General features: G+C 38.6%; 2 protein-coding genes across 4 annotated transcripts in view; both read right to left on the reverse strand.

Annotated features, from left to right (window-relative positions):
- LOC136709361 (voltage-dependent calcium channel subunit alpha-2/delta-1) overlaps positions 1-9521 on the reverse strand; it is a 65794-nt gene extending 56273 nt beyond the window's left edge. For all 3 annotated transcript variants that reach the window (XM_066684513.1, XM_066684512.1, XM_066684514.1), the window contains exons 1-4: positions 9466-9521; positions 7521-7556; positions 6339-6471; positions 109-240 (exon numbers count right to left, since the gene is read on the reverse strand). In XM_066684513.1, the coding sequence (XP_066540610.1) occupies positions 109-240; positions 6339-6471; positions 7521-7556; positions 9466-9495 (331 nt within the window). In that variant the 5' untranslated portion in view covers positions 9496-9521. The remainder of the gene's footprint in view (positions 1-108; positions 241-6338; positions 6472-7520; positions 7557-9465) is intronic.
- A 25023-nt stretch (positions 9522-34544) lies between these two features.
- LOC136709307 (voltage-dependent calcium channel subunit alpha-2/delta-1-like) lies at positions 34545-60648 on the reverse strand. The gene is made up of 4 exons (XM_066684453.1): positions 60294-60648; positions 46951-47032; positions 45208-45324; positions 34545-34571 (listed from the first exon to the last, which is right to left on the reverse strand). Exons 1-4 carry the CDS (start codon positions 60380-60382, stop codon positions 34545-34547), a joined length of 315 nt encoding a protein of 104 aa, XP_066540550.1. The 5' UTR covers positions 60383-60648.
- Positions 60649-60948: the final 300 nt, after the last annotated feature.

Below are 60948 nucleotides of genomic sequence, written 5' to 3' on the forward strand. Positions count from 1 at the left end.
ATATGTTGCTTTCTTCTTTTCTTTCCTCTTGCTTCTTTTTCTGTTTCCCTCAAACACCCACAGGCCCACAAACGAACGCAGAGAAAGAAATAGAAAGAGCTAGCGTACCTGGATAATAGCGGGCAAGTCCTGTAGCACTACCAAACACTTGCCAGAGCAAAGTGGGGTCCTCCTCCCTGTTCCTCTTGAACACATCGTCCAATGCTTCTGTCCAGTTCAACTCATTCAGCACGATGGTAGCTGTACACAAACCCACAAGGCGTTTGTATTAGTACCACATGCAGTGTAGATGAGTAAATACAGATTCTGTAGGAAATATCAGACCTCACACAGTGGGAAACAAACATTATTCTTTCACACTTATTCTTCACAAATACAGGTCACCGGTCTGTGCACAATTATCTGTGTTTTAATTATACACTGACTGGAATGTCATCCTCATTCATACGCACTTATGTTGCTTCTTGATTGATTGATTGATTGAGACCAGTCCCATTTTTGTTTTAACAATGGCTGATTTCCATGGCTTTACTTGCCTTCAAACAAAGTTTTGCCATCAAACTTTATGAGCTAAATTAACAAATATTTACCGTATTACCGTATTACCATATTTATTTACCACATTTGCTTTAAATGACATATATGAGTACTGCATACTACTATTTTAAATTATATATATATTGTTTAAATTCTTCATTCATTCATTGTTTTGTCCAATTCAGGGTCTGGAGCCTAACCGGAATCATTGGGGTGCAAGGTAAGAACACAACCTGGAGTGGGCACTAGTCCTTCACAGTGCAACACACACACACTCACACCTACGGATACTTTTTGAGTCGCCAATCGACCTTCCAATGTGTGTTTTTGGACTTTGGGATGAAACCGGAGCACCCAGAGGAAACCCACGTGGATTATTTGAACATAATTGTCCCAAATGTTTTGGAAATAGGGTTTGTGTGTTGGTAAGGGTTGAAGAAGGGACACTCAGCATGCATGCTTTCACCAACTTCACTTTATTTATGCCATCAAAATGAAACAAATCTGCTAAATCTGTCATTGTCCGATTCAGATTATGAACCTCTAGCCTTTAAAAACAGTTTATTTTTAGGCAATAAAACTGCAAAATGATGCTGCGTTTTATTTCTCATACTTATTTTATTTTTAGATTCTGAAACACTGTTGTTTTGGGAGTGCCCTCCTGTTGCTGCATTTTGGACTAAAATTGCTTTTGGACTGTTGTCTACTCTGGTTTCTCTGAATGTGCCAGCTATTCTTTCCACTCTTGTTAAAACAACTTTTCTGGTCTTGCTGCAGTTAAGTGTACAAAAATTCACTGCAGCCAAACGAATGGTTGCACTTCAGTGGAAACCGCCACACACTCTCTCAAGCAGAGCATGGACATTATCCTATATAGATGTAATGTATATGGAAATTTCTATGGCCTGGATTAATGGTGCAAAAGAGGCAAATGTTAATTTTTGGTACAATCCAATTGAACATTTCAAAAATGTGTTGTAGCCCCCCTTCTCTCCCCTTTTCTTTTCTTTCTTTTTTTCTTTTTTTTTGTGTGACTGGGCTAGTGTGTGATGCACTGTGATGGACTGTCACCCTGACCCTGCTCAGTGTGTGTTCCTGCATGGCACCCAGTGCCATGGTTACAAAAAATTTGCAAGTGGTTACAGAAAATGAATGAATGAATAAATGAATACATCACTTTGAATTGAAGTGAGAGTGTGTGTGTGTGTGTGTGTGTGAGAGAGAGAGAGAGAGAACAAGTGAGAGAGAGAGAGGGAGAGAGAGAGAACAAGTGAGAGAGAGAGAGGGAGAGAGAGAGAACAAGCGAGAGAGAGAGAGAGAACAAGCAAGAGTGAAAGAGAGAGAGAGAGAGAAAGAGAGAGAGAGAGAGAGAGAGAGAGAACAAGTGAGAGAGAGAGAGGGAGAGAGAGAGAACAAGCGAGAGAGAGAGAGAGAACAAGCAAGAGTGAAAGAGAGAGAGAGAGAGAGAAAGAGAGAGAGAGAGAGAGAGAGAGATAAAAAGAGAGAGTGTGGGGGTGGGGGGTAATATCCACTTGTCTCTCTGACTGTGAACAGGATAATTCTGTGTTATCCGAGACAGGGCTCTCCAATTCCTGGCTCACAAACACGCTGATTGACTTTATTGCATCATCAGTAAGTAAAACCATGGAAACCTGTAATCATCTTATGAAATCTCTCATCTCTGGAAGGGCCATGAGGCGACAGACTGCTGGAACTGCTGGTGAAAAATATGCTCATCAGACCAGGGGAAATGGCCTCAATAAATCTAATGAACCATGAAAAATTCAACATTATAGTTGCCATAACAATTTATTTTTTATTGGTCGGCCGAGGGTGTGAAGGGGACAGATGGGGGTCTGGGTGTAAAAGATATGAGGGACTTTTGGTGTGATCTATGCATCTCTTTTCCTTTTGTGGGACTTTCTATTATTATATTACATTTTACTTTGAATAAATCTTTTTAAAAATTAAGTAACTTTTCATAGCACACTGCATTTGAAATAATTGCTGAAATGAAGTCTTATCTGCATTTCAACAAATAGGTCTGTCACCATCATATCACATTGTGTGTTGAGTTTATTATATTTCATTATTTTTTTACACTACATGACCATACTCCTTTCACATTACATCACAAAGATCACATCACATTACATATAACACATTTTTAATTAAGCTCTTAATAATCAATGGTCCAATTAAAAAGTTCCTATATTACTATGAAAAAATGTCCTATTATTTTGATTGAAGTTTAGTTTCATGTCTCGTCAATGCTTTTCATATTGAACCCATTTGTAGGGATTTAACCCACTCAAACTCAAAATGTCCAGTCCAATTTGTCTGATGACATGAATAAGGATGAAAAGGAAAAAGAAATTTGTAACAAAAATATATTTAGTGTAAACCACAACAAAGTACAGCAAACTAAGCTTAAGCAATAGCATAAAACTCTGAGTTGACCATAAACTAAACTTGAGTCTCTGGCTTTGCAGAGAAGCAATACACACCAATTTAACTTTACATTTCTGGCATATGCTTTATTTGTTGAGGTGGTGGCTGATAACTAATTTTTTTTCAGATATTAATTTGATAGTGAGATTGGTTACCTTCATACTTAAAACAAGTCTTGCACATATGTGCAGTATCACTGCTAAAGCTGTATATAATAAATCATGCTTTCATTCCAGAGTGCTCAGCAGTGCCTAATTTCTAATAAATAATATAATTTCTGTAAATAGTAGCTAGAAATTTGAAAGAGTTGGAGACTGAAGGAAGCATGCCCCAGTAAATATTTCAGTGCCATGCTTTTATTGATTAATACTGAACAAGATTTCTCATTTGGTTGTTATTTTGATTTATCAATTTTCTGAATTGTATATCATCCCAGCCCTTATTCATTTCTGTTACCATTGGAGACAGATTCCACCATATATATATATATATATATATATATATATATATATATATAAGGAGGAATTCAAATAATGCACTGCCGTTCCTGCAAACACATTTGGTACACATACACATACGCTGAATTGTATTTCCGCTCCTGCTTTCTCCCCCTTATGGAAAAAAGCTATTTTCCCAAGCTTGTTTCAGTCAGTGTTGTCTCTCTTAATGACAGTTAGCTTTGGTTGCATCTTGAGACCATGGTGGGGCTACACACACAAACACACACACCCACAGTACGTACTTCTTTCTCCCCTAAACGACATGCCACTTTATCCTGGAAAATCCAATTTTCTCCCCTACGGGAGCCATGGGCCTAAGCTATTTTCTATGTGGGTGTGGGTGTGTGTTTATTATGGGTCATTGTGAGTGTGCTTGGCTCTGAGTGTTGTTAGATTAAAATCACTATCCTCTCATGGCCAGACTGACAGCCAGCAACGTTCATTAAACTTGTTGTTGAACAACAAATACACACACACATACATGCACGCACAAAAAGCCTAAATATAATCTTTCCTCTTTCTCCTTTTTCTCACCAACACACACTGACTGTTGTCCACAATCAATGCACACATTTCTGCAGCTACTAAACAACCATGTCTGAGTGTTAGTCGCACAATCAAGCCTTTCTCATTTTATCCCGCTAAGAAGCAGAATGCACATTTCTGCTTCATTCTGCACACGTCTCTTTCTGACACAAGGTCAAGCAGCAGCCAACACTGGCACAATTATACCTGCGTACACACTCCCACTCCAATCTCCTTCTCTGGCTTTCTCAACTAACCTGTACAGCAGAATGCTTCTTTATTCTGCAAGCAGGCTTGAGTGTTCTAGAGCTTGCAAATATATACATGTAGCAGAATTGGAAAAGTGAACTTAGGTTTGGGAGATACTGGGCTGTTTCGTACACATTGTGTTTGCTTGTCTGAACCACAGAGATTTTAACCTATGAACTTGTTTTGCCCAGAACTGCATTCATTTGTATCAAATGTTGTGAGGCATAAGAAGCTTGACAGAGCTTAACAAGTCAGAGTTCTTAAAAGCAGTCTTTTTTGTTTAATTCAGAGTGACTCAAAAAAGCAGACACTGGATAATAGCCTCTTTTGTTAATAGCCAACCAACAAGAGACATAAACAAACTACAAACCAACTAATAAAACATAACTAACTTCCATTTGGCAGACTTTTCTGCCACTCCCTTTAAGAGCAATTACAAAAAGCACTACCTTTACCATCCTCTAACTTATTTAAACAGTTGCAATATGTCATAAAATGCAAACGTACAAGACAGTAGATCATGTACCAAGGTACAACGCAGTAGATCTTTCATAAGCATACAGAATACATATCACTTGATATTATAAAGGACTCTGAAATTAAGGATTATAACAAAAACTGTGTTTTGTGCTGATCTTTACTAACATGATGTTATAATTTTGCTGTGTTGCCCACCCTTAGGCTGAGTACACATAGCCACTTGGGCAGAGAGACCAGCAGAGAGCCCTTCACTGCACTGATTAATCTGGCCAGTCAGATTGTCAATAGCTCCACTCTGTGTGAAAGGAGCTCAGGTGGAGCTTGTGTACTGAGCACTCATCTGTCTGTAGAAATAGAACCCACAGCATCAGCACTGAGTGAAAAAAGGAAAAAAAAAAAAAGAGCAATGTGTGCAAGAAGACTGGAGGCAAGAAAAGAACTGGAGCTTACCTCCCAGCTTTATATGGGTTTTGATGTTTTATTACTCGTTTGCTTTAGTTAATAGTGTTTGCCTGCACTGTAATTGTCATTTACATGCATTGCTATTGCTGGCTTCTTCAAGGCCGTTGTTCCTCCTCTCTCTACACAGCAGAATGTTCTTTATGTGAGCTTCTGCTCGGTGCACAAGGCCCATTTCCATTCCTTTAAAAGCACAGGACCCGACTGCCTCTCAAAGGATGGAGGCTGTGGAATAAAAATGAATAAAGGGCACCGAATCTGTGCTTTCAAACTGAAGTCACTCTATAGACTTGTTGCCTTGCACTCTGAAAAGATCAACCCCTCACATGTACAGCATAACAGTGGTGTCTTTTAAAGGTGCACACTCAAGAGTGAAGATGCTCATATCCTCCATCCCATTAGGCCACATTATCAACATATCAAGGTCAAATCAGCCTTTACCAAGGGCGTCAGGTAATTACCAGAATTTACCTTTCCTCTGTGTGTGTGTGTGAGTGTGGGTGCAATTGTAGGGCAAGGTCAATAGGGAAGGGACATCTTACACTGTAGGGCCAGACGCTATCCCAGCAGGGAATGCCACCTGAAACAGTGCCTCTATAGTTTCACCAACCTTCTATCACAGCACAGACATAATCACAAATCCCCATGAACACGTGTATGCAAATGCACACTTACTCTGAACCCAAACTCAGCAATACACTAAACATATACATATTGTATTCTCATGCACAAATGCACAAACAGTTCTTATGCAAATGTGCAATACACATGAGTGTCCTACAAACTTGCAGAGGTTGAAACAATGAATTCTCATCATCTTTCTGAAGATGATGTATAGTCATACATTCATTGTCTGTAAACGCTTGTCCAGTTCAGTGTTGCGGTGGGTCCGGAGCCTACCTGGACACAACGCAGGAACATACACTGGAGAGGGTGCCAGTCCTTCATAGGGTGACACACACTCACACATTCACACCTATAGACACTTTTGAGTTGCAAAAAAAAAAAATATCTTGGCTGTTATGTGTTTAGATTATATACATACATTTGCACAGTACTTATTTGTTATAGAGCAACTCTGTGGCAATACGGATACCTTGCAATTTGAGTGAATTTATGCATGTGTGTGGTACTCACAGCCATCATATATGTCCGTAGGGATGTGCACAGCTGTATGATTGTAGGAGATGAGCCGGTTTTTAAATGATGGGTCCTCTTTAAAATCTGGTCTGATCCGGTTTTTCCTCACATCAGTTTCATTAACTTCAAGCTGTGGGTGAAACAAAGCAGATTCATTTCAGCTACTGGGTATCAAAATTCCAGCCACTTGTTTAAAAAAAAAAAAAATATATATATATATATATATAAAGACATGAATCATTTAATCTCTAAAGCTCTGAAATAGCACCACCACAAAGCAGTCATTTCTTGGTATGACACTAACATGCCAATGTGAGAACTGAATGCACTATATGTGAATCTGCCGGATACTCATTAACCACTCAGAATAGCACTCACACGTCCTAACAAGACACTCTGGGTGCACATCCTCCCCACTATTCAGTCTGTCTCTGATTGGACGTCAGCTCTCCCCATGTACCTCTCCTTCTCGTTATGCTAATTGGCAGGTGTGATGTATGCAGTCTGGTGAGAGTGTGTTCTTTAGACTGTGGGGTTAGAGCGGAGAATATGCTCCGTCTTTTTAGCGATTCTCCTCTGAGCAGATGAACTGAGATCCATACATCATCAGACTGGTTAAAAAAGACAGCTTGACTAATGAGCTTGGAGGGTCTATTACATATCTGATTTAGCTTTAAAGGACCCCTAAAAAGACAATCCATTTTCATGGAAACATTTAATTTTACCCATACATAGATTTTAGGCTGTAAAAACAGTTAATTTACCTATACTGTGCTACAGAAGTTTAGCCTGATTATTGAAACTTATTTTTATTTTAGCCTTTTGAACATGATCACAACAAATAGAGCATGGGTCATTAAACTGCTGGTTTCACTTTAAGCCAAAACCTGGAAAAGGCTCACGTAGAAATGAAATAACTACAACTAAGTAAGTGGATCTCAGGAGGTAAATACTACGAAAATCTAGGCTATGGGCCCTATAAAGTTCAAAGCGTCCTTTTTTATTAGAGTGGGACCCTGTCATTTTAAAAAAGACCCAGACAATTACCGGTGTTAATTAGATTTGTGCCAGTGTTCCACAGGAAATTCTGAAGACGTTTTTAGGTGCAGTGAGTGGGAAATTATGAGCATTTAGCATTAGCATTTAGCATATATCACCCTAACAGAGAGATTTACTTACATTGTCCTTGGCATTGTAATAGACTATCTCATCGTCCTGTACAGAAAAAAGAACAAAAGCCTTTTACTCCACTGGGGTCCACTGAGGACATTTTCCCTACTGAGTGTATAACGTCACTAATGTGCTCTCCTTGCCAGCTCAAGCCTGTGCATGGCTAAAGACCGCATGTTCAGGTGACTACAGTCTGAGCACTTCTCTCTTGTATAATTATAGCATTGCAAATCACATCAAATCAATTACACATCATATGACCGCATAATATTACAAGGCTAGACATGGAGGTAATAATTATTATGATACATTACATCATGATGTACTTTTCATGAGCACTGCCACTACGTGAGGAACTGTTTCCTATGCTGGAAATGTTGAAGAGAAACTCACCATCTGCACAAGTCTCAGTACAACTGTACTATTGAGTACAGTAGAATCTAGAGTGAGATTTTCCAGTAAAGTCCACTTCTAATGAGGTATCTCAAATGTGTGAGGAACATTTGAAATATTACAGTTGCTCTGGGTTTTTTTTTTATTAGAAGGTGAATGCAGAAGGAAAGCAGATAGCTTACTGGTAGGAAGCTGAAAATCTTATTACAGACACATAACTGTAATATTACATCACATCTTCATATTGTCATTACAGTGGAGAGAACAGATTACTCAGAAGACAGATACAATTATTCGGAAAAGGAGGACAACAAGCTAAAAGCTTCTTTACTCTAGCTGAAACGCAAGGATAATTTTCATTGGCGTCCATTTTCTGCTGACAGATGCCATCAAAGTTTACTTCACAATTTTTCCTCAAAATTCATGGTATGATTCCTTGTATGAAATGATTTTATTGTAGTGTTTATAAGCATATAAAATGTCATGTAAATGTAAATGTCATACATAAAATGCTTACCATTTTTCAAAAATAAATATATATACAGGTAAAATTGCAAAGGTATATCTCATTATATCATAACTTTAGCTATAGCTTTGTACTGGCTTAGAAAATATATTGGCACACCACATGTGATACATACCATAACTAGTCTTTATGTATTGAGTAATTACTTAATGTAGTGTACATTGTTGGCACATGTCAGCCTCATCAAACTATTTAGAAGAAACTGTATGGACTTGCACCAAGAGCAGTATTGAGTTTCTCTGTGTGCGTAAAGCATTCTTTAAGTTTTTAAAGTAAAAATAAATCAACAGCCAATAAGGAGAATGTGTATTCAGTGAAATTGTACTCCCAGACCAATGCAAGGAATTTGTGCAGTGAAATCAGATCCATGAAGCAGAAGTAAACTGCACACATGCATGTATGTGAATGGTCATCTGAGGTCATTACTGCTATATTTATTTGTTACAGTGGTAAATATTGTGGGGGTGCAGAGTTATGAGAGCTGTGGGTCTCCCAAGGGAGCTCCCAGAATGCTCTGCGGCCATCCTGTCTGTTGTTTAAGGGAGTATATATGGGGCTTTGAAGTTGTCGTTGTGGGGGTTTTGGTGTTGGGTGTGTTGTATGTGTGAGTATGTGTGGCCTTGGTAACGAGATGTAGTGTTGAGTGCACTTTTCTGAAGAAGGGGAAATTTGGACATGTGATGCCCCCGCATCTAACTACACAGCAAGCCCCAATTGCTGGTTGTTCACTTGCTCCTTTTCACTTAGTGCCCTTAGGGCACTTTAATAAAGGTAGTGAACACAGTAATGGCTCAGTGTCATTTTCCTGCCTCCGATGAGGTCACAATGTTGATATTCATGTATTTGGTCAAAACTCACAATCGATTGGACTGTATTTATATATATTAAAAATCAAAATGTATAGTAGAAATGATGGAAAAAGAAAAGATGGGCTATGACTGACAAGGCAAATTTATAAAGGCAGGATTGAAATGTTCTGTTAAATGACAGACTTGTTATTAATAATGCAGTATAATATCCTGATCAATTACTTACTGCAAACTCATCCTTCCATTGATGCTCCATCTGGGAGGTTTCTGCAGCAGCTGCCAGAGCCTAAAAAATGGAATAAAATAAATTATACACTCCTTCACAGGGTTTAATTAAGAGCTTGATTTGAACAGTGAAAGTGCTGAACACATGTCACCTCATGCTGCATTTTGTGAACCAAGCTGAATGGTATTAAATTTAATCGTTGCTATGTTAGCTCTCACTTTCCATTACACCCTATAAAATCATGGCTCTTGCAATCCTGTAAGTTGTTCTGTGAATGAACATAAACTTGTAATATTGTGCCTTTATTATGACTGGGACGAGGCGTGTTTGGTGTTCCACTCTGCAGTGCAGCGCAGTAGATGAGCCCCCCGTGACATATTCGCTTAACTTTCATCCCCTACTAATGAGCCATCAGAAAAGTGGATGTGTGCTGCTTCTAGACAGCTTTAAAAGTAAAAGACGGGTGGTTTGACAAGGCAATGTGATCTCTCTCTCTCTCTCTCTCTCTCTCTCTCTCTCTCTCTCTCTCCCTCACACACTCACACACACACACACACACACACACACACACACACACACACACAAAATAAAGGCAAGGTGCTGAAGCATGGAAGCTCAGTTGGGAAGATTTTAAGCAGACAGGGAGAGCAGGGCAGTATTATATTACAACCTTTAGCTCATGGTCCTGTCATGCACACGTCCAATCTGTACAACACATGCTACACCACTTTTCCCTGGAGCAGAACACGAATAATGCTGTCAGTGACCAAATTATAACAGTCCAGTTTAAAAAGAATGTCTCAGCAACAAAAAAAAAAATACACATAACAGAGTCAAGGAGCTTCTGTGGTATTGTGTTAGAGTTATGAGATGTCGAATAATGAAATCGATAGTCCTCCCTCCTCATCCATCACTTAGAGCAATGCTAGTCATTCTGATAGTCTGTTAGTTAACTTTAAAAATGTGAGCAGATAGTTCTCTTCCAAGCAAGTCCAGCTTTCCAGTGACATAACGTTAGCAGCAGTTTGAAGTGGGGTGGTAGCTGGTGTCACATGTCTGACCTTTCATCAGGACATTTTGGAACAGGTCTAGGTGTCTGGGAATTATTCAATTTATGGGACAAACAGGTCAAACTCTGTTGCTGTTAGCATTATTCCTAACCTACACTTATCACAAGGTATGTGCCTTTTCATTCTCATGATCCCCAATCTAAAATAAAGGCATTGTCTTAACAAAAACATATCTGTTATTATCTGTTAAAAACTGTCACATCACATACAGCAAATGTGTGCATTCCGTGTTTTTTCCCATCATGTATTTACTGATTGTCAAATCTTTAGTGTTATAAACAAGCGTTGCTAGGTATAAATGTGCTGCCACTTGTAAAGTTTGTAGTTAACATTTACAGCTATTACTTGTTTAGAAGAGGAAATACAAACTGCCAGGACTTTTACTAGACAAGATTGGCTGTAGGCTATTTTTAAACACTTACATTTAAGAGGCAACCTGATCATGACATGAACAACGATCCAGCGGGATCCCACGGCAGACACGGAACAGGGTAACACCACAGCAGTTTGTTTATTTCAAATTGATATGAATTTTAAAGTGCCAGTTTTTACCAGACATTGTGTACAATATGAGTCTAATTTACTGGCCTTGCAAAGCTCTTAATCAGCTAAAAGAAACTCTGATAGTGATGCAGAATATACTCATATTGTCTGCGATCTGCTTTTCACATCGTCAGAATAAATATTATTTTACAGGTGTTTAAAATGTACTTATTACTGCGCTTATAATGCAACTATCCTTAAAATGGCACAGGTTTTTAAAAGAATTACCCTCATATCCATATTGTGGGGCAAGATAAGATCATTGTAGTTACATTTGAAACAGCATGATAGCATGGCATACCCCCAATATTCCCTTTGATTCCTGCCAGCACAACCCAGCCTTAACCCTATAAAGCTGAACGTATCAAATATGATACATGATCTTTAGAGGTGGCTCTTTTATCATCTAATGAAAAGAAATACCAAAGCAAACTTCCATCATTTTGGGCCAAGTTTTCTGAGTTCTCTACTGAACTGTGAATGAAGTGGAAGCATTTCCATGCATTTAACCAACCATTACAAAATTGTTGCTATCATCATGTAAAACACAGGAGAAAAATGTGGCTACTTTTTACTAAACTGAAACAATTCCAGGTGTGATTTGTATGATGTTACTTGTAGTAAAATTAAGCATTTTTCTTTCATTTCATAGCTGCAGTGTATTCTACCTGTCAAATGCTCATTAATTATAATAAATATTCAGAAAATCTGCTCTTTACAGCAGCAAAACAATGTCACAAAGTATTTTTATGAAAAAAATGTATTTTTATTTTCCCAAAAGCCTTTTTGCGCAAAATGTGTTGGCTCAGATGTCGACATAGATTTTGTGAGACAGATTCAGAGGAGGAAGATGATGATACAGAGGAGTATGGGAGTTCTGTTGAATGACCTCATACCTCAAGGCAAGGTTCAGACAGTAACAACTGTAGTTCCTATAAATATGGAAGCACTATTGTGCAGATCAACAAAAGAGAGAATTTGTGGTTGCGGTGTTTTTATTACCACCAGTATAGGAAATGTAAAAAGGTCAGAGAGAAGAACACAGTACTCATGGGTCAAGGACCTCTGGAGCAGTGTCTCGTCAGCTCATGTTATGTTTTCCTGACAAGTTCTGAAGAACAGAGATTGTTTAATTGAAATCAATCTATATTAAGAAAAAATTGTAAAGAAGTCTGAAGAACTTTTTTTAACTGATGCACACAGCAAATTCTCAAGTGTTAAATTATGTGTTGCTATTAGTGTTAAATTAACACTGCTAGTGTAATAATTTAACTCTCTCAGTGTTAAGTTAACAATAATAGTGCTGATTTAACACTGGAGAATTTGTTGTCCAGTGAACTAAGTGAAAGACCAATTAAAAAAAATATATTGGTAAAACCCTAAATATGATGCATTTAGAAATTATATGATTCAAAATTAATAAATTATAAACATTTTTAAAAAAGGCCACATAATGTGTGATTTTCAAAAAAATCCGTTTTATTGTATTATTATTTCATGTGTCAGGCTTTATAGGGTTAAATAAACACACCTCTGTCAGACAGTATCTGCCCACTCTGGCACATTAGTTCTAGGAGTACATGCCAGTCTGCAGGAGGACACTGATTTTGGCACCTACTAAATGCAAACAAATCACTTAAAAATGAAAACGTACAGTTTTTGGCAATCATGTGGCCACCATATTTCTTTCCTACTTTCTTTCACAGCGTGAGCTGTGAGGAGGAGGTGTTTTTTCAAGGTCTTCGTCATCTGATACTGTAACAGAATCCTTATCATGGCATCTTGTGAAGCAAATGGCAAGTTTACACAACATAAGATGACTTTTGGCCTGCGAGTGTGAACTGTGAACTGCTAAGTTTTTAGAGTAGCGTTTTTATTCTTAGATGTTTTTTTTTCCACATTGCAACTGAAAAGACAGAACAGATGAACCTAGTAATTTGATCAGGGCAGGGAAATTACAACTTTCATTTTTAATATTTACCCAATATTTAAAACCCATCCAGTCATCTCTAGTACGTACTCACTGGTGAACGTGGTTGAAAGCCTGTGCGTGCTTCCTCCAAGTCATGTAAAGCCTGACCATGCAAATTTCTGAAGCTGTCACTAACAGAATATGCTTTTATAAGTTGTTCAGTGCTCTTGGAGGAGGACTCTGTTAGCTAACAGACAACCACAATGGATTGCATTGTGGTTAATGATGAGTGCATGGCTTTTTTCTTGAATAATTTACCTGCTGTGGGTTACAAGTGGATAGCAAATTAGGAATTGGGTTTGATGTGTCTCAAATTTGCACAGTAATATGATCACAGTGCATGTGTTCACACTGTCATGTAACAGCTTTCAGATATCACCAACAATGCATATGACTACATAATATTTCTAACTTTCATACTCTCCCACACTTTTTATTTGGAGTCCAAAATGAAGTGCAGTGAGAGGCAGAGTGTAAATGCACAGTGCCCTTCAGTCATGAAATCAATCACCTCTCGTCACTGGAGACGCATTATAGACCCACAGAAATACCAGGGGTAAAGGGCTACATGTTTCACTGTCCACTAAAGATCAAATCGCTCAAGCTTGCTCTTAATAACACATATGACCAGAGAAATTCTAATGTCAAACAGCTTCATGCAACCAAAATATGAAATCCAGCCTGACTGGTCAAACCTTTTCCCATGCACAAAGATTAGAATTTAATCAGATTCAAGACATATAAATATATCATGGTGTCAGATTTCATGTGAGTTTTTGCTGCTGAAACTACAGAAAATCTTTCCTTTCCAGTTATTCATTTATTCATTCATCATCTGTAACCGCTTATCCAGTTCAGGGTCGCAGTGGGTCCAGAGCCTACCAGGAATCATTGGGCGCAAGACAGGAGGGGGCGCCAGTCCTTCACAGGGCAACATACACATTCACACCTACGTATACTTTTGAGTATACTATTTTCGCCAATCCACCTACCAGCGTGTGTTTTTGGACTGTGGGAAGAAAACCGGAACACCCGGAGGAAACCCATGCGGACACGGGGAGAACACACCAAACTCCTCACAGACAGTCACCCGGACCGTGAATCGAACCCACAACCTTTAGGTCCCTGGAGCTGTGTGACTGCGACACTACCTGCTGCGTAAGAATTTACTTATTCTCCAGAGCCTACCTGGAATCATTGGGCACAAGGCGGGAATACACCCTGGAGGGGGCGCCAGTCCTTCACAGGGCTGAATGAATAAGTAGAACACTAAACATGGACACCTGAGATGTAGAGGAATGCCCAATACTGTTTCCTATTTTACCCCTACCCCTTGTTTGAGTGTCCTCTTGCCCCTTGAATGGCGGTACAAGTTGTAGGGGTTAAAATTTTCCCTTGTAAATTTGGAAGATCCTTCAAGAGCCTGATACATCATCAGTCTCTGCCATTAAAATGACAAAAATGGAATATTACACTCATCATTGCCCCAAAAAAACATATCTTCAAAATATTAGGGGTTAAATATATTAAGAATATTAACAATATTAAGAATTTATTGTTAGTGAATTTAGAGCATTTCTATTGGTCCATTCATCATGAAACTTTCACACAGCTGCTGTGTTCCAATGATGTAGTAAACAAACAAAAAAAAAAAAGACAAAAATGGAGATACATATTTTTCTAGACAGCAATGATTTGCAGCCTGTTTAAAGAATTGATTTTTGAAATTTTGACAGCTTCAGTTTCACACCTTAATTGAACAAATATAAAATAATTCAAATAAAAAATTAAATTTTTTTGTTAAATTTAGGGCATCATACGCCTTCAGAACTGTTTGAAAATACTACATTACCCAAACCTAACTATAGCCTCAGATGCCACAATGCCATTTAAGGTGAAACTGGAAATTTACTAGCTAACTACGGAGATATCAGCATACTGCTAGCAATGTTTATGCTTGTTATGAAATAAAGAGTCATAATATATTGACACTACACTATACTAAGACAATAACATTTTTATAGCATTTTAATAACAAAATAAATTTGTAGGTTTATTTGTTTGCTTGCATGGCCATATTGCCGCTGATTCACAAGACATGCTCAGAACTGTTTCATATTAAAGGTCTCTCTCTGAAGGGTCATGTAGCCCTAAGACTTTGGTCTACTCATCTACCCCAACAAGATCTGGGATCCCTAACCCTAGGAAAAATGGAGGGGTAGGGCTAAGCTATAAGGTCATGAGTGAAGTGTAATTGGGCCTAAGGATAGGGGCAGTCTAAAATTGCAATTAGGATAACTGGAATTCTGAGAAGGAGAAAATGCCAGAGCCCGTCCAGAATCACATAACATACCTCAGGCAGGGAATCACAAATTCAAGCAGTCGCTCACACACAGACCTTTGGACAATTTTACATAGCAAACATGTTTTGCACTGTGGAGAAAATCCACACAGACACAAAGAGAATACACTAAACACATTACAGAACTTCATATGGTTTTCTCAGCTGTTCCTAATTACTTTTTAATTGATAAACCTTGTAAACACCAAGCTCAATGTCAGTGTGCTCTTTGTAGTATTACTGATTGTTTTCCGCTAATGTTACTTCTGCTTCACCTAAACAGATATTTTGCAATGTCTTTAACAAACACACAGGCATACGCACATACACACAGTAATACACAAGAACACACACACTCAGACACTCTGGAGCTGGGATTCTGGGCTGATATCCAACAGTCTCCTCACCTCCTCTGCACAGTCTGGAAAAGACTAAAAATACACAGAATGATTCTCTCACTCTCACATGCATGCAATTGCATGCGTGCATGCACACACACGTACCTAAAAAAATCTGTGTATGCATAAAAACAGCAGCAGGGAAGATAGCATTTTAAATAATGCCATGTATAAAAACGCTACCAATAAAACAACTGATATACCTCCCACTGACAGGGCTGGGAACCAGAATGTGTTTGCCAAATATGCTGGCCAAATCATATACTACTGAGTACTGAATAGTTGTTTCAGTGCCAATATTTGGTACTTTGAACAAAGTTTAGATAATTAATTCTATTTTTTCCTAACCGCTATGACTGCTTAATTACACAGATGTTTTTTTTAATACAATCGTATATTACACATATTATACCCTTTTACCTCCAGTCATACACATTTTCAAAATGGCATTTGATTTTTCCATTGTATGAACACATTTTATGAGGAATGCATCAATAGAAATTGTCCAAAATTCTTTCTTCACCTAAAATCTACCACTTTGAAGATAACCTGTATTTACAGATACCCTCGTGTATTACATAAATAAGAAAACATACATGTACCTTCATATTTACACATGTAGATATGGATGAAGAATCTGTATATTAGGTAAATACTTTAGGATTTGACCACTTTTTAAAGTTTTAAGTAAAGTGAGACAAAGAGTTACTGCACTTTAGCCAATATTAGCAATAATTGTAATATTACAAAACAGGTTAGTTGCAAATACATTATTTAAAACAACTAAAATCTGATTTTAATTGATGGACAAATACAAATTCATAAAATAACAGCCCTAATTGGTATCATTTATTACCAATCTGTAAAATATTGTGCAACCACACTTTAACATTATCCTCATTAAGAAGTATGGAGAGAACTGGTGTATAGATCAAGATATACATCAGTGTCAAACAGCGTGTTGCTTCCATAAAACCTGTTTCCATGACAACCTCATTAGACAGTGGTCATTAAGATCCTGGTCTGTTGGTCAGAAGGAACAACAATGGAAACACAGGTTAAACTATGTGCACTGTCCATTGCACAGATAATAAGAAATGAAGCTGACAATTGACAGTACATTTATTCAGAAGTGCATTTACACATGAAAAATGCATCTAAAAAATATGGTGTCAAATTAGTCATTCCCATAAAAAAAAACTATATGTTTATTTCACACACTGAATATTTTGTTAGATCTTCTTGAAATAATACCTCTCAGCACATTTGACAGCATCCCAAGAGCAAAATTCAAATGAGACTGAACCATGTGCAATCTTTTTTTTTCCCCACAGTGATAAATCAGTGATCTAATAAAATAGGCTTCAGAAATCACTTTTTTAATAAAACGGCAAGGCAAAAACCTTTTTATTTAATAAGCTAATTTATAAACCTCTTAAAAATATTTTCACTCAGTGTTAATAAATGAAACATTGCATGAAAAAAGTGAAATAAATGTCAAAGTAGTATTATTTAAATTACATCATATGAATGGGTGACACTATTTTCTCATTCACAGCAGACCTTAAATTACTTAGAAAGTTTGTACTATACTTTGAAAATGAGTCTCACCAGATTTTGTGATGTAAACCACAAATGGTGCTTTTCCACCAATGAGGAACTGGAACGGTTCTTGTTCATGAACCTAATTTAGAATCGTTTGGCTCTTTTCCATGAACAAAATTTGGTTTGCCAGTAAATAACTGTAAACTTGAAAAAGGTTGAAAACAGTTTCTGTAACATGAAATACCGTAAATACTTTTATCAGCCAAAATACAAATTTCTTATATCTCTTTACTGTAAAAAATATATTATTTCACTGTTAAATGCACAAACCACAAAACTGTTAAACGCACCAAATCGAAAAGTCTCAAAGACAGAAGTGTCCAAGAACTGGGAGGAGCTGAGACTCATTAGGGAGCTCCCAGCATGCCTTGCTTCTCCATAGTTCCTGTGATTTTCAGAGTTTCTTTGTTTTTTTTCTGTCTTTGAGACTTTTTGATTTTGGATTGCATTGGGGCGATTATTTTGTGCATTTGTGTTTCTGTGCAAGTTATGACGAGATGCATGTTGGTCAGGAAAGTTCACCATCAGCCTGTGTTCCGAGTGCTGGAGTGTGGCAACCAGATCCCGCACATTTCTTTAGTCCTTTCGGCAATATCTCCTATTAAGGGCTGAAAATAGGATGCGGTTTGGCTATATCTAAATAATGGCTATATCTCAGTCTCCATTCTCTCATTTTTCACACAAATTATGTTTTACGTTTTAATTTACGGTTTTTGTTTATGTCAAAGTAATGTTTCTTTGTTATTTTTATGTAAAAACTATGGCTTTTTTATGGTGTATATCGTTTTTTTAACAGAAATTTACTCTAAACAAAACAGTTCTTAAGCGTAAAATTTATGATTGGCAAAAACGTGACCGTATATTTTACAGTGAAATCTTTGCCACCACAGCTGCCAGTTTTTTACCGAAAATGTTACGGATTTTTTTTTTACAGTGTACATCCATAACTGTAAGTTCAGCACTTCTTTTTAAAGCAGAAAGAACAGTTTCTGAACCCATCAATTTTATCACCCCATATCGCCACCTACTTTTGAGGGGAGATATATTATACAAATCTACAAGTCAGCTCTCATTTGTTTGCATGGTATTTGAATGGTAAAACTCTGTCAAATGTTACATTAATCACAAACTGACAGTTTGGTATGTACATGTTCGTACATCAGGACACAAGAAAAACAATGCTTTTTTCTTTACAACAACTGATGTTATGTATTGACATAATTTTGGGAGTAGGACCATGCTCGAACTCCTTCCCTTGGCCCTATATATAACCTGCAAACTCACGTCATTTCCGTGTCAGACGAACTCTCTCCCACCTCCACCCCGTCTCCATCTTTTTTCTTGTATTCTTTTATATGCATTCCGAAACCACCTTCAGTTCCTCCCCAAAACATCTGAGTTCACCACTGTTTCAGCCTTTATGGGTGTGGTCCGTACTAGAAAATTGTGCTTTGTAATTGTAACAGTGTGTTATAAATTTGTGTTTTGTATTAGTAATCCGTGTTGTATTGGTTTGCAAATAGTATTATATTTACAGAATACGTTCTGTTTGTTTGCTAAATTTTGTCATTTATTAACTCCATACGAACCAAAGAAGAGTTGGTTACTCAGCGTGAACGATGTTGTTCGTAGGCGTGTCAAGATTAAACTCCAGAAAGGGCTCAGAGCCTCAAAGTGTTATCACGCATTGCAGCTGGTTGCAGTAATTTACATATAAACAGGAACATGTTGTTTCTGGGACTATGTTTAGCGCAACACGAGTTGTGTTGGCCGCTTTTCTCTTGTGTTCAAGAGCACAGCAGGATGGCTCGAAACTCAGCAACATTTGCACACATGTCATATCTAACTCTTATCTGATCACAAGGTTATCTGCTCTGATACTAACTCTGTAAAGACACTTTGCGACAGCATCAGTTTGATTTGATTTTATTTGATTTGATATGAGGGCGGCACAGTGTCGCAGCAGGTGGTTTCACAGTCATGTTGTGGGTTCAGCTCCGGGTGACTGTCTGTGAGTGTGTGTCACCCTGTGAAGGACTGGGGCCCCCTCCATAGTGTGTTCCTGCCTTGCACCCAGTGATTCCTGGTAGGCTCCAGACCCACCACAACCCTGAACTGGATAAGCGTTTACAGACAATGAATAAATTAATGAATGAATTGTTATGAATCCACTGTAAATAAAAAATAAACAATTACTCTGTCATGACTCTGTACGTTTATCTCTGGCACCTTTGATGAAAGCCATGCAAAGTGATGCTAGAACTGAGCAACCCCACTTGGTTCCCATCTGGAAACCCCTCTGTTGGAAACACTTGCCGGTTTGCTAGAGAGCACCAAGGTTCCAAGAATCAGAATTGGAACTAGCTCAAGAACCAGAGATATTTTGTTGGAAAAGTGAATCACACTACTATGCAAAAGCTAGAGAACACCTTTTTGTGTTTTTGAATTTCACTTTACAATGGCCAACAGGCACATTCATTCATTCATTGTCTGAAACCGCTTATCCATTTCAGAGTCACGGTGGGTCCAGAGCCTACCTGGAATCAGTGGGCACAAGGCAGGAACACACCCTGGAGGGGGCGTCAGTCCTTCACAGGGCGACACACACTCACACCTACGGACACTTTTGAGTCGCCAATCCACTTACCAATGTGTGTTTTTGGACTGTGGGAGGAAAACGGAGCACCTGGAGGAAACCCATGCGGACACAGGGAGAACACACCACACTCCTCACAGACAGTCACCCGGAGCGGGACTCGAACCCACAACCTCCAGGTCCCTGGAACTGTGTGACTGCGACACTACCTGCTATGCAGGTAGGTATTAGAGCTTCCATATTTTTCAGGAGTCATGCTTTCAGTCTTATAAAGCAATTTGCAGAGATGTTTTTCCACAGTACAGTCTTAGGTGTTGGTTGCATTTCCTGCTTTTCAGGATTTAAGTTGTCCCAAGTAATACCAATTGTCAACCTGGTATTTTTAGTAAAGGTTCTTGAGAGTTTAACATCATTTCATCCTCCCAAAAACTCATCACAGTGTAAAAATACATAGAAACACCTGTGGATTTTTTGCAGTAAATTTTTTTAACTATGGCTTTGGTTTTGTTTCCACATATTTTCCTTCAGTTTTTAGTATCTGCTTTAATCATTTTAGGAAGACAATTGTGAGGTGAGACAGAGCTAAGGGAAGCTGCTTGTGTGAATGTAAATGTCTCATTAAAGGGAAACAATGTAAGTGATTCAGCATTTGGAGGAGGTCATTGGGTTTGGTAATAAATGACAGCGGTGTGCAAACAAGTAAATAAATATGATAGATGTAATGTTCCACTTACTAGGGTTGTTTTTAACTATCTGTTTTCTGACAATGAAATATGAGTAACTTGTCTGTTTGGCTAGATGATAAACAAATGAAGACACATGAATGACACATTCTCTGGTGGCAAGGATTGATCATGTAGTAAACATTTAAACAACTGAAAGCGTTATTCTTTCATAACAAGCCTTTTATGAAGCTTCCCTGTATTCCTATGAAGTGACGGCAACTTTGTAATTCACTTTGTCTGCACCTGCGGATTTTTAATAACAGCGTCAGTAAAAGTATAAATGATTTGTGTCAGTGTTGACATCTCCACCAGGAGCCACAAGGAAAAAAAAAACATATTAGGTCTCTGAAAAGCAATATTCATAGTTCTGGAATGTTCTTGCATAAGAAACCCTTATCACTACACAACTTAGTACACAGTCCGTAATACGACTGGTCATGCCCTTAGGTGTGCTCTCAGGGCCAGAGACTATGAGGCCAAGTTTAATAGCTTTAGAAAACTGGTGCTAGATGTCAATGTGCAGTGAGGGCTGGAGGCTCAGAAGCTGAACTACAGCAGTGTTGGCATGTTCATCACTTAACATGCCTGCCATCTTTCCCCCAGCCAATTCATCAAACTGATTACAGTAAGCAGAGTGGAGTAAGTCAATAAGCACAGAGGAGTTCCATCAATACCTTTACTCCAGTTTAATCCCCTAGTCTGGGGAGAGTGCAGGTTATTAATAGGGAGTTTGGCACTGTAGAAGGGTGGCGTTTTACGTGAATTCACAAATCCACTGCCACTCTGTGTCCAATTAGCACACATGCATGTAAACATGAGTGACAAACTAATGGTCACACTTGTAAAACCCTAACGTATTAAAGCTGCATTCGGCAGGAAGGAAAGTGAAAATCCCAGTAAAAATCCTCTTTTGTGGCAGCTCCAAAGCTAAGCCTTTGTAGACGCTAATTCAAATTCAACCAAGGTATGATTCATTTAAAGTAGAAAAAATTCAGACTGAGCTCTTAACATAAAGCCTTATATATTCAAAACACCCTTGAAACACAGAGATGAATTACTGAGAGGCACTCTGAGTACGTGGAGTGAGGGAGAGAGCAGCAGACAGGAGGGGAAGAGCTCAGCCCTGTTGCTGGAATATCACACACATCAATCCCTAATTATTCTAGCCATAGGCACACGACAGCAGGATAAATGGCATTCCTGGGTATAAGCTTGTGCGGACACATTCATCTTATTATAGCATACATTAGCCCCTCATATGTTTGCAGTACATTCAGCTACCTGCTAGACAGACTGCCTCTCTGACAGCATAATTCATTAAACCCAAATTATAAGAAGATTCCATATAAACAGGAATTAACCTCTTTTCATTTCCTATAGATAACATATAACCTAATATTCACTGCTGTGGTCATTACCTAGATGAAAGTGTGTGACCTTAAAATGCAGACGGTCCATTATTCCGAGACAAAGGATCAGACAGACAGTGATGTGACAGAGCCCATAAACTAAGCAAGGCCTGAGGTAGATTGCTTTCTAATGGGAGATTTTGGCTGGGCATTGTCATTGAGTTACAGCAGTCAGTCATAAATCCTGTTTGCTGCTGCTTTCCGGTGCAGAGCGTGGCTTCATAAATGATTCAGATGTGCGTGTCTGTTCACAGATGAAGATGTCCCCTGTCCTGTGGAGTCCCATACACCTACATGAATATATACAAAGATGCAGATATGGACTAGAGTTCAGTATCAGGCTTTACAAAGCAGTGCTAATACTATTATAACTTAAATCTACAAAACTACTGGAATTCCATGAAGTCTGTAATCTTCAGTATCACTGTGGTCAATGGCCTTTGATGTGTCTACTTCAGTTTATGTTGGACCCTAAGCTGTATATTAATAAACAAGGGAATTATTTAACTTTAAGCTATTGATGACATAATGACTTAATTAACATTTGAATATAATGTGAATGTAACAAGCCAGAAATCTTCCACCTGTAGCACTGGTGTTTTAAACATGTCTTCTTCCTGATATAATTTCCAGCTTTGTGCTGGATCTGAATTTGTCGATAAACTATAAGTCCTAGCTAATGCTAAATCAACTCAATAAGCTGTAACACTGAAACCATTTAAAATGTAGTAGTTAATGAATATTCTGGGTTGGGCAGTATAACTGTAATACCGTATACTACGGTATATAAAATGTGGACAGTACTTCTAAATGAGGGTCGGCATTTCAAAATGATGACGTGTGGTGTGTCAAATTACTCTTCTTTGTCTAAGTTATATACAAGACCAAAGCTTTCAAAGCCAAATCTTCATTTAAGAGAGCCAGAGGGAGGGGGCAATGTGGGAGCTCACAGAATGATGATGTCACACCATTCAATGGGTGGGGGAATGGGTGGAGTAAAAAACACAATCCCATTAGCCCACCGCAGAGAGAGTTTTTGAGAGTTAATGAGCAGTGAGTTATGGTTAGCGTCTGATAACTGATGCAGGACTGACTCAATTTTTAGTGTTGGACATCAATTCTGGTAATACGTGCTTTTTGGTCCGAGTGCTTATGTGAATATCCCACTGCTCAGGTGTGTGTGTGTTAGAGAGAGAGTGTTAGAGAGGTGTGTGTGTGTTTGTGGGAGAAGGAACCAGATAGAGAGGGAGAGAGAGAGAGGGAGATAGAAGTGTGTGTGTGTGTGTGTGTGTGTGTGTGTGTTTATTGCTAGAAACCCTGAGAGCCGGCAGTGGCAGATGTGAATATCCCTCGGCTCAGAAGCTCTTTGTGAGTGTGAGAGAGAAAGAGAGAGAGAGACAGAGAGACAGAGACATGGAGAGAGAGAGAGATAGAGAGAGGTGTGTATGTGTGTGTGTGTGTGTGTGTGTGTGTGTGAGAGAGAGAGAATTACTTGAATTCACAACAGTACTGCAAACGTGAATTACACTCAGCAACATGTAGGGGGAGCCCAGGAGACAAAAAAAAGTCAATTCTTATATAGTATTCCATTAACGTAAGTATCAGACTCTGTCTGCTTGTGGGCGGAGCATTTGTGGCTGACACTATGAGGCTAAGTGCAGCCTGACAGTTCACCCTCCCACATGCACCCTTCCCCCATGTGTTAATATTTTCAGACGGCAGATAACAGTGTTTAGAAACACATAAACATAAGGCTAAATGTAATGTAACCATTAGCACAATGAATCTACATAAATATAACATGCACAGGCAGTGGTGACTGAACTTCTTACTCTTGTACTGGATCACAAGATGCATATAAACTAAAGGTCTTAGTCAAACTTAGGTAACAGCAATGCAGTGAACATTCCTTATCTGTGAACTGTGTTTGAAAACTTCCAGAAATAATCCACTCATATACTTTAAAGTGCATACCATTCTGAGCAGCATTATAAAATCTTCTCTCACAATCTTGCTCAAGGCAGAAATCATCCCTTTGCCCAGCATATCCACACATCACAAGCAAACTGCAATTATTTATAGCATTAATAGGAAATAATAAACGTTGTTATTATTACAAACTAATATTGGTTGGTCTAGGACATTTTAAAATTCAGTTCTTGCCTGGTGCTGGACAACAAGAAGTAGTTAATGCTGAAAAAAATTATAAAGCTAATGCTAATTTAATTAAACCCAATAAATGTAGATATGAAACTACATAACCTGTACTGATGGTTTAAATGCCCAAATCACCACAGGATGTAAATGAGACTGATAAATAAAAAAAGAAATTGAGGAAAAAGCAAAAAACCAAAACAACACTGTGGCAAGACCTCTGCAGTGTGATTGATTAACACTGAATGCCAAATGAAAGAGTGTGAGAGATGCCAAAATGGATTATTATGGTCTTCATGATCTGATGAAGGTGATTTAGACTTTCAGAATAATGAGAGTAAGACAAGCTCTTATGCAGATTTAAGACTGACCCATTATGCATAGAAAATGAATAGTAAAAGAAAGCAACATAATATTAAATGTTAGGAAAAATGTTGCGACCAAGGCAAGCTTTAAAATTGCAAATGGGAAATTCAAATAACCTTGTGACCCCGAGGCGTGTGGTAATTATGAAAATGAAAGCGAGGAGAAGAGGTTGTGCCTCTAACACTGCTCAGGCTCCCCCAGGGCTTTTAGACAGACAGCAGCAGCCTTACTTTCAGTGCTGGATCTTAGCACTGTTTTTCCTTTCCCTCGAGGAGGTTAGAGGAGTGATCCAATTACCTCCAAGGCATTACATCTGGCTTCATTATTTACAATGCATAATCATTAAACACTGCAGCCAGCACTAGCAAGGTAATGACTGGGAAAAAACCCAGTCACCAAAATGATCTCCTCACGATTACTACCACAACAAAAACGAGTGAGGAAATGCGCTACAAGAGTGTGTTTAAAGTATCAATTTATGTGTGTATCACATTTATATGGTAGCAACAGGGTTATGGCCTTTAGTTCTGACTAATGACTGGAGACTTTCTTTCCTAGACCTACTTCTCTAATATGATGCCTGCAGAGAGTGACATTGTAACTGGAACAGTGGTGATAATAACTATCCCATACAACTAAATTCGAAATTTATTGTTATGAAAATATAATACCAAATGTGCATTATGCTCTCTATGTGCAATGCAATCAAAGTTTTTTTTTTCATGTCATCATACCAATGTGCAATATATTTTCCTATATATCATCGCTGCCCAATAAAAAACATGCATCTCCCAAAATATTAACTTTACAGGAGAAGAAAAAAATCTCAATACATTTCTGTAGAATTCAGTGTAAATATATTTTATTCCAAGCAATTTTGGAGAATTTCTATTGGTCATCATGATATGCTACATGACCACCTTCCCACTGGAAAAACTTGCCCTTGATCCAACATGGTGGATTTCAAAATGGTGGCCATGCTCTGGACATAGCCTAAAAGGTAGGCCCCCTCACCCATTACTTGCTGATGTCTTCAGATATGTCATTTTCCCTTTCATTTCTGATATAAAATGGTGTCCCGTGACTTTTGGAAACAATCAATCAATAGCAATTAGGGTTTTGGAGTAGTTCTTTAAATTTTACCACCCATGGATTATTCATTAACAGGAAAAATAATACGCAAGTTTTAGGGTTAAGATCTAGGAACTGAGGCGGCACGATGGGGCAGCAGGCCTGGGGTTGTGGGTTCCAGTCTATTTACTGCCTAATGTTATTATTAATTATTGCATTAAGTCCCGGTCCAGGTGACTGTCTGTGAGGAGTTTGGTGTGTTCTCCCCGTGTCTGTGTGGGTTTCCTTCCATGATCCAAAAACACACGTTGGTAGGTGTATTTGCGACTCAAAAAAAGGGTCAGAAGGCATGAGTGTGAGTAAATGTGTGTGTGTTGCCCTGAGAAGGACTGGCATCCCCTCCAGGGTGTGTTCCTGCCTTGCGCCCAGTGATTCGGGGTAGGCTCCAGACCCACTGCGACCCTGAACTGGATAAGAAGTTACAGACAATGAATGAACAAATCTATGGAACTGAAAATGGGGTCTGGATACAGGTAATTTGAGGGGTTAACCTCTTGCAGAATACCACAATATCTATATGTCTGTCCAATATCTGTGTGGGCTTTGTAGGTTGTGAATAGAGGATTCAAAGACAGGAACATAAACACAGAGCAAGTAGTGTCCAAACCTTCACCCTGCCCTCTCATAAAGCCTGCAGCTACATTTACACTCTCGATGCTATTGACCACACATCTCTCTAATGAAGCTACCGATAGGCTGGAACAGAAAGACAGATGCATGCTTCATGGCCCACTGCTGAGGTCAACCAGCCACTAGCCTGGAAATCAATGCACCACTCACAGTGGCCCACTTCCTGTGACACACTGCACCAATCTGCTTCCACAGATTCTCAGCTGGACAGTTAACCGGACTAATACAACCATCACCTCAGAGACAAGCATGTAATTAGAACAGGATTTATGAGCTCACACACAACTGATAACTCAATTAAAGATGAATCAGAATGACAGGAGACTGACCTGTTGTGTGTGGACTATACAATAAACACTGGACGAGTAGAGCCGTATAAAATGGTCCTTATAAAGTGAGGAATTAAAGTGAAGATCATCTGAGGTGTTCATTCTTATGTTCCATCTCCAAAAAAACATTTCTAAAGAAGTACAGTGAAGAACAGTGAATTCAATGCTTTTATGCAATCTCTATCTTGGGCTGAAATATTTAATATAGACGTTAATAAAAGTAATTATACTTCCACATATAAACTTACTGTGTGTGAATCAGTAAAATGCTCCACAGCTATCAAAAGAAGTATATCTTCATTTTTACTCCCCAGTTTAATAAAAACTTTATGATCACATGGCTATACTAAAAATAGACCATGAAACTATCAATTCACTTTTTCACCAAGGATAAGCAATGCATGATAGTCAAACAGACTGGGAATAATAAAACTAATAAGCTAAAATACTGAATATAAGCATGCGAGACATAAACAACGTTATGAACTAGACTTCTAACAATGAACTGACAGCTTCCAGTATAATTTGTGCTCATAGCAAAACAAGCCTCAGTTCTGGTTTTCCTTCCTAAAACCAGTCTGGAGCCCTGCTATGAAGAGCCCAGAAGAGTTTTGGCTTACAGAGTGGTGACGTCTGTAGCAGAGCTCACAAACTGTGCATGTGTCCCACGCAGCAGGCTGGGAATGCAAAGCCCCCCAATTTGGTGCATCTGCCAATAGGCTGAATGGTGGTGCATTAGAGCTGGTGGATTTATGGCACTGTGACCAGCCTAACAGTGCTCTGGGGACTCATTCACTCTTTCCAGTGGCCTTTCACAAAGGCCAAAACACACTGGCAGGGACAATAAAGACGACTCGCCTGGGTGCTTATTACTCTGTGACGTGTGTGCGCACTCATTCATCTAATGAGAGCAAATCCCCAAAGATCACTTAACAACTGAGAGATCAACTTTAAACACATGATAGATCTCACTCTGAGCCAGGCTCGCCCCAGTTCACCAACTTACCCAAACATTCTAACAAGTAAAAGCAACAGGCATCCAGAACTAGGAAAATATCAACAGTCGAAAACAGCACCTGGACAGACAACTTAACCCAGCGATCAGATAACATTTATTAATATGCAAAATATGCTCAAATGTGAGATATTCTGGGAAAAAAATCACTTCAGTGAATTAGCACATTAATGTGTGTATCTTAAGTAATGACCAACACACAAACTGTGAAATATTACAGACAACATGGGATTCTATAATCTGTTCAGTTATTATATAATAAGGTGAATCATTAGAATTGTACCACCCTATCATCTGAGTAACCAACTCCAATAAGTGATGGAACAGCTTTCATGTGAGAGTGATTAAATCAAGTAAAACACAACAAGATAAACAACTATAGTGTAGAAATAAGAGAACTGAGCAAAAACTGCAAAAACATATGATTCTGTGTCTCGCTTCTCACTGCTGCTCATTCAAGGCTGGGGAAAGCTTTGGGTTCATAGTGTTTACTATACCTTGGGTACACACATTTAATCAGGTCATATTTGTTCATCAAATTTTACAACAATCGTCCCAGCAAGTAAAAATCACAATGTCACGTGGCCAGAAAAGGTGGTCATCAAATTGTTCTTGGTAGAAATTACGAATAAGAAAACTAAATAAAAACTCATGATTTGTCCATTTACCAGCTAACGTTTTATACATGGTCCCACAATTTACATCTTCCCTAATACAAAAGGTATGTCAATACTGACTAATTTGGCTATTAAAGTATCCATACAAAAAAAAGACCTAGCTTGGATACAATTTATACATTTTCATTTTCCTATATGCCAGCTCTGGCAATCAATAAAAAACATGACAAATCCTCACCACAGCAGTAGTAGTGGGACTCTATCAATAACATGTATGGAAATTTGGAATCAAGCAGTGTGGGGGAAAACACAATAATAACAATATCATGCAGCTGTCACATGGATCCCAGTGGTCTTATTAACAGCCTTCAGCGCACAGCCTGGTTTGATGGGAGAGAGTTAGGCCCAGGCACGGACAACAGCCTGGGATAATGCTCACACGTTCTTACCCTTCTGTCACAGCACATTTCACTACATATTTCACATGAAAAAAGGACATTAATATCAACTTGTGCAAAATTATGCAAATGAACTAAATTTATGAAAATTCCCAGAATTCAAAGCAATCATTAAAATGTTTTAATACAATTTTTACTTGTTTATCATCAAATTTTAGTGCAAGCAAATGGTGTTTTCAATGTTTCTAAGAATTCTGAACATTTTGACATTAAAATTCCAAAAACAATAACCGTCCATGAGATTTGCACTAAATTTAAAGACATTGTCAATCCCATCGTTTGGGTTGGAGTTAAGAAGGCTAAGCTATTTGTTGGTTTACTGTGAAGGACGCTACCTCTGTCGTCTGACTTAGATTCAGTCCCTGACCACAGAAGGGTTCGGTTTATGACTAGATTAGGTTAGTTTAGTGTTGTTGCGCTCATATATTGGAGAGTGTTTTGGTGCGCTGGTGTGTTGCTGCGTGCTTTGATGCGTTGGTGTGTCGGCTATGGAACGCCAAGAGGGTCAAAATAAAAATTGGCATCTAAAAGACGCTTTTACTTTATAAAACCCCGAAAAATACAGTGTATCTCCTGGCGTGGCCACGTTAATTATGCCGTAAATGTATAAATACCACCGCTATTTACGCTTTTAAATACCAAAAAATGCCGTTTTGAACCTCCAGGACACTGTTTTACACCGTTCCAAAGCCAAACCGACGGCGTTAACAGCGCCATTTTAAAATAAGACAATGAGTTCCCCCTACCAGTCCTGAAAGCCAATCCTTTTGAACTACATTCGTCCAATCACTGACTGAGAAGATCAGAACAATTTGGCACTACAGAGCTCATTCATCTGCTCATAAACATTATCTGAATAGAGTTTATTATTCCAAAATGTAAAAATATACATTTAAGATTTCGCTGATCAATAACTTGCATTGGGGCGGCACGGTGGCGCAGGAGGTAGTGTCGCAGTCACACAGCTCCAGGGACCTAAAGGTTGTGGGTTCGATTCCCGCTCTGGGTGACTGTCTGTGAGGAGTTGGTGTGTTCTCCCTGTGTCTGCGTGGGTTTCCTCCCACTGTCCAAAAACACACGTTGATAGGTGCATTGGCGACTCAAAATTGTGAGTGAATGTGTCTGTGTTGCCCTGTGAAGGACTGGCACCCCCTCCAGGGTGTATTCCCACCTTGCACCCAATGATTCCTGGTAGGCTGTGGACCCACCGCGACCCTGAACTGGATAAGCGGTTACAGATAATGAATTAATTAATAACTTGCATTTTAGTATTTTAGATAAAAAAATATAAAGTTTGTTGTATTTCTTGAGCTTTAGTAGTAAAATCAAATACCTTTTCTTTGTGCAGTTTTTCTTTTGAACCATGGTATTTTAACGGCGTAAAAAAACAGCATTATTTATACTTTTACGGTATAATTAATGGTACCACGGTGGGAGAAACGCAGTATTTTCTAGCGTTTTATAACGTCTTTTAGATGCAATTTTTTTTAACCTCTTGCCGTTCCATACATATAGGCGTGCGCGTGTCTGTTTTTGTTTCAGTTCGTTTAAATATATACACTCGCATGTGTGAACTACCTCAAGCAAGCATATCCGCATGTGTTTGTTCGGAATTGGAATCCAATTCCAACATATAGTAGATCCAGTTTGGGTTGGCTTCGACTGCTGGGTCATCTGGGCACCCTGAACAACATATCAGAAGGTCTTGCCCAGTATAGAAAAAAATAAAAGCAACAAATTTATTCCTGAAAAATGTCCTTTGTTTTCATTTAAATGTATGCACAAGGCAAAGAAAAAAAACAACACCTTCTCATGAGGTGTCCAAGATGAACATATTACATTTTGGGGTCATTCAGACCCATCTAAGTGAAGTCCAAAACCCATATATGAATTTGAATGGGAATATATTGGGAGTGAGATGTCCTGAAACTGAGTTTGTGGGGGTCTGCCGACTTCGCTTCTTCAACTGCTGACACCGTCTGTGACCCCTGAACAACATATTGTAAGGCCAGGTCACTGCGCCCTTGCCCAATATAGAAAGAAAATTAAATTAATTCCTGAAGAGTGTTCTCTAACTGTCAACTTAGGCCTCTATCTTCATTGAAAAGTGTGCACAAAACAAAGGAATGTTTTCAGGGCTTTTTCGTAGAAAACAACCCCCTAGGCTTTCCCTATGTCACACACCATCTCATGGTGTGTCTAGGATAAACATATTAAAATTCATTCGGACCTTTCATAAAAAACAAGGCCCTAGAGTGTGCCCCGCTTCAAATACTGTCTAATTGGGGGGCCCCACAAACATTTTTGGGGTCATTCTGATGAAAAAGAAAAACATCATCAGAAATTAAACAGAGCCAGACACCACACACCAGAAGATTTGGGTTCCTGTAGAGGAGGACTGTAGGAAGTAGAGCCAGACACCAGAGCCCAGGGCCAGCCGTGAACAGATTACTGCCTCCCAGAGTACCTGGGACCGGAGTCCGTGCCCCAAACATGCTATTATTCCAGGTTTCCAGCAGCTTTAGCCCAAAGTGGACCTCTATAGCCTGCGCCAACCACCAACCACCCATTGCCAGGTAATTTACACCAAGGGCCAGAGAGTGTGGTACCATACAATACTTGGGTTGAGGCAGCGGATACCTTTCCTACGATTCCAAAAGAATTTTCAGAAAGTTATCAAGCTTCTACTGCTTTGGCACTCATGGGGTTGCATACAAATGGCAGATTATCACCTTTTGGCACAGGAAGACTGTCAGACGTAAGCACTCCCCCATGTGAACTGATGGTGGCTCAAGAAACCAAGTCTATTCTGTCAAAATAATTTTAATTCATGGTAACCCCCTTTTTCCATTGTGTCCAATGGGAATTCTGTTTTTTTTTGTTGTTGTCTTTTGACGTGTTCATGTTATACAGAAGTCTGAGGACTTCACAACGCAAAACATCGCACATTTCTAGGTGCTTCTGTTCTGGAGATATTGATTTTTAATGTAAAATTACTTCATGAGCTTCTAACCATTAAATTATGAGTGCATCTGTAGCACATGTAATCTCTGAGGCCCTGAGTCTGGGAATGATGGCCTTAATTGTGTTTGCATTTGGATTCTTGGAACGAAGCAAGACTCAATTAAAAACCTACTTGCCTTCATCAGTCAGTAGTGAAGAGCTGGTCCAGCGCAAATAAATACAATAATCTGCTGCCATATGTGGTGTTGTGTAATATAATTGTAACAGAATACATTCAGATATATTCTTAATTAAAACACTTCCAGTTTCCCCTACCTTTGACAGAACCCATATACTATATTTATTATTTTTGGCTGGAATCATAATGTGTATATTTCTATGCCAAAAACATTCATTTTTTGATCAATTTTATCCTCTCCTTATTGCTTAGAATTAAACAACCTGCTTTTCTTCTTGATTTGGTGTCCTCTACTATATTTGTTCCAAAAGTCACCCAGGCTGAAATGCTCTTTAAAACTCCACTATGAACAAACAAACAAACAAACAAACAAAGGAACGTGTGGGTTTGCTTTAAGCTGAATGGGCAGATACGTGCCTTGGTGTTTCTAGTATCACATTCTACACATATGAACTCAAAAATAAATTACGTTTTGAAATTAAATAGGGTAAATATTCTCCAGGATTGTGCATAAATTGTAGACAAACATTCAGGCAACAGAGCACCCTTTATTCATTATCTGTAACCGCTTATCCAGTTTAGGGTCACGGTGGGTCCAGAGCCTACCTGGAATTATTGGGCGCAAGGCGGGAACACACCCTGGAGGGGGCGCCAGTCCTTCACAGGGCAACACAGACACACATTCACTCACACACCTACGGACACTTTTGAGTCGCCAATCCACCTACCAACATGTGTTTTTGGACTGTGGGAGGAAACCCATGCGGACACGGGGAGAACACACCAACTCCCCAACAGACAGTCACCCGGAGCGGGAATCGAAACCTCAACCTCCAGGCCCCTGGAGCTGTGTAACTGCGACACTACCTGCTGCGCCACCGTGCCGTTCCAGAGCACCTTTAGTTATTCATTTTTTAATGTTAGAACAATAGCAGTAGATATTTTTTATAATGAAATACACATGCCACCAACAGTATAATTAATAACTATTTTTATTTAAAAGCAAATAACTTTTACTTGAAGGCTCTTTTTTAATGACATGGGTCCTTTAATGTAAATGATTGCAACAAGATTTTATTCTGAGACATTTTAGACTAATTGTATTCCCTTCATTTTGCACTGCTCCTGAAATGTAAAGGGCAGCATGCATTTCCAAAATATGCAGAGAAGCATACACAGAAGATAAATTGGTGTTACAAGCTGGATATAAGCATATTTGCACAAATGTACATGGGTATGTGGATTGTAATACAATCGAATACATCGTCCAGTCTGCACATATTTGGATACATTAAATTCATACTGTAATACAGTATAAATAATAGTTTACACTATAGCTTTCACACTGCTCTTATGTCACATTCACATTCATCTCCATCAGCTAATTATGGACCTTTTATATCTGCTCTTTGGCGTATTGGTGTTTTTTGTTTTATTCCTTATCTTGGCCTGTGTACCAGTTTGGTCTGTTTATTATGTTACCCAAGACAAAGCCCATGGATGTGTAACATACACAATATAGCCAAAAGTTTGTGGACACCTACTGTGGAAACCAACATTTGTTTTCCTAAGGTGTGTATTAATAGGAGCTTCTCTCTCTTTTGACTCTTCTGCTCTTCGGGGAGAGCTTTAGATTAGATGTTGGGAAATTGTTGTGAGGATTTGACTGCAATCAGCCATAGGAACTAGTATTTTAGTGAGATACAGTAGGATATGCAGTGGGAGTGTTCAAACGGTACTGAATGGTAATCTATCATTCCAGAGAACAAAGTTCCACTATTCCATAGCCACGTGATATTGAGCATGGTGTCCTTATGCTCATGTCTAGCTTTTACAAAGCATCCCATTTCGATGTATGCTTTTATATATTGTACAGAAAAGCAATACAACCGAATGTCCAAAATGCGTTCACTTATAAATAGATTAATTCATTTATTATAAGGGGTACCTTATAACAAGTGGTAAAAACCTTCTGATTGATTTCAAATTCAAATTCTGATAGAGTAAAGGTGTGTGTGTGTGAGCGTGTGTGTGCACGGCTGTGTTGTGCAGTGCAGTTGTGCAGCCGTGGCACAAGAATCTGTGTGTTGTGTGGGGAAGCTTTCCTCTGGGCTGCTTTTTGATGTGAGGAATATTCACAGGAGGAAAAGCTGCAGCATCTGCTACAGACGCACAGCCTCTCTAATCAACCCTACTCATTTCTCACATGGGCTGACAACACACACACACTTTCTCTCTCTCTCTCTGTCTGTCTGTCCAGAGAGCTGTGTCTGTCTGTCTCTCTCTCTCTATCATGCATACATTTTCACACACACATATACACACACAAGTCCAGAGAGCTCTTTAATAAAGCTACCTTAAAATAGAGCACCAATGATATGTAGCAGTTGGATTAGATAACCCAGAGAAGGCTGTAAAAAAACACTGAAATTATTATGAGCGTATCAAGATTCCCTGTGCAATGGCATTCTGGAATATGTTGGACTACACATCACATACCAGACTCAATCCTCAGCTGCCTGCTGTAAGATTACACTCCTACATTGGTTGCTGGACTACAGCACAACTTTATAATAAGTTAGCGAGTACACTTCATCACTTTATCCTGCAAGAGACAGAGAGGCAGAGAAACAAAGTAAGTGTGAAAGACAAAATGACAGAGGAAGTTAGGAACCATGTTAATAGATATAGAAAAATTCTCTCTCTCTCTCACACACACACACACACACACACACACACACACACAGGCAAAGCAGTGACATGTACATGAATTCAAGCTGCTTTAGACTACTTATGTGAATTTGATTATTCACTGTTATTTCTCAAGGAGTGTAGCCTTGCTATAACAGTAATGGCATAATAAAATAAAGAGTGAAAAAAGACAGCAGTCCCCAGTCTAAGCCCTGTTCTAAACCACTAATTACATACACTTTCTCTCTCAGACAGACACACATACACGTATGCTCTAATGACTTTTTATAAATTATTCATTCCTTAACTGCCTCAAAATTGTACAAACTAACACACACAGATACACACACACACACATCAATAATTCAGTTTTTAATTACAACACAAACACCTTTGGTGCCCCTTTGCTAACACTAACCACATACAGAGTGCTTGAAGACAAAAGGCTCTGTACGAGAATCTCTCTCCCTTTCTCACTTTCACACCATTTCTATCTCAGGTTTTTTTTACAATTCAAATACAATCATAGTTTTGTGTCTAGAAATGTTCTTCTGAATCACATTATGCCAGTAAACTCTCAGTAAAGAGCAGTAGCACTTACACTAGAAATTTAAACAAGAGCATACTATGCATATAATATGCAGAACAAATGTTTTGTATATTATGTTTTTTTTTAATCCTTAATCTTCCAATGACTATAAGAATTCAGAGCATTGTCCTTTACATAAAAAACCAAAGTGGTATGTATATAACAGAGGCAGGATTTTAAAGTAAATTAGAAACACAAACATTAAAATATTGGATGATCTGCTGTACCCCCTCCCATCCCACTTTGTTATGGTCTTTGGAGCTGATAAAATGGATCATGAGTGTATATATAAGGTAGATGTTCCTAATCTAGTGATCATTTTTTAGAGTGTGTATGCTACAACTGTAAAGTCATTGATTCAAAAAGATGTGCAGCGTAAAGAGTACTGTCCCTTGGTACCAATTATTATGTGTCTAGGATATTTGAAAATAATTCTACAATAAACTGATACAATATTTATACACTATTTATAGTAAGCTAATACGATATATGAAACTGTGCCGTTTACTCACTCATGTATTTCAGTTACACAATAACACTTCTCCATTATACAATACCAAATTAGACAATTTATGTTAATGACAGCCCCCTCCAGGGTGTATTCCTCTCTTGCGCCCAATGATTCCAGGTAGGCTCTGGACCCACCGCGACCCTGAACTGGATAAGTGCTTAGAGATAATGAATGAATGAATGAATGTTAATGACATGTTCCCCTATTTTCCCCTATATTTCCCAGTCTACTACAGTAGTAACACGAGCAGAGATGTAAGCCTAGTTTTGCTGGACTGCCATTAGCCATGTAGCCTTTGTCACAAAGGTGTTTCAGCCACGGTTCGCGCTGTAGAACCTACTGTTCTTTTGTTCCAGCTGGGAACAAATTTTTCCGGTTCGCAAACCAGTTTATGTCGGTGGAAAGGCGCTGAACAGCTCCAAATTTTGTTCATGAACTGGAATGTGAAATATGGTTGAACTAACAACAGACGCCACCTTAAGTAGTGGCGCCACCTTAAGCTCTCTCTGTGAAATACGGCTGAATTAACAGTTCCTACTTGCGCATGCATATTTCAACATTAGGAGTCAGGATAGGCGTTCCGGCAAAAAGTCTCTAGCTAGCACTGTGCTTGTGTGATGTGGGGCAAGAGAGGGAGACAGCGTACACACGCAGTAATGACCTCTTAAAAGAGCAAATAAACTGTAAAATAATTCCTTTACTACTAATTTCATGGGGATAACAATCAGGTTATCTTTTAAAATGTATTTACAGTTGAAAAAGAGATATATTTGGCATATGCTCTGAGTAAAAGTCATAAATCCATTTCCTATATTCGAGTCATGTTGGAAGGAAGAGAAGAACTGAGCTGCCCTGAGTAAAGTGAGAAGCTTTCACCAGGACTGAAGTGCTGGGATGCCAAGCCTCAGGACATCACCCAACAAGTGGTCTTTCTTCTCATATAACATGGTGCCACACGTCCTGAAGTTGAAGATTCAAGATGGCATGCAGGGTTCTATTAGTGAGGAATGTGTCGGACATATCAAGAAGCAGCCTGCTTCAAGGCTTGGAATACAACAAGAAAAGATATGTTGAAGATTCTTTCTACAAATGGGAGCTCAAGCTAAAAGTTTATCCATAGCCAGGTCCCAATTTAGAAGATCCACTCGACATACCAGCACTATCAGTCTCACAGGGGAAGGCAAGGACCCACCTCATCCAGAGTTTTCACAGGCACTCACAGATATATAAAGTGCTCAACACACTAAGGAAGGAGAACATTAAAAGCTTGATGCCATACTGACAACTGACATGAGAAAAAGGCAATTTTGCTGTTGATCTTGCTCAGTAAAAAATGCTAATGTTTAGTATTTAATGTTATCAGGGCATTTTTTTTCCAGAAAAGATCTTTATTCAGCTTTGGTCTAAGGGCACTACGGTTTAGTTTGCTATCTGTAGTTTACCTTGAAACAACAACAACATGATTGCTCCCTTTCAGCTGTTTATTCTGTTTTGTTGAATCCTGAATCACAGAACTGCTGAACTTTTACTGAGCACACTCACAGTCACTATGAGCATGGAGTATGTGTAATCAAAAAAAGACAGACAAAAAAACAGACTGACCGAATGCATTATACTCAAATACTTATATAGAGAAACCCAATCAAATGTGTCCTTCATGCGCGCACACACGCACTCACACACACACACACAGTTTCCCACCCACACACATATACTTGGTGTGCCCTTAGGGGATTTAATAAAAGGAAATTGTGTGTCTGCCTTTCCCAGCTACTCTGTGGTGCCTGGATAAGTCATACCATTTTACTGTTTGCAGCCAGCCTAATAAAACATTTACCAGAACATACTCAGCATGATATAATGAAGGGGTGAGAGTTTGAATAGTTTTAGCTTTTATATCAAATGCATTGCCCATCATATTTTAGCACACACTGATGCTAACTATCTTTTTTTTTCTTGCTCTCGTTTGACAAACTGAATTCCAGCAAAATCTTTTATTTAAACTCTGAATGCATGTGGGAGAAAAGTAGGCTTCAGTGAGAGAAAAAGTCCTGAGGAACGCAGATTGTGCCGTCTAATGTCAAACTAGGTGTCTTTCCCATGAAATGAAATGGTTCTGAGGGAGGAGGGAACTCTTGTGAGCTCAGCAGGGACGCTGTGTCTCCAGAGCCCAACCAGAGAGCGTGCACTCTCCCAGCCAGGGGGGTCAGAGGGTGAACACCAGTTATTGCACCAGCAGTAGTGGCCATAGAAGGAAAAGGCTATTAAATAATGCATGGACCAAACAGAGAGGATCAAAAGCAGGCCTTAGACAGCCAGGAACAGAGCCAAGAATCCAAAGGATACTAGATGTACACACGCTCATACACACAGAGTGACTTATAATAAACTTTTTCAGTAAGGTAAAAATGAATGAACCCCTAGCCAAGTGCCTTTGTTAGCTGCCCCACTAAAGTGTGTGTGTGTGTGTGTTTATAACTAAGCAAAATCCTTTCCCATATACATATGTATTTTGTTGGATCAGATGCAGCCAAAAGCATGTCAAAGCACCGTTCCCTGGAGTGAAGAACAAACATTGCACACTAACAGTATCCAGGCTTTCCAGCTGGCTTCATACATAGCATGGCATTAAAACCAGGAATGATCCCTGCTGTTAACCTGTTGCATTCAGCTGCTGGGCATGCAATCTCCCCCTGGGTAACATTTGGCACCAGTGACCTGGGTACTGAGTAAAACCAATATGGGTCAGCAATCTGGCATCCAAATCTAAAAAAAAAGTTTTTTTCTATGAGTTCATAGGTTTTAAGAGCAGAAGGCACTGATGAATTGTTGATAAAGTATAAAAAAAACATTATTGAAGTATTTATAAAACATCAGTAAGACATAGCTGTGCCTCAATTCCTGGATCAGTGGTGATGAACGAAATAGTAGTGCCGTCATCTAGTTGCTGAATGAACACAACACACTTTTTGGAGAGGTGGGGGTATAGGGGGCAATATGGTGATATGATAATGCTGGCATGAAAAATTGTGATGCTAGGGACACTGTTGATATCATCAGTACTTCCACAACACAAATGTTGTAGAAAAAAAAAAAAAAGATTTATAGAGAGTCCAGCAACAACATCCAGCCAATAAACTACACAGTAATTACATTATAAAACTGAGCTGTATTTTCCCTCTTCCCTATTCTTTTTAAAATAAATTATTGCAAATTTTTAATAACAATGAAAGAGAAAAGTTGTATTGCGTACAAAGTATGTGTATTTATTAGTGTTTTCTCAACATTCTGAAATACTGATATTGTACATATTCAAAATAAATTATATATATATATATATATATATATATATATATTGTAATGTATTACATCAAACATACATACACTACACACACAAAGTAAGATTTCCACCTCACAGAAAAAGGAAACAAGACCACCATCATAACGGAACCCAAAGCAAGCCACACTGAGTCACAGCACAGTGTTGTGAACCATATCAAAGAATCAGACTACAAAGCCTCAAGCATAGCATCCATCTCTCACTGTTTATCTATCTCTCTCTCTCGACAGCAATGACACACATATCTTAGCAACACACAGCATAATATATACACAAGCATGGGTTCAAAAGGAGTCTCTAGCATTTTATATATTCCTCTACTTCTTAAAAGAAGCATCTTGCTATGCTGAGTACTGCACAGTGATCTCAAGTCAATTGTGTCATGTGTTCCTTTTTCTTCTACACTGAAGAAAAAAGTCCTGATTTTAAGGTTCTGAGTGTTCTATGTTATTATACTCAGTTTCAAATAATTTAATTTGTTATTTCCCTTTTGTGATTTTATTTTTATTCAATATGTTAGTCCACACTGCTATAAGGATTTAATTGCATTCAATCACAAGAGCATTAGTGAGGTCCGGAAAGAATACTTCAACATGTCAAAAATATATTGGATGATGCACCCTCACTTCTGAGATTGCAGTTCCACTGCTTCACCTTAGAGGGGCTTCATACTCCTCTTATGGACTCTTGGTATTGAGCATAGTGAACTTACACTCATAAGTAGCTATTCCACACCTATTTCTTTGAGTGAATCTTTGAGTCTTTGGTGGTTATACAAACTCTGGTTACAATACTGAGTTGAATTCACCAATTCACAAAATGTTTGAAGATATGGTGTTGTTAGTATAACAGGAAAGCCCAAAATACATACCCTTGTCATTGGAAGATCTGGAGCTTTGGTGCTTCATATCAATGTATTTGTTTACATGTGGTTTCATAAACACACTAAAGGCACAAAATGTTTCCCCACCTGTCTCCCAAAATGTCTCCCTTCATGACATTTCAGGCAAAGAGACACACTCACGTGAAATAAGACAAATTCAGCAGTCCTCCTCTCTCTGTAAGATATAATAAATGTGTAAATGTTGCAGAGTTCCAAGCCGTCCTGCTGAGCTTATGAACTAACCAATGCCAAGCTGAGGCTCTGATCAACGCACATGGTGTTGCGCCAAACACAGCCCCAGAAACACACACAAACTGAATGTGTTCCTGTCTTATTTCCTATTATTCAGCCATGGTTCATGCTAAAAAACTTTTCCTGGTTTAATTCGGTGGAAACGCGCTGAACAGTTCCAAATTTAGTGTGATAAATAAAAATAAAATAAATAAAATTAAATACATTTTGAATAAAAAACTGTGATAATTATTTAAGTAAAATGTGAAGTGTGAAAATGTCTTCTGGTGTCTGGAATATTTTTCTCTTATACTGTGCACCACTTGCACACCCACTACTACTATCAAACATCAGCATGATGTTAATCACAACTGATAAAAGTAGATTGTGTTAACACTGCTGTGAATAGCATGTAGAAGGTGCAGGATAACATTCATGAATGTACACAGAGTGGGTCAGAAAATTCTAGGAAATCTGACTGATCATTCACTGGTGCTGAAAACAGGGCAAACCAGAGCTCTCCATGTGATCGACTGCTAAATAAACCAAACAGGACAGCAGCAGGACATGGTGACCATTACCAGATCCACAATAAAGAACATAGACAGACAGCGGAAAAGAATAAAATAAAGACAGACACAACACCATGCTGTGCTTTTAAGGTAGACCAAAAAAGGAAGAAAAACATGAGGGTCACTACTGGGACAAGGGGAAACACAAGGGAAACCAAGACAAGAGGGAAATGACAACATGCCGTAAGCTCTCATCAAATGAAGGGCTGTGAGCAAGGAAGGCTAGGAAGGAAGGGAAAGCAAAGATTAAGCAGAAAATAACAGGAGCAAGTGCAAAATGAATTCCCCACAAAAAAACAGCTTGTCTAAGAACAGAGAACAAATAGTCACTGGCAGCAGGGAATCGGAGCAAAAGACATCCGCACACACATGCCAAAGGCAAGAAAAAAAACCCAGGAATAGAAAAGTTGACAGAAACCAGAGCCCAAATACTTGAGCCACTTGGCCTGACATGTAGGGCAGCTGGATAAAATAAAGTAGAGGAAGCTTACATGGGCTTAAATTACAGGTAAAAAGTGCTTTGATGTATTAAACAAATTAAGAGATGCAACATCAGCAAAAGAGAAACAGGAGCAGGACACAGCAGATTTAGCTACCACGCCGTGCAGCACAGACTGAAGAAAATATCACATTGTAATTTTTCTGCTACATGTTTACACTAAACATAACCTACAGCAAATGTGGTCTGGTAAAACTTTAATTGAAAATATTTACTGAAATAAAAATGTAACATACAAAGTAAATAATCTGTACCAAGTGAATGCCTAGTACAAGCTTCATATATCAGTGATTAAGCTAGAGGTACCATTTTTTCTGCAGCTCTGTCAGGTGCATTATGAGCAGCTATCTGCAAAGCTTTGTGTACGTCTATTTATTCAGTCCAGTGAAAACACAGACGGATAGTCAATAGCCCACTCTGCCCACCGTGGCTAGTAATGCTGTGACTACAAATAAAGTATTGTCACTGTCCAAAGAAAAACCATGTATCTCCATTTTTGTCGATTTTTATTTACTGAATCATTTGAACATGGCAGCTGTCCTTCACATTGTGTGACAATGTCATGAAGAACGGACTGACAGAAATGCTCCAAAAATGTATTGGAATAAAATATTTTTGCATTGACTCTCACAGAAAGATAAGAATGGTGTTTCGCTTTCCTATCAAGTTCCTATTTTTGAGATACACGTTTTTCTTCAGACGTTGATAATAGATTCCTTACAACATCACACACCAAGCTTACATCTATGGTATCTGATATAGTGAAAAACAAAAAGAGCAACAGGCCATAACATTCATTGAGCATTTTTAACCCCTGAAGTGGGTGATCAATCCAAAAAAGTATGTCACTGAATAGCGAAGAGCTCATGTTATAAAAGGAATGAAGAGACAGAGAAAGCACTGACACCACCCCAGAAAGAAGCAAGTGCAGTGGTTGTAGGATGTTTATATTTAAATGTTGAATGTTTTGACAGGAACATTTGGGGATTATTTGAAACAGATAGTCTCCTATTTTAAAGTCCATTTAGAAACACTTCCATCACTTTAAAACAGATTAGAGAGCTAGTGAGATGACCCCACAGGCCTACCTGTCTCTCAGCAAAACAAAACTGGACATCTGACAGATAGCCTCCTCTAAGACACACCTTTATATAAAACACCCCTCTCTAAACTACACCCCCACAAAACATGTTTATCCAGCCAAACTACTCACTGCCCCACAGGCCTGATTACTTCAGAGACACCTACTGCAGGCCAATAGCCCAGAGTTATAAAAACAATGCACACTAATCCATCAGTCTAAAAGTAGCAATTCAACTGCATCATAGAATAACTTATATCTAACTGTCATAACACTGAAAAAACTTGGTCCAACAAAAACGCAAAACAAAAACAAACAAAAAATTATATATTATTTTATATAAAAAAACATAATTATTTTCTGGAAATTCAAAGTAAGTTCTTCACTATGTAGTCTACCTTAAAATTGCAGCTTCTAAAAGATTGTAACGTTCCACAGAACTGTAATAGGGAGAATACAGCCTCTGTTGCAGCTATGCTGGGTCCTCTGCTGGTTTACTGCACTAAGCAACTTCTTAATCACAGGGTGGAGGACTCTCGAGAGTAATAGGTAACGCTTAACGGCACATAGCTCACAGGTGGATAATTGCCTAGCTACAAGAAGAATCTAGCTCCGCAATCCTGGTACGGACATTATACAGCAGAGAGAGCAAGGAGAAAAAAAAAAGAGAGAGAGAGAGAGAGAGAGAGAGAGTGAGAGTATGTGTGGCCGTACCAGAATTAACACTGGACAGAATTTACACACTAGTGTGAGCTGAAAGAGACATGAGGACACAAGTTGGAGCAGTAAGTATTTGTTGCGGTGCTAGTTATAGTTTTGTTGCAGAAAGTGTTATAATCAGTTTTTGAGAGTTACTGAGCAGTGAGCTAGGATTTGTAGCTGCTAACTTTACCCAGATTAGCTCACTTGTTCGCGTTAGACATCGATTTTGGTAATAAGTGTTTTTTGCCGGGTGCTATGTGGATTAAATGACTGATGTTTCACTGTGTGTCGATGGAACCCAAGCTTTGTTGAGGACAGTGTTATAATCCGGTTTTGAGAGTTAATGATGAATGAGGTTGAGTGCTAACGCCTGCTAACTTTAGCCGGATTAGCTCAGTTTTTAGCATTGGACATTGATTCTGGTAAAAAGTGCTTTACTGTTGTTGTGGCTAGTGTAACACCAAAGTTACATTTTATGGTTGAAATAACACAGTCCAGTGTTTATTATGAGCGAACATTATTTTATTCGATTGCACACATTCCCCAGGCTCACTTCCCAGAGCCGTTGGCTATTTTGTAAACATCACTTGATGAGAGAGTGAGTAAAAGACAGAGAGTGTGAGAGATGTGTGTGTTTGTCTGCGAGAGAAAGACAGGGAGAGTGTATGCGAGTTGTGTTTAAGTGGGTGAGCCGGTTGTGTTTAAATGAGTGAGCGAACGAGCGAGGGACAGAGAGATGTGAGTGAGACTTGATTTCACGACAGTACTGTAAACGTGAATTAAACTCAGCCGGTAGGGGGTGCTCAGGAGACAAAAAGCCAATTCTTACATTGTATTCCTTTAAGTCCCAATGATTTTATATAAGTTGTGAGTGAAAGTTGGGTGTAGTTTAATTTTGATTAGTCCTAAACCGACCTGGTACTGACCTGAATAAAACACTGAATGCATGTGGCAAAAAAAATAAAATAATCTGGTTTCCAGTTTTGGAAAAAAAAAAAAAAAAAAAAAAAACTAGTGCGATTTCATCTTGTTATTTGTGTGATTCTCCTGTGAGGAGTGTTGAGTAGAGAAAACACTGAGTGATGTGCTTCAGTAAAAATAGCTTAAAATCTTAGTCATTTTTAAAAGGGCAATTAAAGAAACCAGAGCAGTGTTTGTATCAAGTTAGAATGAGATTTTAGAATGAGTACTGAAAAAGTCATTACGTCAACTCTAGAGAAGACTCAAATTTGGAAACTCTGTGTCATAGCACAAATTTAAACTCCATCTTCAACTGATAGGTTAAATGGGATTTTTATGATTTAATAAAAAATGCTGGGAGGTGGTAGACTTACACCGCCACAATGTGTCATTCAATATTCTAAGGCATGCAACAGGCATGTTCTCTATGTAACATAATAAACCTGAATTATGTTTTATATGTAATATATGTATTACATTATATACAATAAATAAGATAAATCTCACGATTATCCTAACCTGTATTCTCTATAACCAAAATGCAACCTCTTAGTTTTTTAGTTTTTCCAGGTAAGAAGGTGTATCAGTAAAAAAAGCTTTATCTTCCCTGTTAATGACCATCCTATCTTCAAAGTTTCCATTTCATCACAAAGGCATTTGGTTCACACAAAATGCTAATTTCAGGAACACACACACAATGTACATTTGAGCCAACAGCACATCTGTAGAGTCACTCACACCCACAGTCTCTCAAAGGCAGACAATTCATCCATCATCTGTGCCATCTGAAAACAAAGCCAGCTGGCCCACACACACAAACAAACATACAGAAATCCACATATATATACTGTATACTAGCCATCTGTGGTCACAGTAATGGCAGGGTAATTGGAAAATGAGAGCTAGAATGTTTTGTCACTGTGTAAGCTAACTACAGACAAAAATATCAGCTCTACATGTCAAATGATAAAAGCTGATTGCCCCAGACTATGGCTGGTGTGTGTCTTGGGAGTAGAACTCATACCTCATGCATGATGTGACAATCTCACACTGCACTGTTCCTTTCTCTAAGCATTGTGTAATAGAGCGTGTTACTTAAATACTACATGTATTGTATGATGCCAGTGTTCATTGCATGTATTCTCAACTGGAAGAATGGGCTAAAAATGGTACATTTCTGACCTCCAGAGCTTTGGCTCGCTTCTTTAGGAAGTTCTCTATATTCCGTGCTGCATTTTCCACCAGCTTTGCAGCATTGTTAGGCTCCACAGTGTAGGAATTCTGATTAGTCATAAAAATCTGCAATAAAAAAAGTTAGAATATATCAGAAAATGCATAAACACACTACAATGTGATGCTCGAATAGCTGTGCTAGGCCCTTTGATCTGGAATGAATCCAAGCCTGTGGCATAAGCCTTCTGTGCTGGAGAGTCCAGTGGGGTTTTGATTTTCCACATTCCTAGGTGGGGGACTGGATAATAAGAATTACTTTTTCCATCATTTAAATGCCACAAACTGTTTCTCACACACAGCTCTAGAAACTAATCTGAGATATTCAGCAAAATGTTTTAAACTTGCAATCAATGTAAAATTTACATTCATAAGTCAAGGGTGTACAATTAGCATGGACTCACATGAGTCTCTGTAGTTTGGCAATGTTGTTAGCAATGCCAAAACTGGAAGGAAAACTTTCCAGTCATAAGTAAGTATTACTGTGCATCGTGGGTGACATAGGTGTCAAAATCTAGTGAGGATGGGAGCAAAAAAAGAAGAATGTGGACATAAGAACTGTATTTCAAAGAAACATGTAAGTCACTTAAAGTCAAGTTCGCTAATGAAATCCATCATGAATAACATGATTTGTAAATTAACTGCACAACAAATTGCCAATTGTCAGTTGTCTTACATCGTCGTTTTATCATGGAGCAGAGAGAGAGACTGGAAAAAAAAAAGTTAGGTTCATAGGTCCCCACCAATGTTAAGAGCAAATTTACACCATTGTCATACATAGCCGATGAAGTATTTAGTTATAATTACAACAGCTGTTCAATAGTTTCTTAGTTTCAAACAAATATATAAAATGAATTCTGTATGCTAGTCCAGAACTTTCAGAACTTTCAGTATTTTGCTTTTGTTGGTTTGTTCTTGTGGCAGTTGTAAACTGGTTTTTTGTTTTTCATTTCTAGTAAGCTGAAGTTGTGCAGTCGGTTTTGTGGTGTGTTCCTTTTATTTGCAACAGGGTGTTCTCGCTTCTCCAGTTCCATCCCTCATTGCTCACGAGCAGGTGACAGGGTTATACGGAAATATTTTATTTGAGTATAATAATGAACAATATAATTTACCAATTTGGATAAGCAGTTACAGACAATGAATGAATAATTTACCAATCTCCTACTGGTATGGCAGATTATATTTTATGATGGTAATCAAATATTCAAGAGATATAAATAGATATTTACAGTATAGGTATGATTGTGTATATTGTCATATATAATGCCTATATAATGTATGTCATTTGTCGATTGTCAAGTGTCTGTAGTGCAGAATTCCAAATAACTCTAGACATCTGTGGATTAAATCTTCGTGTACTGGGTTGAGTCATTCTCTCAATGCTTCTCAATGCTCTGAGCTTTAATATGACAGTATTTTTTGAGCACATTTAAGACTGGGGAATGAATGGGGAAGCTAAAAGATTTCTTTTGCCAGGGCAAATTTGTCTTCACGATTGGCCTGACAACTGCTTCAGTGAACTGCATATATAGAACATCACAGGCGAGACTGTTAAAATTTTAAACCATCTTGTGCTCAGCATGGAGCTGAAGATTTCAAAACTTTCAAATTTCAGACACAGTAATGTGATGTTTGGGTTCAAGCTTCACAAACATGTGTGTGTAGGTGTGTGTGTAAAATGAGTGGCTTTCTAACCTGCACTAGGCTTTTTCCTGCACTAGCCGTGTCAGCCAGATTGACCAGCTCCTGCTGCATCTGATCCACCCATTCCTTTATCCTGCACAGACAGAGTAACATGAAGGAAACAAAATATATAAAATGTTAATCAAAAAACTGGGAAGAGCTGACACTGCAAAATGTTTTAATACAAATGAGCATTTATACTAAATTTCATAATTTACTAAAGACATGATATATGTAAAGAATGTAAACAATATTGCAAAAATATGCCAAATGTTTATGTTAAATAGCACTGAAATGCATGAGTTCATTCCGACAATGTTAAACTTTCAAGATACACCATATTGTTTTTATAATTTTTTTTTTGGTCAGACCATGTCTATCAAAAATATGGAATGAACAAAAAAAGATTAGATGTGTGATGATTGGAACTGTTTCACTGCTTCTGCAAAAGAGATTTATTACCTCTGTTATTCAGCACATCATTAGTTGATTCTTTAAATCTGCTCTTCCTAGTAACAAGGATCCTTTAATGAACCTGAAGCTGAGTTGTGCAGAAGTGCACTTCCAATTATCTGTTAAGTATTAAATGAAGTTATAAAAGTTTGAGACCAATGCCTAAAGCTCCTTCTGCTTCCTCTCTAGCTCCCTGTAAATTCCCAATTTTTTATATGTTTGTTTTCCACAGCCCACAACCCTCTCATCCCAGTTTGTTATAGTCTTATTAATAGAGGAGCGTTTGTGACTTGAATTATGGGTATGACTTCTAGATTAAGAACACATATTTTTGATAGTGTTTCTAACTTCTCGATCTGTCTCTGGACTCACAGGCAAAACGAGCAGACAACCACTACACTGTGTTTTCTACTTTGATTTTAATTGCAAGTGCAGCAAGTCTAATGACACTAATATGACACTGATGGATTATGACCTGTGGTGTAGGAGGAACTGAATCTCACCAAAATAATCTAGGCACAATTATCATTCAAACATATTTTTACATTGTATATATTTAATCATCATCAATCTCATTTTGAGAAAGCGGTTTTCAAACTGTTTGTGCTGAGTAGGGTGTTTTTTAAATGTAGCATTAGCCATTCATTATGGTCATTAAGCATATCTATGTCTTGACCAAATGCAAGAACAGTTAAATTATGCTAACTGTACTATTTCTTTCTAAAGGACAATAACTGAAAATAACAGTTTATCTTTGTACAGCTCCCTGGCAGCAGACCATGCATGCGCACTACAATTGGTAGTCTGCTCATTTTGCTTGTGAGTCCAGAGACATTTTTTTGATAGTGTTTCCAACTTCTCGATCCGTGTTCATAATCTAGGAGTCATACCCATAATTCAAGTCATATACATAGAACTTTATAATTGTGCATTTTTCAAGTTGTATACATACAAAACACAGCACTTCAACTTAATGTTTTTATTTATGATTTCATTCGTACGTTTGTGTGAAAACAGACTTTTGTGTACAACTTAAATATTTATGTACTAATGTAGATAAGCATGCACAAGTTTTTTTTTTTTTTTTGACAGTAATCTTTCTCCATACATTTGCAGGTATATGTTCTTAAGTAAATGAAATGTAACATGAACATATTTCAGCACAAGTCATTGTGTACCCACAAAACTGATGTGTACATGAAGTTTCATTTCAGTGTGGTATAATCATTTATAATAAATGGTTTTGTGGCATTTTGAAATAAAAGCCTTCAAATACATGAGAAATAAGAAACACACACACACACACACACACACACACACACACACACACACACTAAATGAAAACACCAGCAGCTGGGTCCTTCAGCCATGGTTGGCAAGTGGCAAGGCTAGGATCAAACCTGATTAAGGCTCATCTCTGTACTGCTCCCTACTCAAGAGGAGGAGGTGGTCAAAGCTCTTCCAACCAAGTGAAAGCTCCAAATTTGAATGAAAAGAAGCATCTCTCTCTCTTTCTCTCTCTTGCAGTCTCACTCTTTTGCACACACTCTGTTCACTTGCTTGATGTATCTGCAGCGATGGACCGAATGGCTGTTTTTCACATCAAAGTGCCAAAGAGGCAAAAGTTCACCAGTGCCAGTCAGACACCTTAGATTGGCTCAACTCTGGCCGGAGAGGCCAAGACCTCACAATGCTCAGCAGAATAATAAACAAACCACACACACACACACACACACACACACACACACACACACACACGCTCAAATTTAAATAGCAAAACATTTAAAGTTCCTGGGTATGCATGTATAGGTTACTGAAACACTTTATTCTAACATGGGTCCATTCACTAGCTTTAGCTGTCAAGAGATTATAACCACTACACCTTTTAGTAATAACAATCAGCAATGTTCAAATATGTTGAACCAATGTACCACATATTACTACAGTGTCTGAAAGTTCCTTAGTCTCAGTTCCTGGACAGTCTGGCCCGTTATACACAGATACATTTAGAGCATCTTTAGGGAAGAGCATCTGAATCTTTTTTTTTAAATAATCAGGGCTGTTTTTTGAGTCTGCTAATAATCAAAATCTGCATGTATAGGTCACTGAACCAATTTATTCTAACATGGGTCCGTTCACTGGCTTTAGCTGTCAAGGTCCTGCTACTTTTAGCTGCCTTGTCCTTGCCCTGTATATTACCAAGGCTTTCAAAATTTGTGAAAATTATTTTCATTCCATGATCGGGATTCTGGGCCAGGTAATCCCATATGCTTACTCCAAAATTTATATTGCTCATATGTATTCAGTCTCCCTGGAACCCCCATGGCAGACATTGACACAAATAAACTGAAAATTGTAGTGCTACTGTATGAAATATAGGTCTGTAACCGACAAGATCATACTGTAGTTGTGTTGCTACACTTAATGTGCAAATGCATACACATGCCAATTTTTCCCCAAACAGTGTGCACTAAGAACACAAATTCACTAAAGTTATTCAAGTTAAATGTGTTTATTACTGTTAATAATAATATTGAACTGGTCAATTAGAACCAAGTACTTGCAAGATCAAGCGTGTTTATGTATTATACTTATGTGAAAAATCTGAAAAAACTCATAAGTATAAAAATTGGCAAACATAAGTGGTATTAACAGGGATTTTTTAAATGTTTTCTACTCTTCTAGATGTGGGCTGTTGAAACATTGCTGTAAGAATTCGATTGCTTTCAGCTACAAGAGAATTCATGAGATCAGATACTTATGTTGGATTTTTATTTATGGATCACAAACACATAACGTATTCTCATCCCTAAGGTTTTGCAAGGAGCTCAGTCACTGCAAAAAAAAAACAGTTCCACTGCTCCACAGCCCAGTGCTGGAGGGTTTATTACCACTATCTGAAGCTTGGTACTGGCCATTGTGTGGTTGCTTGAGGGTCTTCAACTGTGTAGGCAGTACTTTTTCTAAGGAGATTACAGAGCTCAGTGTGAGTGTTTAACAGCGGTGTCAGCAATAGGTGTGCCTAAAATAGCTGAACCCATTAATTACAAAGGATATCTGTAAAGTTTTGTATAACGAATGTATGAGTAGACATTCATTTGATATACATTTTCTATATGTTAAAAACATGTGAAAAATCATTTATGTCTATATCCATTTCAATTGTATTTTCATAATGAAATCATATAAAGTCTTAAAAAAATGTAGGTGTTTTAAAAGATGAAATTCCTTGATCTGGCAGCACACCAACAACACATTCATCAAGAACGAATAGCATCAGGATGCTCACTACACAAAATAAAAAAGATTCTGTGATTTGCTACATCTAAAAGTATAGTTTTTTTCCAAGAAATGAGAAGAAAAAGAAAACACTTTAAACCTTCCAACACAAGCTAATGGCACCCTTCAGCACTTCTCTCATCCTAGAAAGCCAGAACGAGGGATGAGAAAGCGATGAATGGCAGAGTTCAAAGAAAAGGTGTGAATCCACCTCCTGTGGAGCACACTCAGAGGCCCCATCATCTCCTCAACGCTCCTCAGGAAATGGAAGCTCCAAAGAACCACAACAGCTCCCTGACTATCTGCTAATGGAGGGCAACTCACCAGTGCTTCATTATAAACAGTGTTGGATTGCTCAGTGGGTTTTTATCCAGACCACGTGGTGCCTGTTTGCACTGTGGGAGAGGTATATTTGACAGCAACCATCTAAAATCAAACACATTATCTCATCTGATAGACAAGATGATGGCAAGCACTGTGGTCTCACAAGGAGGGTGTGACCACTCTGCTGATAGATAAAATTCACTTACAATATATTGACTAAACTGAACATCCCATCAAGAGTCCAGATTTTCCAGCTCTGGCCATAATCATGCTACAGCTGAAGGTTTGTTGATTTTCAGGGTGCTGAAAGGTGATATTTGCCCAGGTCTCTACAAATGTTAATTTGTGCTCAAAATATTTTATGGAATAGCATAATAGACCACACCAACACCACTACATCAGTGACTCAATCACTAGAGCATAGTTCTGGTAGTGTTAAAGTAGGCAGCATACAAACATGGTATGAACTTGAAACCTGCTAGGCTTTTCCTAGGCATAGGGTGTCAATTCATGTTGGGAAAGAGGGGTAGGGCCAAAGGGCAGGGCTATATGCCTCTTGGAATGGAGATTTTTCAGTGGCACACTTCAAATGAAGGGCTGTGTAATGTCGTGTGAATTACTAAATAAAGAAAAAAAATGTCAGTTGCACTGTGGCTCTTTACTTCATAACGAACATGAAACATTACTAGTAGTATACCAATGTCTCAGTAGCTAGATATTACATTTCCAGTTCCTCCTTAAATGGTAAAACAACTACATTCTGGTGCTTGATGCTACAGCTACATTTAAGGTACAACTGGAAATTGAAGAAAAAGCCACACAATAATCAGCTGAATTCAGCTTCATATCACAAAGATTTAGGAGTGGGTGATAATATGGGATTGTTGAATGTAAAGGAATATGATGCCCTAAAGTTAACTATGTTAAAGGTTTTTTGGGGGTTCTGATGATGTATCAGGCTCTTTTTTATTTCATGGGAGATTTTAACCACTGCACCTTTTAGTGAAAATGCAATGTTCAAATATGTCAAACCAATGTACCACATTTCTACAGTGTCTGAAATTTCCATAGTCTCAGTTCCTGGACAGTCTGGCCCGTTATACACAGATACATTTAGAGCATCTTTGGGGAAGAGCATTTGATTTTTTTTTTTTTAAAACAATCAGGGCTGTTTTTTGGAGTCTGCTAATAATCGAAATCTGCATTAGTGGCCAATTTGGCTCTTCATTAGAAAAGCAGTACTTGGTTTGATGTTCTGAGTGTAAAGTAGAAAAAAAAAATCCTCATTACTAACACTAACTGCAGGCATGTTAAAGCTTCAGAAGGCGAATCCTTCATGCAAACTCACTCCAAGGACTTACAACTGCCTCCGACCCACATATCATGCACAGCACTGCCCCACACTCATATAAACTGTACATGTGAACCAAAAACACTGCAAATCAAATTATTTGCTGGGGAATATTTTTTTCGTAAATCAGCCTCAAATTTACAAAGGACATACAGCATGTAGGAAGAGCCTTTTCTTGCACAAAACAGAATTCATCGATAACCGTAATGAGTTTAATCCAGTGAACATGAGGTTCCATTCACACACACTTTCAGGTCCATTCAGGATTCTGCCTTTCCCTGAGCTCCTCTATAATAAGCTATTTAATCCCTTTACAGCCTGAGGATTACAGCTGAGCTGAGTAGGGAAGAGAACAGTGACTCTGGCCTTTTTCGCCCTTAAGAAAAATATCTCTAAGCACTGGAATCAAACTGCAATACCACCAAGGTAGTCACTGCTGGGGTGCAGTAAAACATTCACACTAGCAGGCTATGACAAACTGTGCTTATTTCTTATATTTACACAAAAAGCCCAAACATGGTACATCTCTGTAAACAGCTTCATGTTAACATTTTTAGGTGAAGTTAATGTTCCTGATGACCCCTAAAGCATATCAGTAAACAGAGTCGTCCTCAGGATAAACAAAAGAAAACACAACAGACTTCAGTAAAGACCATGCACATACAGACATTTCTAATGCCTCCAGGAACCAAAGCCTGCCTCCAGATGAAGGGAAACAAAGTGACAGCATCCACCTACGCCTATCTAAAGATAAAGCCCAAGCTGTCAATCAGGGAGTCAATAAAACCTGGGTTTAAAACACACCTCTCCTGTCACCATTGGTGCAGACTGGTGACCAGTATCTGTATCAAGTCTAGTACGAAACAGCATGCAATCAGGCAACGATTGTTACAACGATACAACAGTCAAAGTTATTATGACAAATAAGAAAATTAATTTATGCTCAGGAAGGTCAGGATACTGAACAGACATTATTTACATAAGTGAATAATTTAACTTTTAAACTGGATTTACTTGTCAGGACTGAGGCAGATGCACACTCTAAAACACTGACTTTATTTATAACAAGATAACAAAACAGATACAGACAGACTCAGATAATGAGACATGGACAGAAGGACCTGGACAGTGGGACAATACACAGAGCTTAACAGAGACCTAGACAGGAGGAGCTAAACTGAGACCTAGATTAAGAGGCTAAACTGAGACCTAGACAAATGGGCTAAACAGACTAAACTTGAACACAGCTAAACAGACTAACCTAAAACACAGAACTAAAAGTAAACTTGGACACAGAGCTAAACAGAGTAAACGTTAATACAACAAAACAAAGGTGGATGAGGACAAGACAAGACATATGCGCAAATGAGGACTGTCCAACAAAGAGGCACTAAGACAAGGGAACTTAAATACACACCACAGACAAGGAACACCTGGGACAGATAACGAGAGGGCAGGACTACAAAGGAGGCACAACGAGAGGGTGGAGCTAAGGCGGGACGAGGGTGGAGACAGGAACAATAAGAAACAGAGCCATGTGCTAGAGCACATGGTGGAAAAAACAGACACAGGACAGGACCAAGGCGTGACATTATTACAGATCCATTTGTGAAAAACTGAACAAACATTTCCTGATGTTGTTTTCTCTGTTAAATCAACTTCTCCAAATACAGCAAAACAAAATATCATGATGCATATCATATCAACAGACAACAGTCTTCACATACAGAGATTTTATATTTTTACTACATCCTCCACACCTGTGTACCTTGTTAGTTTGTTAGTTTCCTTCCTGTGGGGAAGTGTCAGAGTAGTTGCATCATTTAAGCATCCTTCATGATATTTTTAGATCAAATATGTAACTTTTTATTCACCAGATTCTATCTCAGTTTTTTCACCTTAATTCATCTTAAATACTGCAGTATTATGGATTCTAATTCACCATTTGTATTATAATGTATTGCACCTAGAAATTCTTTCATTATGAGGCTTCTAATTTATTTTTCTATTCCACCTTAAATGTAAAAACCTAAGCTGGCTTGTTACATGCTGGCTTTATTAATTTAATCTGTTACACACCAATCAACCGTAACATTATGACCATCTTGTTTCTACACTCACTGTCCAATCTTCAGCTTAACTGATCATAAGGAGCACTTTCCAGTTATATATTTATAGACTGTAGTCCATCTGTTGCTTTGCATAATTTGTTTCCCTCCTTTTATTCTGTTCTTCAAATCAGGACCCCCTACAGCCCCACTACACAGAGAGTATTGTTTGGGAGGTGTATCACCCTTAGTGCTGCAGTGACAGAAACAGCAGTGCTGCTGCAGTCATTGGACTAGAGATCTTAAATTCTGGTCCTGGAGGGCCCTTGTCGAGCACTTTCGTAAAATACCTGCTTAAAACACTACTGATAAAACTCATTTGTTATTTGAGAGGTTTGGGGAGTGCATTTTAGAGGAACCACCAAATAATGTTGGAAACTGTTCCTCCAGGACCAGAGTTAACAGCCCAGCATTTTACCAAGCAATGGTCTGCACTATTTCTAGCTCAATGGCTATAGTATGGGTCACTTGGCAGTGACAATGATGACAAAATGTGTGATCACAGATTTGTAAGTGAACCACACACACAGCACTGCCTGGTAGAAATGGAGTGCTGGACGAGTGCTGGACGAATTCATGGTCTCTTGACAAAAGGGCAAACTATGCATTGGAAATGTATTATAAACCTCTTGTTCTGAGAAACAGGTAGTTCGCCATCTTTGTGGAAGTACTGTCGTAAGCAAGACAATATATTATACATATTATCCAGCACTAAAATCTGTGTGTGTGTGTGTGGGGGGGGTATTTTTTCCCTCAATCCAGGTGGGATATGCAGTGTTTTATGCTGTAGTTAAGTGGGCCATGGTAGAGCATGTCCTACTTGTGTGTGTATATGGCCAAGAGAGTGTGGAGCAGGATTACCTGGCAGGCCTGTTCATCAGGGAATAATTACCTGCTCCAGCCTGGGGCCTCCCTGCGGACCTTTACTCTCATCTCACCTCCACACTAATAATAGATCATTACAGAGCCAATGTCTGCACCAACAGCAGCACCTGCATCAAGCAAGACTAACAACAACCAGCACTTCTGACCTGGGAAATGCACTGAGTTACAGTAAGCCAAAAATGATCCCTCATCAGGTTGCTTGATGAAGGTGAATGACACAAAACAAAGCCATGCCTCAATCCTTGATTATTTGATTGTCTGTTTCCTTTCTTTTGTTGCTATTTCTCCACAATGTGTTCTCTTCCAGGTTTGAATTGTTTGAATACTTGTATTATACTTGTAATATGTAGATAAAGGTAAGGGCCAAAATGTAGGTTATCATTCAAAGGCAACGTTTATTGTAATCAAAAAACACTTTTTGTTTTTTTTAAATAAAAGTTCAGAAGATATTTCCTCACCATTTGCTAGGTCCCCAGTATGTTTCCACAGTGGAAACCGGTCTAATGTGTTTACGAAATCCTAGTGTCAGCAAACGAGTAAAAATTTTAAAGTGGCTTGGTCAGATATGCTAGGCTTCTTCTCTCTCTCTGCTCATGGCAGAAAAAATGGTAAAGAAGCCTCCAAATGCAGAAGGTCCTGAAAAGAAATAAAAATAATTGTCTATTCCTGTTCAATAGGTGGGTAATATTGACTTTTTTTGCTGTTTCAGATTATTTATGTAGGAACCCCTCTAAATTTAGGAGACTGCTACTGCATGAGAGTAAACAGACAGAAAGTGACTTAAATTGAGTTGCAAATGGGTTTTCCGGTGGAAATTCAAACTTACAAATTAAACTTTAGCCAAGCAGTACAAAGAGTCTCCTCACACTGTTCCACACTGAAAGATGCTGAGATTCTGAATGTAAACAAACCAAAGAGAACAGTAGTTCTCCATAATCTTAGATGTTCTCTTTTTAGTACAAGTACAAAATTAGGTAGTGTAAAAGGGCCCATGAAAACCATGAATACATGTGACATCTACTCCACTTGACCAGTTTTAAATTAAAAAGCCCTGGCCATTCACACTGAACATATAAATGGTCTTATAAGTGTTAACTTTAACTGGTTTTTGAATGAGAGGCAATACATGGCAGCCAGTCAGAAAAATCCTCTACATATATTGGCTTTAAAGGCAACAAAACCAAAATTGCCTGTTAAATTAAATGGGCATAATCCCAAACACTGGATAATGATCATATAGAGCAGAGATTTTCAAATTACAGCCCACTGCTTTAATTTGATCGGTCCCTTTGGCAGCATACTGTAAGTGGTCTGGCTGAGGGTATAGAGTTGGACAGTATGGACATGTCTCTATAGCAATCCAGCGACTCCTGAATTGTTGCTAGCAATTATTTTGAATAAAATACAATACAACCATACATCAGTGTCTAGTCAATGTTTTTTGGTACAAACAGTTAAGATCTTGTCCTCTACTCCGTGTCCCACCTCCTGAACCCACTCCATTTTTCCCTAAAATGTGAGAGGCTGTTGTTGTAGGGAGACAAAGCGCTGAAATCACGATGCTGAGTGAGAGACGCTGTTCACATCGTATTGGGACAATGCCACCAGCTACAATGGTGTTTTAGGACCACTTCAATTCAGATTTTTTGGAAATTCAATTTCTGCACTTGGGCGGCACGGTGGCGCAGCAGGTAGTGTCGCAATTACACAGCTCCAGGGACCTGGAGGTTGTGGGTTCGATTCCTGCTCCGGGTGACTGTCTGTGAGGAGTTGGTGTGTTCTCCCCGTGTCCACGTGGGTTTCCTCCCACAGTTAAAAAAAAAAGTGACCGTAGGTGTGAGTGAGTGTCTGTGTTGCCCTGTGAAGGACTGGTGCCTCCTCCAGGGTGTATTCCTGCCTTGCGCCCAATGATTCCAGGTAGGCTCTGGACCCACCGCGACCCTGAATTGGATAAGTGCTTACAGATAATGGATGGATGGATGAATTTCTGCACTTTTCAGCGAGAAGTTTTCGCTGTGCACTCACACATGTGTACCATAAAACTTAACGTAGATGCCAAGCAGAACAAACTGACATCCCGTACTCCACTGATTTTGACTTTAATCTCATAATAAAATCAACTTTGACTTCAAAATATTTATGATTTTAAGGCATGGCATATAGTATATTTATAGCTGCAGTCTGGCCCCCCAAAAGACTGAAAAACTGTGAGCTGGCCCCTTGTGTAAAAATGTTTGAGGATCCCTGATATAGAGGTTTTCAATTTTGCATGCACATAAACCTAAGCTAATCAGGTCTAATGAAAGCATGGGCTAGAGAAAGTGCATAAAGGCCTCCAGCATTGGTCTGTGGAGTAGTGGAACTGTGTTGTGTAGAGAAATGGAGCTCAATCCCAGAGGTGGGCAATATGGCCCTAAAATAATATCACAATATTTCAGGGTATTATGGCGATAACAATATTCTTGGCGATATAAAAACACTGAAAATAACTGTATTTATTTCAAGAACACACTATTATTAAATAAATTAATGTTTTATTAATACTGAATATATTAAATTAACAAGATATTTAATTTATTATTTAAATTAGATTTCATTACATTTTATTTTAGTACAAATCTAACAATTTCAAACATTCAGTAGAAACAACAAATAAACAATAACAAATATGGTTATTTTGCAAACAACCATAACTTACCAAGATTCTTTGTATAAAAAATATTTAGAATATTGTTAATTTATATCCAACCCACCTCCACGCAGCTTAAGTCTCTCTTCTTTTGAACCAAATTTTTGAATGCAGAGCAAATTTCCACCATACCTGTTGCTGTGCCTTACGTAAAGAATGCATGCCATATTACGTGTAACTGTATGACATTACGTAAACAAGTCGGAATATCGATATGATATGGAAATCCATCCTATTTTTGGGATGAGTTACAGTGATATTTATGATCATACAACAGTTTTACCTGACATTGTTAATGCCATCAAATCCTCACAGCACATGATCAGCACCTAGTGGAAAACCTTTTCTTAAGAGGATGTTACTATCAAAAATCTGTCATTGCAGCAAGGTGGGTGGCATACCCCCCCCCCCCTCTTAAAACATAATATCAGAAGAATCTGTGGTTGGACAGCTGTCTATTAAATTTGGAAATTTGTATTTCAGAAATCAGCAGTTTACGTCCAAACATCATTTACCACCTTATTCATCAGCTCTCTCTCCCTCTCCCTCTCTTTCTTTGTCTCTCTCAGAGAGACCATAACAGCTGGAGGAGAGTTTCACTGCAAACACAACATGAGAGTTTGTTTACTTTTATGCACAACGACGCATGCGGCTAACAAAAGAAAATACTAAAACAACACTTCTGACAGGTGCCTTTGAATGAAAAGGTTCATGAAACACTTTTCATGTCATCCCACCGAAGTCTCTGAATAATTAAATTCTAAACAAATTACTTTGCAATGGTCTGCTAAGCAACTGGTCTTGTATGTACAGTGGTGATATGAAGGTCTATAGTAGGACAAGGTCTACAGTGCAAGGGTAAATGACCACTTTAAAATCGCCCTTTTAGCGACTAAACAAAATTACCAGCTGTTAGGACTTATTGATTTGGGAGAAGAATCTAATGGGGATTTTTCTGACCTATGTTGTAATTGCAAACAAAAATATAAATTAAGGTTCAGGTTTATTATACATCCAAGAAAGACTTAATGTAGAGTGCCATACTGTAATTATTAGTGGTTATTTTAAAATACACTGGACAGTGTTTGATTGCTATTGATTAAATAAATATATTTAATTCATATTTCAGTCCTGCTCAGGTTGACTCGGTTTGTGTTTGAAATAATTTCCTATTACAGAAACAATGCACAATATAGACTGTCAGCCATTTTGTAGTGGTGCTCGAAATCTCAATATTTTATTTCACTCCCTATATAGCTCAAAACTGAGTACCAATAATGCATTGCAAAATGTAGTGTACAGATGATGTACGCTTGAATTTCCAATGTATAACATGGTGTAATGTGGTGGTGTTTTACTAAAAATAATGAAGTTGGTGTGTTATGACAGAAGTAATCCGACTAAAATATGACAACAAGGAATGGAAAAATTACTTGTCTGAACCCCCCCCCCTCCCAAAAAAAAAAAAAACAAAAAAACAAAAATAAATCACGAATACATGAAGAGTAAACAATGTTTAACCTTGGCCGTTTTGGTGGAAAACCAAACAGGTACCAGGGTCTAAAAAGAGAGTACAGCTGAGTAGAGTAGGTGCCATGCAGTGGTAAATTTCAATAGGTACCCCAGTGAAACAGGAATTCATGGATTCTTTGAAGTTCCCTGACATTCTGAGTAACTTTAAAAAGGAAAAACGTATATATTATGAATTTTTTCTTCATAATACACTGCAACTAAAGGTTGGATTGTTCTCATTGTGTCTATGTGAGATTAAGCAAATTCACCAAAATATAAATTTCATAAAACACTTTTTTAAATCACCTGTACCAGCAGTGCAGATAGTTGTGGAGGTCGCTGTCAGTTAAGACAAAGACAAATAGTACAGAGTCAGAGAATACATTTACACTGGGCACTGTTTGGCCTAAAATTGGCATGAATCTAAAACCATATCCTCCTCAAAACGAGCAAAAACCCACATCCCATGCATCTGGCAGTGTATCCATTTCATGTAACTATTGTGTGGGGTAGCTTTTAGTCATTTAAGATGTCTGGTTCCTACCACCACCCCTGCAAAGAGTCTGCAGAGTCAGCAAGTTTCTTCACAGTGGTCCCCACACACCTAACCACCCTGAAGTACTTTATTTACGTCCCAACCAGTGAGTGATACAGAAATGTTGTAAAAAAAATAGCCTGAGTTCAAGTGGACAACAGTTTTCAGAAGGGCACTTCGCTGTGAGGGGCGTAAATAGAGGAGGCAGTCGGTACTCACATGAGAGAGGTGGGGAACTGAGAGGGGCTGGAAGTATGGAGCGCTGAGAGCACGGTGAGGAGCAGCAGGCTGAGGGAGTGTGGCTTCATTGTGGTGGCTGAATGTCGCTGAATCTACGGAAATTCGCTCCGCTACTTTTCTTTCTCTTTCTGGAGCCCGGGCGTCTGCCGCCCTCTTAGTTAATCGGATTAGCCTTCATTAGGACACCGCTCGACCGGCGCGACACGCTCATGTTCAACAACTCCTCACACACGGAGTGACCACGACTCCCCGTCACACACAAACACACTTACATACACCGGACAACCTCTCCCACACCTCACACACCCTGCTCATTCCTCCCTCCGCCGCCAAAGTCTGAAGAGTCGAACAGCAGACTGAACACAACGAGTGTGTGAGAGTGAGAGTCCCTCAGTTCCGCCCTCTTATCTCCTCCTCATCTCTATTCCTCTCATACACTCACACCTATTGGTTGCCATCTCTCTCTCTCTCTCTCTCTCTCTCTCTCTCTCTCTCTCTCTCTCTATAGACTGCTTTGTATGCATTTACAAGATTACAGGCAATAAAGGAGCACCAGAAGTAATAATAAAATAACACATTCTCCCATACTCCAGCATCATGTCCTTTCCTTTTGTGTGTCTCTTTCACACTCTTG

The sequence above is a fragment of the Hoplias malabaricus genome, chromosome 11 (genome assembly GCF_029633855.1).
Source record: "Hoplias malabaricus isolate fHopMal1 chromosome 11, fHopMal1.hap1, whole genome shotgun sequence".
Taxonomy (NCBI): domain Eukaryota; kingdom Metazoa; phylum Chordata; class Actinopteri; order Characiformes; family Erythrinidae; genus Hoplias; species Hoplias malabaricus.

What these genes read in the sequence shown, in the direction of transcription:
- LOC136709307 (XM_066684453.1), bottom strand. Translation starts at nt 60,382, where the DNA reads ATGAAGCCACACTCCCTCAGCCTGCTGCTCCTCACCGTGCTCTCAGCG. An exon ending in CAGTTCCCCACCTCTCTCAT is followed by an intron (nt 47,033 to 60,293) that starts GTGAGTACCGAC and finishes CTGTCTGTGCAG; the next exon opens with GATAAAGGAATGGGTGGATC. An exon ending in CAGGAAAAAGCCTAGTGCAG is followed by an intron (nt 45,325 to 46,950) that starts GTTAGAAAGCCA and finishes TTTTTATTGCAG; the next exon opens with ATTTTTATGACTAATCAGAA.